Below are 72,089 nucleotides of genomic sequence, written 5' to 3' on the forward strand. Positions count from 1 at the left end.
CTTATATTCATCTTTTATTATTGGTATGTATTGAGTAGTACAATTTTAATACAGTTTTTTCCTTTCTTAAAATGTGTATACACTTTTTGGCACCCTCTGTATGTATAGATATGTCAATAAGAGCTCTGTAGCTTATTCTAATATCATTTACCAAACCAAAACAATTAAAATATAATTACTGTGATATTTATTATCTTCTCTAAGAGGAGGGAATCATCAGAAACCTAATTTATTGCCCTCATTCTCAGACAACACTGACTTTCATATTCTCTCTCAAATTACCATAGTCCCCATACTCCAGGTTCTACCACATATTAGTAATTTTAGACTATCAAGTGCACAAAATTGAATTAATCACACTCTGTATTAGTTGGTACATTAACAGCATCTGTCCAATGCCTCTTTTTTTTACTTTCATATTTTTATTTTACTGTTTTTTCCATTCATCCACCATCCTCATCTCTCTCCTACACTTGTGTATTTAATATATGCCTTTCTAGTCTGTCATTTCTATGTTTATATAGATACACAGGTATATCCTTAAAAATAAATGTAGTGTTGTTTTCTGGGTGTGTACACTTAATGTTCTTGAAAGCTATTCTTTTATAAATCTCATATTGTTTCTCTTTATTTTCCACTTGCCATAATATTGTATGATTCACCTAGCTATATATTAATCTAGAACATTCATTATATGTCTATCTTTCATTTTACTTCCCGTTCTTCTCCTGATAGACATCTAGGGTTCCTCCATTCTAATTACCACAAACAGTTGTGTAAAAAATATTCTTATCATCACATGCAAGAGACCTAGGATGTAATTGCTATATCCCATAGAGAATATAAGTACACTCGTATTTAGTTTACCAAGTACTTCCAAGTTGCTCTCTGAAATGGGTGAACCAGTTTACTTTCCCTTGACCTGGATGGGAGGTTTCTTATTTCCCAACACCCTCACCACTACTTAATATTATCAGGTTTTCTAACTAGTGTTTTAATTTGCATTTCTCTGATTACTTGTAAGGGTAAATAATTCTTCGTTTGCTTATTAGCCATTTGGATTTTCCTGTTTATTTCTGTATTTTCTGTTTCAACTGTAGAATGCAAAGTTCATGGGTGCTTTTATTTATTTGCATCTTCTTTCCTTTTCCTAATTAGTTTTATCAGAAATGTGTCTAAGCAATCTTTTAAAAGAAAAAACAGTTTATGATTTTTATAGCAATGCCTAACACATAGATGTTCAATGTATATCAAATAAATGATGAATAAATGCACAAGAGAAAAAGGAATATTTTTCGCTATGTAACAAACAATTGCACAACTCAATGATATAACATTTATTTCTCACTCATAGACGTGCAGACTGGTCTGCTGGAAGTTGTGGCTCTGCTGAAATCTACTGGGCTTAGTTCCAGCTGCAGTTTGGTTGAGGTCTGAAATGAGAGAAACTATCTTTTATATTCTTTTTTTTAAAATTTTGCTTAAGTGATTCCATGTTTTAAATCGCCTTTCTTTAAAATATAGGAGAGAAAATGGTACTGAATATTTACAATCCAGTAAGCCTAGTGAAAAACTTGCAAGCTGATTTGTCAGAAAAAAAATTCTTGAATAAAATTATATTTGATTATAGTCTCTCCTTTATTATAAGTTAATATCCCCTACTTAATTTTTTTTATGTTAATGTAAAGAAGATAAGGCTCTCTGATATGCCAATTTTGTTTGTTTGTTTTTTACTACAGAACTGTTTCAGTCTCTCCAGAATATAACATCCATCCAGGGTTTGTTTCAGAAAACAATTAAAGCGTGTTTCAGAAAATTCCATGATGTCATCAAACGTGAAGGCATGTTGCTATTCTACCAGTGTACATGACCATACCATTTGTTACAATTTTGAACAATTTCATATCTGTTGGTAAATAGACGCTATACTGCACCTCTCCCTGGTGCCTCCCCACTCCCCAAACCCACCCAAATGTAATCCCCAGGTGAAGGGCACAGCAGGAGCCTCCTGGAACCTGCTCCAGCACTTTGGCTGGTGTCGGCATTGATTGGTCAGTGCCCCATGCTGTACTAGGTGTTATATATTTTAAATATTACCTCTAATTATAGGAAACAGTGCATTTTCACATGTCCAATTTGTATTGTTAATAAACTCACGGGAGGTCTTTTTTGGCCTTTTTTCCTCCAATATATATACACATCTACATATGACACATTTGTCACATGTATACTCTACGAAATCTCTGGGATAAAGAAACCAGTCCAATCTTGTCTCTCCCTGAAGCTGTTTGTATTGAAGATGCCTCCAGTAGTTTCTGATCTGAACTCAATGAAAAGCGTTACTTCTTTCACATTTCCCACACGTAGTTACCTTCTGGATTTATTCTTTTTCTTGTTTAAACACTTCCTCCCAGCGTATTTTCAAATAGAATCTTTGAGTGTCAGCCTTCTGAGGCCTTGTGTACCTTACAATAACTTATTTTAACCTTACATATAATTAATTGGACAAAAAACCCTGGCTTCAAAATTCTTTTTTCTTTTTTTTTTTTTTTTTTTTGTGTGTGTGGCTTGAACAACAGAAATTTATTTTCTCACAGTTCTGAAGGCCAAAAATCCCAAATCAAGGTGTCCTTCTTGGAGGCTCAGAGGGTGAATTGTTCTATTGCCTCTATGAGTATGCGTGGGCTGCCATATGAAAATACCACAGACCTAATGGTCTTAACAACAGAAGTTCATTTTCTTACAGTCTGAAGGCTGGAAGTCCAAGATCAAGATGCCAGTAGGGCTGGTTTCTGGTGAAGCCTCTCTTCCTGGCTTGCAGACAGCCACCTTCTCACTGTGTCCTCACATGGCCTCTCTGTGTTAATGTTCAGAGAGAGAGAGCCAAAATTCTCCTATTTCAACACTTACTCTGTGCTCTTTCTATCTGGATACTAATATCACTCTTTAAGCTTGCAAAATTCTGAGCCTATGTCTTAATTTCTCTCAGTTTTTTAGCACCATGCTGTCCCTTCCTAATTCCTTCTGGAAATATTAACTGAAGTCTTTTAGCTTACTACTGTTCAAGTGTATTCACTCTGATAAAAACATATCCACAAAACAGTAGTAAGGTATATCTGATACTATACTTACTCCATTATTTCATCGATTTGATTCTTTATATTCAATATCTCCAACTAGTCCTTCATAACTGATTTTCTTGATTCATGTTTCAATTTCCTGCTTTATTTCTCTAAGGTGATTTATTATACTTTTTAAAAATTCTTATTCTATCTGGTCTATTAATTTGGCTTTCTCTTTTAAAGATTTCTTGGTTTGCTTACTTTATTTTCATAGCACTTGTAGTCCTCTTCCTTTTTCATTTTTTCCTGTGTCCCTATGATCTGGAATAATATCTAAATGATTTAATAACCAGATAGCCTCAACACCAACTAATCCTAAGAGAAGTTGAACATATTGGAACAGCTAGATGTCCACTGTAACTACCTATATGGGCTCAGTGCTAAGTGTCCAGCTAGCTTAGGACTCCCAGCTACCTTTGCTAGTTACGCATATCATCATATCCTAATTAATATCCCCAGATTGCAAAGTTGTTGTACCAAAAGTCTCTTGCCCAATTCTGATGTTGATTTGCTCTAAATTTATTGGCAATGTATTTTCTAAATTTTCTCCCTGAAACAATTAAGAAATAATTCAGCATGTCCTTAAGAACAGTAAGATTTTTAAAATCATAAAATCATTAAGAAAAATACTTTCAAGAATAGACCTGTAATTATTAATATTCTATCCAGCAAGGGTATTCTTTTAATTTCAAAATTAGATCATCTGATATAATATCAAATCACAATCATGGATTATGTTACATAGGATTTTTATTAAAATTTAACAAAATAGTGATGAGGTTTATCTGATAAGTTAATAATTAATGTTCACTTTCTAAAATTTGGCTCTAACACTCAAATTTCAGAATATTTCTTCTTAGGGACTTGCTTTCAATTAACCCATCTTGCCACTAGATGGAGAGTGATGACAGTTTATAGTCTTGTAAACATAGCCTTTAAAGATAGCTGTTTAGTGTAATGCGTATGTATGCAGTCTTGTCTTAACCTGGTGAAAAATTAATATTCCGGTTTCAAAGGTGAATTAAGTTCTTTCCCCACTAAATCATTAAATATGAATAAAACAAGCTTTCTCTTTAATGCCTCCTCTAAGTCTCCCAATACTTATTTGGCAAGAAAAGGGAGGATCTTTAGCCCCAGGAATAGAAAAAAATATCAATCAATCAGTCTCTTAACATTTTAGTCTGGATGCTGTACATGCTGCCTGCTAAAAGAAAAAGATGTGGGAACTGTTTTTCTGACAGCCCGAGTGACCCCCAGGAATTCATCTGGCCACATTAAATCAGGGAAGGATAGTGACGCTATTAAACAGGTTCCAGAAGATGGGATGACAGCTGCATTTTCGACCCTTCAGACTGCCCTGAGTCACAGTGTTCTTCCTTACAGAGCTTCTTTTCTTCCACGCTCCGACGGTTAGTGGCAAGATATTCAGAGCCTGGACCATTTCACAAGTAATCACAGAACTTATAAAATTATACTGATAGATATTCAGACATTTACAATTCCAGTCTAGCATTTGCAGCTAAAATGAATTGGTTGCATCATAATCAAGTTGCATAATCTTTTAAATTAAGGCCTACAGACTTTAACTAAGTTTAATTTTGGAGACACTAAGAGAAGAAAGTTTTCTTGGTATTTACTTGAAAGACCTAAAGAGAATTTTGTCTACCTACTAACATAGGGTTCACTAGATCTTAAAGTTATTTATTCAACTAGTAATAATTATACATGGGTGACAAAACGAAACAAAAAAAGTTTCCCATCATTTGAGATAATGCATAAATGCATTGCTGAGAAATTCTGAGGAAACAGGTAGTCTAAAGACTTGACGGTAATTTATGTATGGTGAGAATTAAAATGTTCAAACTCACTAGCAAAAGAAATTCTAATTGTTAAGTGGTGTGTAATTTTCCTTTATAAAACAGTTTTTGACATAAATAATGATTAAGTTATAAATCAGTGAAAAACAAATTGTCCAGTAAAAAAGTTACAGAATTTACTCTTATCATTAAATATTAGATTTGATTAGATGATTTTTAATTTGACATGTCATATTGCATTGTATGGTTGTGCTATTGGATATGGTTCAGTTGTAGACTGTTCTATCTAGTTTAAGGAGAAAAGAATTTATTGTTGGATATTAGATGTCTTAAACTATTTGGAATTGTAGAAGCAGGCTCTAAGTGAGCTTCCGGAAATAACTTCCACTCCCCAGAATGACACCTTAATCTTGCTATCTCCAGGCAACACTGCCACTGGGCTGTCCTCAAACAGAGAGGCTGCAGTTGCAGGCTGAACAATGCAGGATCTACCAGGGTTCAAAGCACCAAAAATAGCCCACTGTGTTTGGGTCCCAAGTCTAGGGATCCCAACTGGTGGAACCCAAACCTTTCTGCAACCCTAACAGCCTGGGCATCTAGGAAATGTAGTTTTTACTTTCCAACCTCAAAGACACAGAAAGAATATTTAAAATATACTGAAATGGAAGTAGAGCATTGTAGTATCATAATTTACTTAACCATTCCTTGAATTTTATATTTTAAGTTGTTACATATTTTTCTCTATGATAAATAAATTCCTAGAAGTCGAATCTCTGAGTCAAACAGTATGGGTACTTTTTAAGTTTTTTATAATTAAAGCACAATTGCCCTCTTGATAACGCACCAATTTATATTCTTTCCAGCCATCCTTATTCCATATTGTCAGTAATGATTAATGCATTTGTTAGTTCTTTTATAAAGGAAAATTACACACCACTTAACAATTAGAATCATTATTTATGTCAAAAACTGTTTTCTTAAAGGGCTTCTATGTCTGCTAGAGAAAACAGTTAAGCACAGGTGAGTAGTTCAATATTGTTGTGATATCGAGTGAAAACTCAAACTGCTCCCTGAAGGGAAGCCAATAAGTCAAGTGACAAGGAGTTGGGGCAAGGAAAGCAATTTTATTTGAAAAACCAACAAGCCAAGAAGATGGTGAACTAGCATCTTAAAGAAACACCTTCAGAAAGTACAGAATTTTGGCTTCTTTTATGTCTGGGGAAGGGGGGGAAATGGAGAGGGTTGAGATCAGGAGGTGATTGATGACCACAGACATCTGTATGTCAACAAGAGTCCAAGGGGGGTAGTGAAACTTCTTTGCTTTTAGTCAACAAACTCCAGTTGCTGTGGTCCCAGTCACAAGTTTTCTATAAGATTTTGATAAATAATCATTATTTTTGTATATACCTTCTTATCTCTTTGGGGAGGTAGTTTAGAGCAGGGAGGCTGTTTCAGTAATTCCCAGGCTACAGGTTAGATTTCTTTGATGATTAGTATATCTATGTGCAGGGCTAAGCAAAAGTTGCTCACCAACATGTTACAGGAACTGGGCAGGTTTGAGCAAGATGGAGTCAGAAAGACTGATTATTTTATTTGATTACAGCTGTAGGGAAAATTGGAAGTGACATTTGTAAAGACAGAGCACTAAAAAGATTTCTCTTCTGCTTCTGCTTTTCCTGTTAGCCACATTTCTGTTGCTGTACTACTACCTGGTTTTCCTCAAAAGCATTTGTTTTTAGGTGTGACCCAGTTATCAACTAAAGTAGATTGTCTTTTAATGTTCACACAAATTTGGCTCAACCCCATATAAATGTTGGAAGTCCTACATTCCTCCTGGTTTTGAGGACAACTGAGTTCGGGGCTCGTGCTTCCTCCGCCACTCAGCTAATAGCTGAACACAGGAGTTGGGCTATTGAGAGTAAGTGTTTATTGTCAGAACACCGGTGATCTGAGGAGACAGCAGGTTAACAGCTTCACAAACTGCCTTAACATTCCCAGACCGGCTAAGGGTATTTAAGGGAAAATCTGGGCATTCCTCCAGAGGCTACAAGACAGTTCAGGGGGGGTCTGTTCTGCTCCATGGAGGCTTCCCTCTGGCAACATAGCTCTCTATTGTGGTCAACAACCCAGGAACAATGGTGGGAGTAGCCTGGACAACAGATTGCTAGGCCATAAAGATTGTGATCTATAAGCATAAGGGTATTAGTCATAAGTTTCAGGGTAATTTTCTAAAGCTGGGAACTGGGACCATGACATTCTGCGCTCAAGCTTCAGGGGGATGATCTGCTGTTATTATGCTACAGGTCAAGAAAAATGTGAGGCCTGGATGCTAGAAGGCCTGTATTATGGGGTCCCAACCAGGCCCTGTTTCAAGTCCCTATTGTCAAAAGGCAAAGTCCATATCTATGTGACTAGCTTGAGGTGAAGTTGTTCACCATGAAATTGAAGAAAAGCTCATGTTTCTGGTGTCCGTAGGGCATGTGGCAGCCAGCTGGCAATGGACCTACGTACAAGTGGGGATACGTTGAATACATCAGCAAGACATAAACCCTACAATTACAAACAAAAGAAAAATAAGAAATGCTTCCTTTAAACTGGCAACAGTGGGGATTCAGGAGGTGAGTGGGGATAGATCAAAACCAAAGAACCCTTCTCTTTGTTTAATATTAGATATAGTATTATGAATTTGTTTAATTTTCCCCTCAATTGACTGGGAATTATCGGTAAGGTTAAAGCAGCAAAGTTCTTTGTGTTCCTCACATCCATGGTTATGTCTTAGCAACAAATAATCTATAGCAGCCCGATTTTCTAGTACGGCCTCTCTAACCTGACCTAGTTCTTCCCCAATAGCATGGAGGGCCTGAGTGGTAGCATTCAGGGCTTTTACGATAGAGTAGGCCGTTCTACTGATTTCAACGTTCAGGGCAATAGTCATGACCAGCATTACAAATAGAGACAAAGCTACATATGCAGCTGGACTAAACAAGTGTAACTCACTAATATAGTCAGGGTCTAAAGCAATTTCTCTGTGATGTCTGGTTGGGTGGGCCCTCTGTGGCATCAAAACAGTTAACCTTCCCAAGGAGCAAGGCCCTACTATTGGTTGGCATATAAGAATAGACAGTTTTTCCACATATGAGGAACCACCAGGCAGTTAACATGTCCACTGGCATAACTCACTGAGTTGGTGGAACCGCAGTTCAGGTCTTTGTGGGCTGTAGTGACAAAACAAGAGTTAGTATAACCCATAAATGTTATACATTCCTCAGCTGGGGTCACCACAGAGACCCTGAGATAGCAACAAATAATCTATAGCAGCCCGATTTTCTAGTACGGCCTCTCTAACCTGACCTAGTTCTTCCCCAATAGCATGGAGGGCCTGCTATTATCTATCCTTCCTGGTGATAATAGGACCGTAGTTATAGATCTCAGAGTATGACATAGGCTTGTCAATAATAAATTGGAACATGGTGTGATTCCTAATAGTCTCTAGTGGGGTACAAACTCCTATTAAGCAGGAGGTGAAGGTCTGCTCTACATACATCCCTCCTGAAAGGCAAAAATCAGAGACACTAAATACATGCTTGGCCAGATAAACCCAGATATTTTCATAGCTTTCAAATGGTATTGGTCCTTCTGAGGAACATCCTGCACTGAGAACAACTATTTGAGGTCCCCTAATGGCGTGGTTCTCCATGTTGCAGTATCTTCTCTCCTATCATTTAGTTCTGTCTTCTTTATTCTGGTGTGGTGAATCCAAGGCTGGATTCCCTCAAGCTTGACGGCCGAGTTCAAAGCCAGGAGCACCATCCAAGGTCCAGTCCACTGTTCACTTAACTGGTCGATGGGTCCTTGGTGTTTCCAAGTTTTGAGCAGTATCTTGTCTCCGATCTTGAAAGGATGGTATGGTCCCTCTGATAGGGCCGGCTCCCTCTTAAGGGCAAATTTATGTGTGGTCTCTATTACCTTGGTAAGTTCCCTAAGATAATTTCTAACATGTAAATTGTGGTTAAACTCAGATGCAGCTATGTCCCATAAGGCCTGGAATAGTCTCCCATAAACAATTTCAAATGGGCTTAATTTAAGCCTGCTTCGGGGAGCTACCCAGACTCTCAGCAGGGCAAGAGTCCGTGATAGCAGTGTTTCCTGGCAGAGTTTTGCTATGGTCTTTTTAAAGAGTATGATTCATTTTTTTCTATTTTTCCTGAGGACTGGGGCCTCCACAGCATGTGAAGTCTCCAGGTAATATTGAGGTACGTACTCACACTCCGAGTGATGGCAGCGATAAATGATGGGCCATTGTCGCTTTGCAGACTTAGGGGAAATCCATACTTGGGGATGATTTCTCAGAGTAGTGCCTTGACTACCTCAGCTGCCTTTTCCATTCTGGTGGTAAATGCCTCTATCCACCCTGAGAAAGTATCTATGCATGCAAGAAGGTACCAGTAATTTCCCCATGCTCTGGGCATTTGAGTGAAGTCAATCTGCCAGTCATCAAAAGGCAGCGGGCCTCTGTATTGACAACCTTGGCCTCTAGAGTCTAGATGCATGTTTGGATTATTTTTCTGGCAAATTGAGCATTTATTGATAATGCCCTGAGCTATTTGAGGCAAGTGAAGTCCAGTGATCCAGGGAGCTATATAATCAAGTATTTCTTGGAGAAATTAATGGCAGGAGTGAGGAGGGCATGAAGAGTCTCCCTTCAGAGTTGACCTTCCATTTCCGTGTCAAACTCTTTTGTGTGTAGCCCCTCTTGGATGCTTCTTGTAGGTCTGTTTCTAAATAGGCAGGCTGATGTCTCTGGAGATCTATTATGGGAACCAGGCCATAACTGTAAGTAGGTGGACTGCCTCTTTGGCTGCAAAGTCAGCCTGTTGCCTGTCGTCTGTCGTCAGTTGATCTCCACCTTTTTGATGCCCTGGGCAGTGCATTACAGCTACCTGGGCAGGTTCTTGGACAGCCTCAAGTAGTTGTAAAATTTCTGAGGCATGTTTTCTTTCTTTCTTCCCAGCTGTAAGGAGGCCATATTCTTTCCAAATAGCCCCATGTGCATGTAACACCAGGAAAGCATGTTTAGAGTCAGTGTAAATGTTGACTCATTTCCCTTGGCTAGTTTAAGTGCACAGGTTAGTGCGATGAGTTCAGCCTTCTGGGAGGATGTACCTGCCGATAAAGGTTGGGCCTCTATTGTTCCATCCAGAGTAACCACTGCATACCCTGCTTTCTATCTCCCATTGTTGATGAAGCTGCTTCCATCAACAAAGAAAGTCCAGTCTGGGTCCTGGGTGGGTTGGTCCTGTAGATCTGGCTGACTGGAATAGACTAATTCCACAGTTTCAATGCAGGCATGTATTAATGGTTCATGGGAGAGGAGTAGCAGTGTTGCTGGATTTAGGACAGAGACATTTGGAGTTGGAGGTTCAGATTACCTAACAGGATGGCTAGATATTTGCCCAGCCATTAACCATAGTCTGCCCTTTTGTTTTAGTAATGTCAACCCTGGTGTGGCACTAGTATAGTCATATGTTATCAAAGAGAGAACTTTTCCACCTCTTGCACCAGTTCACAGGTGGAGTCTAGAGCCTGTAGCCAGCTGGGCCATCCCTGCACGGTATTATCCAAGCTCTTAGAAAGGTAAGCTACTGGCTGCTGAGTAGTCCCAATCATCTGGGTTAACATCCCCAGGCCAAAACCTTGTTTCTCATGAACATATAGGTGGAATGGCTTAGGTACATTGGGTAGCCCAAGAGCAGGAACAGAGCTTAGGTGCTCCTTTAATTTTTGGAAGGTGATTTAACATTCAGTAGTCCAATCAAGGGGCAATCTTTCCACTCCTTTTAGGTCCTCATACAAGAGCTTGGCCACGAGGCTGAAATTAGGGATCCAAATCCTACAAAATCCAGCCATTCCTAAAAATCCCTGTAACTGACTCCTAGTTATTGGAGTTTCAAGACATGTTATTAACTCCTTCTGTCTTTGAGAAGATTTCTCTTCCCAGGGTCAAGAAGGAACCCGAGAAAGGTGACCCAGTTTTTACAGATCTGGGCCTTTTCTCGAGAGACCTGGTACCCACATTCTGCCAAGTGATTTAAAGTTTCTATGGTATTATTTAGGCAATCTTGTTCAGAGTCACCAGTGATTAACAAGTCATCTTGTTATTGCAGAAACACTCCGTTTACTAGTTGCAAGGTCTGCTCTGCAAGTCGTGGTCCAAGTTTTCCCCAAAGAGGGTAGGGGAATTTTTAAAGCCTGTGGCAACACAATCCAGCAATATTCAGTTCTCACTAGCGAGTCCTGGTCTTGCCATTCAAAGGCAAACAACTCTTGTGACTGTGGGTCCAGGGTGTACAGTAAAAGGCATCCTTCAAATCTAGCGCAGGGAAGTACTGGGAAGTACCGGGAATGCCAGACAACAAGGTATACGGATGAGGCACCATCGGGTGCAGGTCCTCCATTATTTCATTAATTGCCCGCAGATCCTGGACAAACCTGATATTCCTGAGATTTAGGTTTTTCAACTGGCATGATGGGGGTGTTATACGGTGACCAGCAGGGCTGAATAAGTCCTAGATCCTTGAACTTTTGAATCAAGGGTTGGATTCCTTTCAAGACTTCCTTCTTGAGAGAGTCCTGTCTTCCAGGAAGTTGGAGCCTCCTCCTTCGTTTTGTTTTTACTGGTTCACTGTTCTTGGCCCTGCCAGTGTTCCCATCTGCCCAGACAGAAGGACTGACCAGCAATAAGAAAGTTGAGTTTTCTGACCTGTTCTCCAGTGTTGCAGTTGGGTCCTCTCCTTCCTGGAGCATCTGGCGTCCATATGCATTTTCAATCGGAACCTATAGGTGGAGCTGTTTTGCTTCAGGAGCAAAGGTTATTTGAGCATGTAATTTCCAGCGCTACTCTCCATCCAATAGCAGCTTTGGGCAATCATGCAGATTGCCTCTTCCAATGGGAATGGAGAGGGCCTATGTGACAGATTACCTTACTGGTGCTTGACCAGAAAATTCCAGACTGGTTATATCATGATTATATTTCTGGGAGAGGCTGAAACTACAATTAGATCATGTATAAATCTAAGTTTGGTATCATGGGCTTTTAGCATGAATGACTCCATTTCGGGCCTGTGGTTTTCTTTTAACAATACTGACACAATGATCTTGGCCTTATTTCTAGATGATATAAGCAGTGAAAACCCTTCTCTCTTTTGCAGTAATCATTTAGTCATGCCCCAAGAGCCACTTTTTATGGACAAAACTTTCCATCTTCCTCTTCCCTCTAAAAAGAAACCAGGGTAACACTACTACCAATAACAACAACAACAAAAACAATAATAATAATTTCTATTTTTTGAGTACTTACTACTATGTGCAAACACCACACATATTTTACTTGCTATATCTGCACAGTAACTCTCTGAAATAGGTATTCTGGTACCCACATACCCTCACAGGTTAGAACACAGAGTAAACAGAGGTTAATTTGACAGATAGCTAAGCCACAGAGTCTAAACCAGAACAGAGAGCCTGAATCCAGAGAGAGAAAAATCTGCAGAAAGACTGCCCACAAACCAAATTACTAGATGCATAGAGATTGATTATCATTTTAAAATGTAAATCCAATCAAGTTATTCCCTTGAATAACTTGAGATGTGGTTAAAATGGCAGATTCCTGGGATTATAACAACTCCCTGAATCTGGCTCTGGGTTTAAGACCAGGAATCTGCATTTACAAGAAATTATCCTTATGAATCTTATGCACAGTATAAGATGTGAGTTTGAGAACTCCAGATAAAGACGATCAAACTCCTTATTTTGGCACAAAAAACAATGTCTTGGGCAATGCCTACCATGTAATAGATGTTCATTAAATACTCAGGAAAAACATCAAAGGAGGCAGGGAGGGGAGAAAGTGAGAAAGGTGGGTTGGGCTACTTGAGATTTGGTTAAAATTAAGATTTAAGATGGAGATAAGGAGGATAGACTTAATACCCTACAGAAATCCTGCTCATATTAATTCCAACCATCCATCTGCTTTCTACCTTGTTTTTCTTTCTCTAGAAAGTTAGGTTGCCCTTGATAAGCAAATGCAATGATTAACTAACTGTAAATTTAACTACTCAGCTTTTAAATGCCTTTCATTCTTTCTCTCTTTTCCTGACACCTTTCTCTACTTTGTAGTGGCATGTGACTGGTTTTTCTGGTCAAATGAGTCAGCTGAAAGAGAAGCATTAATTTATAGAAGCACAGCTTGTGTTGAGGTCCTTCAGAGACATGCACAATCACACGTGCACAAAAGTAGTGGCTGCACATCTGTGTTCCAGTTACCCCACACATTTCTAAAATGTCCCTGGAAATATGGCCTAGAAGCTGCTTCAGAGTTTGGCACAATTTAAATCCAAACTTACCCAAGTAAAAAGTCTCGTAATTATGTTCATTAAAGACCTAATTGTTTCAGGTCAGTTTTAGGTTCACGGCAAAATTGACAGGAAGGTGTAGAGATTTCCCATATACCCCTGGTCCCCACACATACCCTCTTTAATTATCAACATTCCCTACCAGAGTGATACGTTTGTTACAACTGATGAACTTACACTGACACATCATAATCACCCAAAGTCCATACTTTACATTTGGGTTCACTCTTGTTGTTGTACATTCAATGGGTCTGGACAAATGTATAATGGCATATATCCGTCACTATAGTATCATATAGAGTAGTTTCACTGCCCTGAAAATCCTTTGTGTTCCACCTAGTCTTACTTACCCCACCTCCAACCCCTGATCTTTTTACTGCCTTCATAGTTTTACCTTTTCCAGAATGTCATATATTTGGAAACATATAGTATATGGCCTTTTCAGGTTGGCTTCTTTCACTTAATAACGTGTATTTATGTTACTCCCATGTCTTCTCATGGCTTGGTAGCTCATGTCCTTTTAGCACTGATGAATAGTTGATTGTCTAGGTGTACCACAGTTATTGATCCATTCATGTACTGAGGAATATCTTGGTTGCTTCCAAATTTTAGCAATTATGAATAAAGCTACTATAAACATCCATGTGCATGTTGCCACGCCGCAGCCTACCCGTCTGTCTCCTCATACCTGCCCCTAAAGAAAGGAGAGTCTGTGAGACGGATCCTTTCAGGGACTTTGCTTCACCTTTGTGCTTATACATTATGTCTCCCTGTTTGGCCCCAGAAAGATGGCTGGCTAGTCTAAGAAGGGCACAACTCCCGGGGCGGGGGGTGGGTGGATGGGAGTGGGGGGACGGACGACAACGACGACAACCCAAGCCAGACACAGTCATGTGGGGACCATCTGGGGAACTCGCAGGGTTGATAGAGGTGGGCACAGCCCCCCACTTTCCCCTGGCTAAGGAAAGCCTCTGCCTCTGTGGCTGCATTCCTTCCCACAACCTGCAGGGGAAGTGACTCAGTGATGTGCTCTCCATCTATTCATATGCATAAAGGTTTTATCCCTAGGTGAAGTACTTATCCTGAGACTTATGGTTCCACTGCCTGCAGGCAAGGGTGATTGGCTTAAATCAGTTTCCTACTGTAATGTATGGGATTCACAGATCTTGAGATTGACAAGCTTTACTTCTTTTACTTCCACATCTAACTAATAAAAGCCATGGGTTGGACAGATTCGGGGCTCAGTCTTTGAGGCTGCAGTCCCTTAGCCCCGCTTGCACTCTACTCTCATCTACTGTCTTTCTTAATCTTGTGCCGCCCTCCTCGCTTCCCACAACTCTTGTCCTGCTGGACGCGACATGTGTAGGTTTTTGTATGGACATAAATTCTCAACTCCTTTGTGTAAATACCAAGAAGTGTGATTGCTAGATCATATAGTATGTTTAGTTTTGTAAGAAATGGCCAAACTGCCCTCCAAAGTGACTATACCATTTTGCATCATGACCAGCGTTAAAAGATAAACTGAGGCATATTAAAAATGTTAAGAGTTTATTTGAGCAAAAATAGAAAGAGGGTAATACTAAATCAGAAGGGATGAGGAGCACTCCACTAACAGTAGGCAGGGGAAAGACTTATACAGTGTAGAGAAAGTGCAGAAGCAAAGACGGAATTATTTGATGGCCTATAGCTTAAATCCTAATCCGTTGTTTGTGATTGGTTGTCCTTAGGTGTTCTGAGTTGGTAACCTTGAGGCATTTACAAACTTAGGTTTTGGTTTGTTTACATAGGCTGCCATGACATTGGAGTTTCCTCAGTCTAGTGGTCTCATTGTTTAACTAAACAGAAAACAAAGTTATCTGTCCAAGTCCAAGGGTAAAATGCGGCCAAGCTTCGGGAAGAACTACAGTTGAAAACTACAATTCTGTAAGACAACCGAGATGTGTGTTTTCCCATTTCTGCTTTTCCTTTTGCTATTTCTCGTTTCTTTACTGGAAGATCAGTCTTATCTGCTACTCAGTCCACATTATGGTAAAAAAGTGATTAACTTCAAATATTCACATGTTAGTTGTAGGTTAAGCCACACAGAGAAAATGATCCCTGGATTGCTTCCATTTCTAAATTCTGAGAGGAATGACTTGGGACTTATTCCTATGCCTACTTACTCTCATCAACTGTGGCCAGGAGATACTATAACATTAGAGAAACGTGTCTATGGGAGCTGTGTATCTGAGGGACAGTTAAGGGCAGAAGGGTGCTGGAGTTGGCTCATAATACTTACAAGAGCCAATTGTTAGATATTCAGACATTTTGCAAACTGGTTATTAAATACAGGGGTTATTAAAAGTTAGATTATATAAAATTATAGTTAAATAAATTATGTTAAAAACAAAAGTAATAAATTTCAAAACTTACCTCTTTCTACTTTTTTCAACTATAATTTAATATTATCTATGTTCTTGAGGTTATACACATTTATATCTATTGTGTATTATCTAACTGTATATTATTGCACATTTCTCAGCTCTGCTTAGTAATGTGATGTCACATTGGTAGCTTAAAATAGGTAAAGGAGGGAGTATTTACACCACAAAATTGGGCAAACACAATAAAGAAGGTATTTTCTTCTAGTGAGCTAAAGGAGTCAAAACACCTTTACCCTACCATCTAGTACTAATACTTCTACTGTACTAGGAGATAAGTTCCTTCAAACTAGCTATAACACAATTGATTCCAATACAATTGTTACTTCTATAATTTCTGACATGCTAATCAAGTTATGAGAAAATTGAGTGTATACCCTGGTTACCATGATTAGAATTTAATTGCTCGTGAGACTTCAAAGACACCACATACAAGTGTATTATTACTTTGAGGAATTTGTTCTTCAAATGATTGACTTGTAACATTTTTCTAATCTTACCATCAGTAGCGGTAACGGATAGTATTTAAGTGCAAAGACCCTGGAATGAGAAAAGGCAGGTTCAAACTCTAGTTCTGCAAAATACTAGCCTTGAGTTTCTAGCTAGCAATCTGTACAATGAGGGTTAAATGAGAGTGCACATAAAGCACTTTTCACAGTGCTTGGCATTTAATAATTACTCAGTAAATATTGAGTAGTTATCTTAGGACCTTATTGTCCAAGTATCTGTTTTTTTCATCTCTAGTTTCATCACATACATACATAAAACCCTTACCCATCTATTACTCATTGCCTCAGTATAATAGTCCTGTACTCAGTTTAGATTTTGAAGTCAGAATCTTAAACATTTGCAAAACAAACAAACAAAAAACATTTTGATTGATTTTTCCTGTTTGCATCAACAAATTATTTGTTGAACAACTATTACCATACTTTGTTGAGTATAATATGCTCTGGTGTATAATGTACACCCACGTTTTTGGCCCAAACTTTCAGTGAAAAAATATTTCGTTTTAATTTTTTAATTCAAAATTTTTTTGTTTAAATTTTGGTACTTGTTTTCTTATTCTAAAGGAATTTTAGCATTTATTTTTTAACATTATAGTACAAGAAATTTTATGTAACAAATAATTACAAAACACAAGAACAGACAGATACAGGGTACAAGAAATTTTATGTAGTGGTAACAAATTTACGATAGTTATACTTCATAGAAGGCCAAGAACTCTTCGTTGTTGCAAGTTTGTGGTAAATTCAACAAAACTGATTATCGTATTCCAGGGTATTATTTTGCATACAGATATCGTTATTGATTTCTACAGTTACACTTTTAACTCATAAGCATAAATGAAAGAATTAAAAACATTTATATACATATGGAATTAGTACTACCCATGTATGATGTACATCCCTATTTTTCACTCACAAATTTGGGCAAAAAGTGTGCATTATATACGGCAAAATATGGCATTTAAGGTATACAACGCATTGTAAAATGATGACCACAAGCAAGTTAATATACACTTCCAAACCTCATGTAGTTACCATTTTTTTTTATGTGATAAGAACACTTAAGACTTACTCTCTTAGCAAATTTTAAGTATATAATACAATAATATAACTATAGTCACCATGCTGTAAATTAGATTCCCAGAACTTATTCATTGTGTAACTGAATGTTTGTCCCTCTCCTGCTAATATTGTTGTAGGTTATTATGCTAAACCACTTGGTATGTTATTTTACAAAAAGACCTCATCCTTACCAGGTATGGGTGAAAATGGGAAAGGATAGAGTGTCAGGAACAGCAAAGTAGTTCCAACCACATTAGCTTACAGTGGTGCTCGGGCAGGCAATAAATGAAAGAGAGGCTGGAGTGTGAAGGCAAGTATTAGTATAAGCAGACCCAAGGGAAAAGCCTGGAGACTGAAAATCTGCCTCCATAAGTGGAGGGCAGGGAAAGGCTGAAGAAACAGGCAGGCCACTCCAGTCTGACAATTTAGTTTATTAAGGGAAACTTACATATAAGGCAAGTCTTTGGCGCTGCAAGATAAAGTGGATATCCTCCCCTCCACTTTACAGGTGACAAAGAATTACATTGGTCAAAAAAAGGGGAAATGTCATGGGTACTAGTAATACATGAATGTTACCAAGTGTGGGAAATTACATGCTTGACCAGGTCAGGAAAAGCCAGGAATCAGAACGTAGCCAGAGGCAGGGGCAGGGTGCTGATTTAGGTCAGAATAAACATCGATTTTGATTAGACAGTCTCTAAAGGGGGTTTGCAGGATGTAGCCTCTGTTCTGGCCCCATCTAGCTCACTGGACAGACAGCAGTCATGTCATACAACAGACTCTCCTCCACAGCAAGCTAGGCTTTATGCATGTGGAGGTTCAGATAGGTATCTCAATAAAATACACACAGCCCTAACTTGTGTTCTCCTCTCACCTACACACACTTGGTAGGGTAATTCTCTTAATTCTAAACCAGGCTCCTTAGAATGAGCAGAAACAAAGCCCCAAGTGGAGAAGACCAAGAGACAAAGACTATGGAAGTGTCAGTTTCTCTACTGGTTGGACCCACTATTTTAAACACAATTGCATTATGCAATAATGAGTTTTATTTTGAAATTAGACTAACATTCTTCATGTGCAATTTTAAAAATAAAATATTTCAAAATCACTGAATACAGTAATGTAATCCTCATGTGCTAACTAACGTTATTACTTTGCCATGTGTTTCAGGTCTTTTTGGTCTTTAAATAAAGCATGTCTGATGAAAGTTGAAGTCCTGTTAGTATTCCTTCTCCGTTTCATTCCTTTCTCCCTTCCCAGAAGTAAACACTGTTTTGAAGATAATTTCTGGTCTATAACTTTGTATTTTTCATACAGGATTTCTGTATGTATAAAATAATACATTTTTTATGTTTTTAACATTTAAATAATAGCATCATACAATACATAGCAACCTGAAAATCTGAAAGCTTTTTTAGTTAATATTATGTTTTCTAAATCTAACCATGTTCACACAAGTAGCTCTAGTTCATTTTTAACGCTGTATTGCATAACTGTACATGAATAGAACACAAATTATCTATGCAATTAATGTTGTATTTCAGGCCTGAGTATGAATGTGTCATACTTTATTGATTTATGTATCTCTTTGTCTTACTAGGTACAACTCTGTCTTGTTTACCATAGCTTTATAATAAATCTTGAAATCAGGTAGTGCTAGTCCTCCAAAATTGTTTTGATTTTCAAAATTGTTTTGGTTATCCTAGGTCGTTTTCATTTCCCCACAAGCTTAAATTCACCTTGTCAATTTCTATAAGAAAGGCCACTGTGATTTCAATTGGAATTGCTTTGAATCTATATGTCAGTTTAGGGAGAACTGACATCAATACTGAGTTCTCAATGCATGATGAGTATCTCTCTCTTTATTCAGGTCTTCTTTGATTTCTCTCAACATTGTTTTGTAGTTTTCAGTTTATTTATGTCTTTTTTTATGCTGTTGTAAATGTTTTAAAATTTCATTTCAAACTGTTTGTTGCTATATTTAGAAGTACAATTGATTTTTACATATGACGTTGTGTGTTATATATCTATTGCTGTGTAACAACACACCCCCTAAATTTAATGGCTTAAAAATAACTTTAGTATTTATGATCTCTCTCAGTTTCTGTGAGTCAAAATTTTCAGAACCATTCAGCTAGCCAGTTCTGGCTCATGAATTGCAGTCAGATGTTGATTAGGACTGAAATCATATGAAGACTGATCACTGACCTTGTGTAGATTGGATTTATAGGTACAGATCTGTGGAAAGCCCAAGTTGTTTCTGAACTTTAACATACAAGACTCTTCAAATTTTGTTTTCCCTGTGGATTTTACTGGGCATTAGTTTTAGTCTTTGAGTAGGTCATGATTAGACTTTACCTTAGGCCAAGGTCCTTATTCTTATGGTGTGGCCTTTCTGGTGTATCAGCTAGATATCAGGGGCTTGATGAGGTAATGATGAGGTCTCTCCTTAGGAGAGCTAAATCTCCAAAGTTCTCTACCACTGCTCTTTCCCTAGCTTTGTTTGTGCTCTAGTGTCTCTGTTCTGGTATCAACCTAATAGTGGCTTAAATCTGGTAATACTTTCGTGGTTCTTCCCTGTACATGGTTACCTCTGGGCACTTTTCATTTTTTATTTTATGTTTATTTATTTATTTAGTGAAAGGAATACAATTATATTAATAATTCAAAACTCATTATTGCTACCTAAATTCTGTTAATCTTAATTCTGAATTTATACCATCAATTTAAAAGGAACTTCACCCTTCAGAAGCTGCATTATATTTTTAAAATAATATTGTGATGATCCCTGAAGTCTGAAGAGAATTGGCTGTACATTTTCAGTTTACCCCTCTTTACTCAGGAAATCATCTGCATCCATAACTAAGCCAACTAAGCCAATCTATCTAGAGTCATTTAGTGCTACATTTTCTGGTTCATTTTACCAACAATAATTAGTAGAACAATCTATCTTTCCTGAACTACAGAAATAACAGTAGCTCCAGCTTATTGAACACTTAACTGCCTTTTTCTAACCCTTTTGTAGCAAATCTTTGAAACTAATTCCTAAATTCTCCTTTATAAAGACACTAAAGATTAGAGGTTAATTTCTCTAAGTCTTTATGTTTGTGAGTGGTAGAGCCAGAACTTGTACTGGCTCATTGTGACTGCAAAGCCTATGCTCTTTATCACTACACAATCGTTTACTTGAATAAACCAACAAATCTAGAGTTCAGCCCATTATAACCTTGAAAACTTTTCCTTTTTATTAACATAATGAAAGAAAATCACATTTTTAAGAAGTTGTGCTGTATTTTTACGTAACTTTTGATATCAAAGATTCAAATATAGGATATTTACATTAAAGCTTATTTTCAATTACTTCTTAGTACTGACAGGATGAATATGGAATAGGGAAAACACCATCTTAATATCACCTCTATTTTCTTGGCTGGATTCTCTTGCTCTGCCTTACTTTAAAATTATTAAAGAAAATGTCAAATATTTAAAAAAAAAAAAGGTAGCGAGTATGTCTATTCACATATGCATAACCCAGTTTCAAATCATGGGCAAGACTTATTTCTTCTATACCCCCCACCCATATCCTACTGCCTTCTACCAGTATATATTGAAGTAAATCCCAGATTCCGTATCATTTCATCTGTAAATATTTTAGTATTATGAAATTATAAACATTCTTTTTTAAACATAACTTATGACAACTAAAAAATTAACAATTCTTTAAAAATCATCAGACTTTCATTCATTGTTCATAGCTTGCTGGTGTGTGTGTGTATTCATGTATTCATATTGGTATCCGAATAAGGGCTATAGTATTAGTTTTGTAGGGCTGCTATAACAAAGTACCAGAAACTGGTGGCTTAAAATAGAAGTTTATTGTCTCATAATTCTAAAAGACAGAAGTCTGAAATCAAGGTGTTGACAGTGCCGTATTTCTTCTGAAACCTATAGGTAAGAATCCTTCTCCTTGCTTGTCTAGCTTCTGGCTTTTGCTGGACCACTCCAAACTCCTTGAAGAGAGAAACCAGATACTAAACTATATGTATCTTTTTAACCCCAGAGCCTATAATAAATTTGGGAGTGAACAGGAGTTTAATAAATACTAGTTGACTGAACAAAAGAGTAGAATATTATACAACACTTTTATTGATTCGGCTTCTTCTTACCTAACCATTGAATATCAACCTGAATTGAACCATGGGCAGATATGCCACTTAGGACCTCTTTTTATATGAAAACCATCTTGACCACCACCCTTGCCCTTTCTCCCCTTCATCTAAGCCAAGTCTTTTAGTTCTCAACTAGGCTCTATTTTCTGTTTTCCTTGACTATTCTCTATCCTGTATCCCCTCCCCAGTCTGAATTATTGAAGCCCTCTAAGGGCTTCATGAGCTTACTCTGTATGAGGCAGTGTGTATTATCAAGTGGGTGGAGGCTGGAGCCAAATTCCCTGGGTTTGAGCCATGTTACTACTACTCCTGACCTTCGACACTTAATTTCATTATCACTTCACTTTGCCTTTATGTAAAATAAAGCTAGTAATATAACTTAATTGGTTTTCTGGAAGATGAAATCAGATTGTGTAGGTCAAAAATGCTCAAAACAGTATCTGGCCCACAGTAAATAACACAATTTTTAGCTGTTACTCTTTACACAGTAATTCCTGTTACTTTGTCTCTTCCCTATATTATACTAAAAATTCCTTAAAGGCAGAAGTATTGCCTGTTCACCCTTGAATCCTAAGCATCTGATACGTAGCTGGGTTTTATATTTACTGAATTTTCTTATTCGTGTTCTTCCACTGCTTAAATAAATCTTTCCACTGCCTTCAGTTTGGTCTCAATTTGTTACAATGATCATCAAGGACCAAGACACTAGACTTTCTCTGAACATGTCATTTGTTCTCATATAACAATGTTACCTTTTTTTCCCCTTCAAATTATATTTCTTTTATAAAGCCAGTTATGAAGTAGCGAAACAAAATTATTTTCATTCCTTTGGACAATAAACTTAAAGTTTCCTTGCAGATTTTACCATAATATATAGTTAAGTAATTTTTGGTCACTTCAGGAGCTTCAATTTCTCAATAGTCTGTTTAAATCAAATGTGTACCCTGGAGCCTCCATAAATGTTTAAATCAAATCTGTTAAGTGAATTGCAAAGCCATTTTAAAATAAATATAATTCATTTTCCCAATTAAAAACAAAACGAGTAGGTTTTTGTGACAAGTGAGCTGGTTGCATCCTGAGCTGCATCTGGGTAGGCCTGGGACACCAACTAGGAAAGCACATTTAGTACCAGAGCCGGTAAAGTGGTGGCTGCCAAGGGACCGGGCCAGACTTGTCCTAATTAAATCTTCGATTCCCAGAACTGAATCAGGAGTCCCGCGGAGCGACAGAAAACATCTTTGCCCTGAGGCTGGAAGGTCCGCCAGTAGGTGTTTCAGGTGAGCAAACCGAGCTACCTAAGCGCAGTAAACGCAGCCGATTACCCGTAAATAACTCGCAGCCTAATCTCTGGAAAGACTTATTCCGGGGACATCCGGGATGCAGGGGGCGGGGCGACGTCCAGACGTTGTGTCACGTTCCCCGGCTTGTTCCGCTTCCCCGCCCCTCTCCGCACTGTGACGTTCCCAGGGAGGAACGAAGCGTAAACAGCGCAGGGCATTTCGGGAGCGGGAGTGTTTCACGCAGGAAGCAGGCTCCATTTTAGCGCCGCTGGCCGTTGCCATCTGTTTCCCTACCCTCCCCTTTGCCCCCTCCCGTCCCCAAGTCTCAACGGGTAGGCTGGGCCTAGGCCTCCGGAGGCTGGAGTGCAAGGAGGGAACGGAGAAAGGGCAGAAGCGGGGAGAAAAAGGGTGAGTCGCGAAAGGTGAGTGGTGGAGGCCACGGTGCGAAGCGCGCAGCCCGGCGTACGGACTGACGGACGTGCCTGTGCTAGTGCTGCCGCGGCTGGGGCCCCCGCGCGAGTCGCGTCGGAGCGGCGACGGCGGCGGCGGCAGCAGCGGAAACAGGAGAGGAGCAATGGCGGCCGACAGCCGGGAGGAGAAAGGTTAGTGCGAGGAAAGGTGACGGGCGGAGGCGGGGCTCGGGAGTGGATCAGTGGAACCGCGGTTCTGGGTTGCGGGATGGGGGTTGGGAGGTTAGCTTCCCGACGCGGAGCCGGTCCCCCGCACCGGGACCCTTGAACTCATTGGAAGAGACCAGGCCTGCTCTTTCCCGGTTCGGTCTCCATTTGACTTAACACTTCATCTAGCCTATGGTTTTTCTTTGATCCTAATTCTCCTCTTCACTTTCCGTTTAGCTGTCCTGGGCGCAGCTGAGAGAAGGCCTGTTCTGAGTTGCGGGCCCTTAGGTTTATTTTCTGGCAGGATTATGCGTATGTAATGCGTATTTTCAGTACATCCTTTTCTGTTAGGCTACATTTCAAAATCCCTTAATGCCACGATCAAAGCTGGTAGTCTAGTACGTGAGCATATTTAAGAAGTCGTATAGGTGGATTATTGATCTCGAGAAATACCTACAAATAACTTGAGGCTGTTTTTGTTACATGGGCAAAGTGGAAAGAAGTGCCCATTTGGTTCCTCGAATACTTATTTTGGAAGACATGATGTTTGAAAAAAGATAATTATATGAATTAGGCCTGCAAAAAAAAAATCCTGGCCACTATTTTGATGGAAGCACATTTTGTGTAGCTCCCAGGGGGTATAACCGGGAACAAATGGGTGTAATTCATAAGAGAGCTGGAGGGATAAAATTATGGAGAAATATAGGAAGAACTGATGTATCAGAACCGAACCTCATGTCTTTTAAAACACCGACCTCTCAGGACCTAGAGATGTGAATGTAGGTCCTGGATCAGTACGTGTCTGGAGAATGGTCTCAGTCAGATGCTTCCTTAAGTTCTTTTCCAACCCTAAATTAGCATGATAGTTTTGGAAAGCTTGTATTTGATACAGAAAAAATGTTGCACAGCTTACTGCTCTGTATTTCACAGACCTACCCTCTCGTGTGCCTAATTAATTTTGGGTAGGGATTTGTTAAATGGGCTCTAGAGTCTAGTTGCACTAGGCCTGTGCTTTTTTCTTAAGTTTTCTCCTTAAGAAGTGTCTTCATACTTCAAATTGCTCTAGGATAGGGAAAAGTTTGGGAAGGGGAGTGGGTGGGAATGTTTTTTAAGATATTGCTCCTATCTTAAAGCAGCTCAATAATTAGGTTATAGTAGTTTGATTTTTTAAATGAATTCTAAAAAAATCTGCATCCCCATTTTTTTGAGAAATCAGAATGTGAACATAGGATTGCATGGTGTTAGTGAATAAAGGAAACTGCTTTTAATTAGTAAAGTCCATTATTAAACTAGATAATTTTAATCAATAATAATTAGTCAAAGTTTGATTGTTTCAGAGTGTACTCTGTGAGCTTTGTGTATAGGAGTGGATGGACAGTGGTTGTGGTGGGTGAAAAATCAAATACAATGAGTAAAACTCAGTACTCTGAAGAATTCATTGTTAAGATGAACGTAGTTATAAATCAGTAATAGGCACAGTAATGTACATTGAGGAAGGAAAGTGGGTATGTTTTGAATATTTTGTGTTAGAAACAGATTTATTGATGATAATGCAGTTCAAATACATAAATTTTATAACTAATTGGGGAGTAGTAATGCCACCTATTAGCAGTACTTAGTATAAATTGTCCAGTTTTTGAAAGGCCTCACATTTGTGTAGTTTTTAAAAAACTTGATTTCTATAATTGAACTTACGTATTTTAAAACTTCTGATATAAGTGCTTATCTTTATAGTTTAGATCAAAGATTATGTAGGTCACTGGGGAAGCTAGCAAATACAGTCCTACTAGAATTGCTTATTTAATTTTGGAATGGGAAGATTTCTAGAATAACTCATTTTGCAAATAAGGAAACAGCCCTAGGGTATTTCACTTACTTGTTCGTCGTCACACAGCTAGAATAATAGCCAGAATTAGAATCAATACTTGACTCTTCCTTCTCATACTTGAACAAGAAAAAGTGGGAAGCTAAGTACTTACTGTCATCAGTTATCTTAAGAAACATTAGAAGATTATAAAGATAACCCCTGTAAGAATCTTATACATGTCACATACCTTAGGTCCCTTTTAAATGATTTCATAAATGGGGTAAGATTTTGATAAGAAATGAGTTTAAGTTGTAGAGATTTGCTATTCATCACTGAACAGGCAAAAGACTTTTGGTTATAAAGTCATTCGATTATTGGGCTTTGCACATTAGCTGTGTAATAAACACATTAAGTTCTATAATGGTTCTATGATACCCATACTTAGAAACTGAAGCCTATATAACTGGACAAATTGCCAGCTGCCTCTGATTCCTGTGGTGATTATTTGTCCCAAAAGTAGATTTGAAGGACATTGGAATGGTGGTGGTGGTAACTAATGTTAAATGCCATTCCCCCTCCCCCCAACCCCCTTCAAGCTGTTGTTTCTATCTAGTTCTATCTAGTTGTTTAGGACACAGTTCCCTGGCCCACGCTCGTGGTATTAGGAGCCTTGCATTACCCCCCCCCCCACACACACACACAGTTGGTCTCCGGTCACTGGTCGGCCGCTCACAACAGCTCGCGGCCGCTCTTGCTGGCTGCCCTCGCTGGTTGCCAGCCTCTAACACGGGCCACCGGCTGCTCATGGCAGCACACAGTAGCCCATGCCGACCTCCAGCTGCTCACAGCAGCCCACCTCCAGAGAGAACCATTGTTCACAATCTTAGCTGTAAAGGGCACAGCTCAATGGCCCATGTGGGAATCAAACCAGCGACGCGCTCCAACCACCTGAGCCACCTGGCCGGCCCAAATACCATTTTTCCATATGAGGAAAGACACATCTTTTATATTACAAACACCTTGTATGAATTTTAGGCTTTTATAAAGTTCTCTCCAAAGCATAGTTATAAAAGGGTAATGTATCCAAAGTGTGGATAATTACCACTTTCATAAGTAACATGTTTTCTATATTACCAAACTGGAAGCTCCAAGAGGGCCAGTAGCATGTCTGTCTTGTTCACCAGGTTCCTAGTGTACGGTGATTGTGTCTTATGCCTTGCAGGGTTGTAAATCGTTAGCCCAAGGAATTCATTAATAACTGACTAGTTACATGACATTTGCTATCGATGTCCAAAGCCAAGAGTTTCAAAGTTTAAATTATATATGTACACACACATGCAGGCAAGTACATATACATATATACACAGTTATACATATGCACACATGTATATACATCTTGTGGCCCTCACTATATAGTAAGTCCATAGCATAAAATTGACTGTTGGCCCACTTTAGTTAGGTATCTCTAAAGTATAGAGTAGTATGTATTTGATATGCTAATGTATTTGTTTTACCCATAGAAGTAGGATAAAAAATTAAAAATGTTCCATGTAGACTTCAAATGTATGCTTTTTGGAAGACAAGAAATTTGGATGGGATGGGAAATCCTAGTCTCTACACTTCATAAGAGGAATGACAGATTTGAATGACAAAAAAGTAACTGAGAAACTGGTCTAATGTGAAATGTAACAGAAGGGTAGGTTCCAGGAAATCTTGTTCAATTGTCAAACCCTACTCAAATTATTAAATGAATAAAATAAAAAATAATGTACTCTGGTGACCTGTTTTGGAAAAGAAAATGTATAGTATATTTAACTACCCGGTTTTCTTTCTCTAAATACGCTGGATCTTAAGTCTGATGCTGGCCCCTGAAATAAATAATGCTTTGTATCTCCTGACCCAGAAGCTTTCCAGGGGTCAAAAAAAAAAAAAGACGACTGTGTCTCAGATAAAGGTTAATTTTCTACACTGATACTCCCGAGGTTAAGATTTGTGGTCTTCCTGGGCCAGGAATTTCAAGAGTAAGGTTTAATTCTGGTATAGTGGAAAGAGCACTGCATTTGAATTCATAGTTGTGAGATTTTAGTCATCACTTTAATTCTGTGGCCTTCATTTTGAAATTCTTGTTACATACATAACCTTTTAAAGGTTAAAACTACTTTGCAAGCAGTTAGATTTTTAAGTTCACATGTTTATCTAAAACAAAAATCCCCCAATCAAGCAACAAAATAAAATACAAGCCTTGTTTCTTCTGACATCTTAACCAGTTTTTGAACAGGCTCTAAAAATAATGATTCTCTTTATTTCCTTGTTTTGAGTCCTATACCCCTGAATCTGTACATTTATCTCAAAATTCAGTTTGCTAATAGCTTGAGTTGATAAGTGAGATCGTGCGAGCTTTCACCAGTGATCAAAATAAAGGTCATATATACATCATATATTGTGAATGCAAAATGTTCACAGATGATTGCACATCCTTCCACAGAAGACTCAAGCTAGCAGCAGCCTCTTTTGTTTTGTTTTTAATTGAGGCAACATTTAAAAGTCATGCAATTCCAAATAAAAATCTGAATTTGGGGATCCTCTTGAAAATTTGGAAGATTAGACAACACTGTTTGCATCCTGTCAAGGCAGTTAATCCACTGGAGTTGAGAAGGCTTGTCCCTGTAGCATTCTTACTGTTTCACAAAGTACATATTGTATACTAAAACTAGAATTTGGCGTACCTATGCCTCAGTGTCTATTGAACTGAATCTTCAATTTATTTGCAGTTATTAACATCAGTATTTTACTCAGGATTTGCAGGCTTATATGCATAGTAAGGTCAGGCAGATAAAGTACTTGCTTAATACAATAGGTGATGGTGAGTATTAGGTTAAAAAAAGTAAAAGCAAGTATGGTCTGTGTTCAGACAGTATTAGTAAATACACTGATTTACCAGGCATAAACCCAGATTTTCTCATGCATAACCTCGACATATATTACCTTCTCTGTGTCTTAACGGAAGACTATCAGGACTGCTCCAGCTGGTAGTTTTCAGGTGATAATCTGGGCCTCTAATGATTAAATAGTCCTTTAAAAAATACTGGATCTGGATTTTTATATTAAATAGTTATTAGAGTTTTCAAAAAAAGACAAGCGTTTAAGAACTAGATTCATCTTTCTGGCTGTTAGTGTATAACTCTAAGATGGATGTGAATTTTAGCCGTAAATGGAAACATACTGAAGCATTTTGTGTTTCATTTGAGCTAATTCATTGCACTGACACGTGAAAGAAATTCATTTTGTGGCATGGTAAATTCAGTTTTCGAGGTTTTAAAATATTTTTTTAAGACTAGCTCTTTATATAGACTTAACCAGAGAAACTTAATGTGAAGTGCTTTATCATAGAAATGATAAAGCATTAGAGTTATTTTTATCGTATGTAAATTGTATGTTCATAGAACTCTTCTTAACCTGGAATTTTCTAACCCTTTTTCATTTAACTGTTACTATGCTTATGTTGGGTTGCTGCTGTCAAACTACTATGAAGTAATTGAATACATACATATTTCTATACAGAATAATAATGTTAAATTTCAGGACAGAGTGATTTGAAACATTTATTAAGGTAATTTAAAGAAAGTCACCCTAGGGAACTTGCGGACATTGCTGTATCTCTCAAAGAGTTATTTCTTTCCAAAAAGGATATGTCAGTGATGATTGGTCTCTAACCTGCAGTAGCTTCTGAAAATCTTAAAATAATCTTTTCTTCATGGCCAATTCTAAATTGAAAAAAAAAATGAATTAAAATATGTGCTAAGTGTACTTTTTCTAGCCAATGAAAGAAGGGGTCAGAAGAAGCACTTTAAGTTAGCTTTATAACCCAATGTTGTAAACTTTCATTTTTTTAAAACCAGACTTTGGGCTTTAAAAAATACACCTTACAGGGCGGCCGGATGGCTCAGTTGGTTAGAGCGCAAACTCGCACCAACAAAGTTACTGGTTCAATCCCCGCATGGGATGGTGGGCTGCGCCCTCTGCAACTAAAGATTGAAAACGACAACTGGCCTTGGAGCTGAGCTGCGCCCTCCACAACCAGATTAAAGGACAATGACTTGGAGCTGATGGGCCCTGGAGAAACACACTGTTCTCCAATATTCCCCAATAAAACGTATTGAAAAAAAAAATGCACCTTACAGTTAAAATACTTAAATTTAAACAAAACTAAGTAGATGGTAGTTTTGGAAACATCTACCAAGTATTTGACACTTCTCCCAACAATAAATGGAGTCTCTGTCTCCTGTTTAAACCTGGGTAGACTGTTGTGATTACCTCTGAATAAAATGTAGTGTTGCTGAGCTTCTTCTGCCTGGCCCTTTCTCTGTTGGGATCTGTACCTCTTTAGAGGCCTAAACTACCATGTAAGAGGTCTGCCTACCCTGAAGCTGCCATGGTGGAGAGTGACCACAGAAAGAAATGCCCTAGAAACCCCAGCTGTTTTGAGTCTTCCCAGCCTAGGTGCCAGCCAGACATGCGAATACACAAGCCTTCAGATGATGCTAACTCTAGCCACCGTCTAACTGCAGCCGTCTGAGAGACCCTGGTTGAACTCCAGAACCATAAGCAATAATGATTTCTGGGTGGCATGTATAGCAGTAGATAATCAGATCATGTATATATTTATCTGAGTTAAAGAAGATTTTGTTTTGTGTTTTGGACCAAATTTTGTATGTCATGTACCCTAGTTATTAAGGTTTGTGGCAGGCGAGATTTATTAGAATCTGATAGTAATAGGAAAAGACTTACAGGCTGAAAACTCACCAGGAGATTCACATAATTGCCTTCCTGTTCCCTTCCCCAAACATTGATATTTTATTTTAAATGCCTCAGAGGTGAAGAAACTGGAGCTCAGACTGGTATTTCCCCAAGGCCTAGCTTAAATGATAATCTGGATTTTCATACTACTTCTGAATCCAGATCTCTTTCCTGTATATCATATTTCAGTAAACAAATAATGGTACGTGATAGAGAAAAGTAACTTGTGGTCATTTATATCATGGGTTGGCAAACTGTTTGTAAAAGGTCTGACTATAAATGATATTTTAGGCTTTATGTGAGCCATACAAGGTGTTTGTCATATATTCTTGTTTGCTTTTGTGTTTCTAAACACAACCTTAAAAATGCAGGAACCTTTCTTTTCTCGTGGGTCAAAAACAAGCCATGGGCTGAATTCATTCATCCTGCAGGTCTTAGTTTGCCGATATTGTGATAAAACCATGGTTAGCTTATTGATATCACTGACTATAATACAGATGAAAATGTGTAGACCAGTAAGTGAGGATGTTAATGGTTGATTTTAAAGTAAATTTAAGATGCAGTAATATTAGTAATACAGAGCTCTCTGGTACACTAATTTGAAATTAATCTACTAGTGCATGCTACCTTTTAATCATTTGCATTTTGTTTCTTTACACTTTGTTTAAAGGTGCTTTTAATGTTCCTCATCTAATTTAACCCTAGATTTAGAAAGCCTGAACTCTAGACTCACATCCATTTGTTTCTAGACAAGTAAATTTGGTGAACTTGAACTTTTGAGCTTCTGTGTCTTTTTCTGCAAAGTAATGGTAGAATATACCTTATGTGTTTCATATGACTATATATGATGTATGTGAAAGTGATAGTATTGAAAAAGGAAGCATTGGTTAATATTTGTTTTAAAAATTTGTAGATGCTTTCTAAAGCTGCAACAAATCTCTAAAATTTGACTAATATAATTATTAAAGCTTTTTAAAGCAGTACTTCTTTAAAATAGGGAAACCATGATTCAGGCATATCTGAAATTTAAATTGATTTAAATTAAACTGCACAGTTCTTTCATTCTGTGTTAGATTTAGCACATATAAAACGTATAATTTCATGTGAATTCAAGCTTTGGGTTGATATGTCTAATTAAGAATTAGTGGTTTCATGAAGAGATTTGTGTAGCACTGTTTATTTACTTGCCTATTTTGTTGTGATAGTTTAAAATTTTTTGTTTCAACACATGTATTTCTGTCATGATTTGTTGGGACCCACTTTTTTACTGACTAGCGAGCTTTTACCCAAGAATCATTAAATATGTGCAAAACTTGAACTTTTTTCTATCAAGTTACATGTTTTTTTATTTATAATATAGAGTCTAAAAATTGTTTGCCACCTTTCATATCTCGAGAGAATTTCCTCCTTGGTGAAAAAGGTGAATCCAGAAGATGAGAGAAGCCTTTTTGATTGGCATGCCTTGATTTTAAATAACATTTAAATGAATAAGTAACCAAAAATATAGTATATATTCATTTTAGAAAAGTGGTAAAATACAGATAAACATTGTTACCACCCAAAGAAATCAATTGCTGTGCCATTCCATATATTCATTTTAGAAAAGTGGTACAATACAGATAAACATTGTTACCACCCAAAGAAATCAATTGCTGTGCCATCCAGGCATATGTAATTTTCAGATGTTCTGAATTAGCGACTGTGTCTGGCTCCAAATACAGAGGAAGGTGTTAGTTACATTTTCCATGTCCTACCTAACTTTGCTTTCCTTCTTATAATGCCTACCTTAACTGTTGTATTTCTCTTTAGTCACTTAATTTCTGTCACCGTTTGGGGAACTATGAATCCCAACTAACTTGTTTATAGACAAGGGTTCATAACCATTGCTATACTTTGAATGTGCTTTGCTTTTTGGTTGGAGCCATAAATTGTCCTATCTCATCAGTTTCATGACTTTATACCTCTCATTACCACACCTTAGATTTAGAAAGATATTTTTGATACCGAATACTTAGTGTTGAAAACATTCACCTTTAGTGCGTTATTTTTAAAAATAAATTTAAAGAAGAAAGAAACATTTGCATGTATTTTTAAGATTAATTTTTGAGGGTGGCGTGGGGTGGCAAAACTGAGTTATAAGTTTTCATGATCATTGAATAGTATGTCAATTATAGTCAGTAGTTGCCTCGTGTGAACAAGTTACACTTTCATAGTCCATACCAGCAGCCTCAAACATTTTTGATTATGTAGCACGTCCATTTTTTTCTTTTAACTTTATTTTGACATTATTTCGGGCAAAAAGGATCGCTGTAAGAATAGTGCGAATAATTTTCCTTTTCAACTGCATTCCACAAATGTTAACATTTTACCACATTTGTCTTTCTTATTCATATTCTCTCTCACACACACATTCTAAGTGTATATATGTGGATGGGATATATGCATGCAGACACTTTTTTCCTGAACCATTTGTCAGTTGGAGGCACGATCCTGCTTTGTCCCTAAATCCTGAAGAATGTATTTCCTAAAAATTAGGACTTTTACTTAACTATAGTACATACTTTCAAAAGTGGGAAGTTAACATTGATACTTATTACCGTGTTTCCCCCAAAATAAGACCTACCCAGAAAACAAGCCCTAGCATGATTTTTCAGGATGACATTCCCTGAACATAAGCCCTAATGCTTCTTTTAGAGCAAAACTTAATGTAAGACTCGGTCTTATTTTCGGGGAAACACGGTATAATCTACAGACCTTATTTAGATTTCACTAGTTTTCCCAGTTGTGTTTCAGATCAAGTGCTATGTTCATTTAATCATGTCACTTTGGTCTCCTTTAAATTGGAGTACTTCCTTAGTGTTTGTATTTCATGCCATTGACATTTTTGGACCCTTAATTTGGGTTTGTTTGATGTTTCCTCAGGTGTAGGTTCAGATTTTGCATTTTTCATAGTAATATCACAGAATAGGTCTATATTCAGCACATCATACCAGGAGGTCCATGATGTTGATTTGACCCATTATTGATGATAACAACTTTTATTACTTGGTTACTCTGGAATCTGCCAGTTTATCTTTTGGTAATCAATAAGTATCTTGCAGGGATTTAACAAATCCTTAATAAATGTATGGTTTTGAGTTATACACATGTATTTCTATACTAATTTATCATGCACATTTTAAGCAGTTACAAAATATAAAAATTAAAGGAGTGAGATACAAATGTAGAAGTGCTGACGTTTTATTTTGTACCCCAGTATATTCCTTCCACACCCTCTGGGGTGTATACTCCGGGGCTTTGTTGAGCAGACTGTATCACGCCCATTATCTTGTATAGTTTTATAGGAATTATTCTTATGTCTTAATTCTGAAGTGAAAGCTTCTTGAGGGTTATGTTCTTATTCTGTAGCCTCAGCATAGCAACTACTCAAAGATAAATGCTTAATGATAATGATTTTTCCATATTTTCAATTTTCTTGCTTTCAGATGGAGAACTTAATGTTTTAGATGATATTTTGACTGAAGTACCAGAACAGGATGATGAACTGTATAATCCAGAGAGTGAACAAGATAAAAACGAGAAAAAGGGTATGGAAGATTTCTGTTATTTTTTTTTTTAAATAACAGTTTAAATAGAGATTTAATTTCTTAAGAAAGTGACTTTGCTTTTGTACTTGTTTCTTGAGACAGTTAATACCAAAAACACAATCATACACTGTGGTATCTAATTCCATATGAATAAGAGTAATGCTGTTTCAAATGTGTGAAACATGTCAAATAAATTAATTTATTTCAATGTATGAGAGTTATGTTTGCTTTACGATTAACTTTGGAGTAAAAAATATTTCAGAATATTTTAAATAAATGAGGTTTTTTTTCCTCTCTGATACATAGTATCTTCATGTTTGGTGAAATAAATGGAATACGCAAATACTTTTATATGTCTTTTTAAATTGTGTTTTTAAGGATCAAAAAGAAAAAGTGACCGAATGGAATCTACTGACAGCAAGCGACAAAAGCCTTCTGTTCATTCAAGACAATTGATTTCTAAGCCACTGAGCTCATCAGTTAGCAATAACAAAAGAATAGTTAGTACAAAAGGAAAGTCAGTCACAGAGTACAAAAATGAAGAATATCAAAGATCTGAAAGAAACAAGCGTCTGGAAGCTGATCGAAAAATTCGTTTGTCAAGCAGTGCCTCCAGAGAACCTTACAAGACTCAACCTGACAAAACTTGTCTCCGGAAAAGGGATGCTGAAAGGAGGGCCAAATCCCCTACACCAGATGGTTCTGAGGTAGTAAATATTATTGCAGATATAAAACAGCATTTTTTTTGAGGCTTTAGAACTATTTATTCACTGTGACCTTGTGTATTATATGACTCTTGATTCCCTTTTTCTTTAAACATCAGAGAATTGGGCTTGAAGTGGATAGACGTGCAAGCAGATCCAGCCAATCTTCTAAGGAAGAAGTTAACTCTGAAGAATATGTCTCTGACCATGAGACTGGCAGCAGTGGTTCTTCTGATGAGCAAGGCAACAACACTGAGAATGAGGAGGAAGGGGTGGAAGATGTGGAGGAAGATGAAGAGGTAGAAGAAGATGCAGAGGAAGATGAGGTGGATGAAGATGGAGAGGAGGAGGAGGAGGAGGAGGAAGAAGAGGAGGAGGAGGAGGAAGAAGATGAAGAAGAATATGAACAGGATGAGCGAGATCAGAAGGAAGAGGGAAACGATTATGACACTCGAAGTGAGGCTAGTGACTCTGAGTCTGAATCCGTTTCCTTCACAGATGGGTCTGTCAGATCTGGTTCAGGCACAGATGGATCAGGTATTACTTTTTATTTGTAAAAATTTATTTTTTTAAAAAAAATATTTGACCTGTTTTATTTTTAAACATGCTTAAATTGACTTATAAAAAGTTTTGAGGAGATGGGGGATGTGAGAAAGACTGTCTTGCGGTTATTTTTAGTTAATTATATGCTCTTGAGTATTATAAATATGTGCGTTTTATTTTATTTTCCCCTCCCAGCTCCCCTGCCACTCCGGTTCAAGCCGTTGTTTCTCAGTCTTGTTGTGTAGGACACAGCTCCCTGGCCCATGCTGGTATTATGAGCCTTGCGCTGCAACCCCCCCCCCCCCCCCCCAGGCAGTCTGGCCACCTGCTGCTCCTGGCAGCACATGGTAGCCCACAGCAGCACAGTAGCCGACACCAGCCCACGGCAGTCCAGCTCCAGGGAGAGCCATTGTTCACCATCTTAGTTGTAGAGGCTGCAGCTCACTGGCCCATGTAGGAATCGAACCTGCGACCTCGACATTAGCACAGTGTTTCAACCACGTGAGCCGCTGGGCTGGCCCCAATATATGCATTTGAATAAGATTTACATACCTTTGTAAAGACGTTTTACAGCTACAAATTGATTGTGTTATAAATGAACACAAGTCCGATTTTTTTCTCTGTAAGGGAAATGTATTTCAGATTTTCATGTTATACAATTCTTAGATTTTCATATTAGTCAACAACAGCTTATTTGGACACTGATGTACTTGAAGTATATTCATATGGAACCCGTCTGCTCCTTATGACGATATTTACATGTTAAATGCCTCTAGACTTCCATTATGTGGCAATAGAAATCAAAACAATTCTGTTCCTTTCTTTTGGTAGCACAAACTTTCATTTCCATATCAGTGTTGACTCTCTGGGGCAGGGGCTCTAGATGGCTGGGCATAAAGGTGCAAAATGCAAACGAGTATTAAAATTCTTGTGGAGAGACTGGGTAAGCATCTTGGGTCATTCGTTCGTTACTACATGTCGTACCACTTTATACCTGTCCGATCCATGTAAATGTAGCAATCTTAGGTAATTGCAGTCACTAGGTTAAGGGGTTGCTTTTTGAGGGGTAAATTCAGAAGTTATAGCAAGGAGAGGTCAGTGTACTTAAAGATCTTTGGCCACTCTATGATGATTATACTCTCACAGCTGTCTTGCGTAAAGATGCAGCCAGATCAGCTACATAAGCAAAATGTACTAAACATTGGAATACAAGAAAAATCCTATTCTTTTGATATATAGGATAGTTACAAATTCATTATTATAGAATTTTAATCATTTTAGTAGTACATTGTTAGTAAATCATATTCTCGATATAGCTGATAGAGCAAATGGCCAGCTATTTCTAGTTCTTTTGGTAATCAATAAGTATCTTGCAGGGATTTAACAAATCCTTAATAAAAAGGATTGGCAATTGAAGTGCTTTCAATCTTCTGCTCACTAGAGATCTAACTTTGGGAGTTGTAGACAGGTTTTCAAAGGGAGTTGAAGGATAAAAAATTAAATGGAATAGATGAGTAGTTGGGTTTGATATTAAAAACTTGTGGAATATTTAATACTACTCTTATCATACATTTTGAAAACTGATGGGATATATTATAATTTTAATAGTGAATCGAGAACAAAAATTACATTGGTAATATAAAAGAATGTTTATTTATTATGGAGAAGTGTATAGCACCCGTGGGGTTAGGAACATTTTATTAATAGGAATCTTTATTTTGGTAACCATGTTATACACTATTTCTTAGAATTAAATGTTTGTCTTGTTTCAGTCCTTCAAGGGAGATTGATTTAAATGGGTAGGGCCTGAAATAATCTGCATTTTTAACAAGCTTCTAGAAAATGCTAATACTGTAGCAAGGTATTTATTCTTTATATTTTTGTAGATAAGATATTTCAAATTGAATGGGTAGCCAATGGTTTTATGAAACTTTGATAATCAAAACTATTAATAGAAGAGCTATATTTTTTTAAAAGAGATACCTGGAATTCTTTATTTTCCTTATTAAAGGAAAAATTGCAGATTTTCCTTGGGAGATCCCTTATGTGGAACATGTTTTAGAGGTTGTGTTTAGTATGCAGGAAATTATTCTCTTTATCATGGGGTATTTTCTCTTTATAATAATGTGCAAAAGAAAAATGAGGTAGATTTGAGACTCCTTGATTAGGAGATGTCAATTTTTAAATGCAAGGGATTACAGTTTCTGTGTCATGAATTTTTTAGATTTCAGTGTATTTTACCTACTTTTTCTTAGAATTTTCAGTAACTTCCTTACAGGTAAAGATGGCTGTTAAATGACTTTCATTGTCCTTTAGATCAGAAAAATAGTTGGGAGAGGGGATCATAACTTAAGAGCTGTGGAGTTATTTATACATAAAAGATGAAAAATCCTTGGAGATTTCTTACAGTGATGCTAGATTTAACATTACATAAAAACAGTTGGGTAGGATCCTAATTTTTTTCTTCATTATCATAGTAAGAGATCTTTTTAGTAATTTGAACCATAAAGTTTTTTTTAAATTAAATTTATTGGGGTAACATTGTTTAATAACATTAATAGAAATTTCAGGTATACAACTTTATAATACAGCATCTGTATACTCACCACCCAAAGTCTAGTCCCCTTCTGTCACCGTATGTTTAACTCCCATAAGGTACTGTTTTTAAACAGCAACAAGAGATGTATTATCCTGATCAATTCATAAGGCTTAGACTTCTAAATATTCAGAGGACAAATTAGAAGAAATGTTAGAATTTTTGAAGTACTGTAAAACAATTTTAACAAGATTTTATTTTTTTAATCTCTTTCATGTGGATGTGATATTTATTGATTCAGTGAATCCAGTTCCTACTGTATACAGGGACTATAGAATGTGTGGTCAGTCCGTGAATGAAACAGACATGCATGAGAAAGATTTGGGATTTGACAAAACCTGTTTCTCATCTATTGGGGCGAGATTCTCAGTCATTTTATACTAAAAGGCTTCAGTCTATTCACTTGAAGTCTTAATTGTTTGCCCTAAGGGAAAGTATTTTAAAACTTTTGAAAGTCATGTATCAATTTTCAAAGCCCTAAGCCTGGAAATAAATGCTTTTCTCTATAGCTGGTTATTTGAAATATTATTCCTTCATGGTTGCTACGTAGGTTTATATGGGCTTGGCTTTGTAATTGTGCCATTATGTGCTTTGCTCTTTCAGCTCTAAGTTAGGAAAATTAGATTCATTTACAAGCTTCTTACATCTACATGGAGAAGCAGTTATTAGTAAATAACAAAGGGAAAAGATGCTTAAAGAGACAAGGAACATAGGATGCCCTTGGAGTTGTCTGTCTTTAAATTACTTGGACCTAGAATCCTCTGTCAAGAATAGTAGTAAAATACCTTTTCTCTTTGCTCAGTAAAGATAAAGCTCAGGGTTTGTACTGTCTTTGCCAAGTTGCCTTAACCACCCCTCTAAATTGAGGTTTCCTTTTCTGTAAATGAGAATAATGGCGTTGTTTCTCATGAGCTTGTTATGAGTATTAAGGGAAATAATTTATTTAAAGCTTTTAAAGTAGTTTATAGAGTCATTATAGGGGATTGTTTGTAAGATCATTGATTATATTTCAGCCTTCTGGATATTTTAAATAAAGATATGTATATGCATTTTCTCCCTTCATATTCATTCTTCTAGCTGAAAAGTAAAGGGACTTATGCTGGTATAATTAAAATAACAGTAAAAAGACATGAGAGCCTGATTCCATCTTAGGTCGTCATTTGCATGCTTATAAAGTTCCAAATTAAGCTTGAAATGGTTCTTATATGACAGGTAATGGCAATTCTTTTCTGTCTACTGAAGATTCCTATCTTTTTTATAGAAATACATAGGGTATCATTAAGATATTAAGAATAAATTTTAAATTGGATTTGAAAATACAAGCAGTAAACAGGAAGGAAATGGTCAAGAAGAAAGGAATTGAAGACATAAAAACAAGCACTGGCCACCAGAAAGGAATAATTAATTTACTACAGTGTTTTGTTTTGTGTTTTTTTTTACAGTTGAAAAGCTTTAGATCTGGAGTTCGTTAGACATTTAAGATAGAATGAGTTGGAATTGTGATGAAGAATGATAGTATACTTTTTAAAAACGACTAAGAATAGCAGAATCTGATGCATAGAAGGGAATACAATAAATTTTATTGAAAGAAAAGTTGCATTTGCTTTGCAGGTTTTGTTTCCCCTCTTGGAAAAGTTTATTCAAGATCAGCTTTAGGATAAATAGTTCTCAATTATGGTCATGTGTTTTTATTGAAATTGGTGGGAGAAGCAATGAAATGTCCTTAGTTTTTGAACTGTCCTTGAAAGGGAACACCTTATTCTGAGGAAATTGAGGGATCCGGAGAGAGAGTAGCAATAACAATACTCAGGGATTAGGCAAAAGAACAGATACATAATGATAAATTCTTGTTACCTGTACCTATATTATGTTTTTTAAAATCTTGTTTGAATTCTTTTTAGATGAGAAAAAGAAGGAAAGGAAGAGAGCTAGAGGCATCTCGCCAATTGTTTTTGATAGGAGTGGAAGCTCTGCATCAGAGTCATATGCAGGTATTCTTATTTTACCTTTGTGATCATATCTGACTGATTCTAATGTAATCTGCCCTAGAAAGTGTGGAGGCTATAGTTAGTGTGAACTTGTTGATGTCCATTAGTATTGATTTTTGGCATGTTCAGTGTAATAATTCTAGAGGAAACTAAGCTTTTTCTTATTATTTTTATCTTGTTCTGTTACTGCTTAAGTGGAATTTCACTTTTTTTTCTTGGAAGATGATGATTCAGTGACTAGTTTTCTGAGTGGGAAACTGTTCAAATATACATTTTGTTTTAAAAAATCCAAACAACCCAAAAAGCCAAACACTCGTACACATTGAGAAGTATTTTTTTTGTGTGTGTGGGTGCGCCAGGAAGAATAATTTGTCTTGAATGAAAATTTTATGTGACAAGACTGTAGAAATTTTGTCTTATCTCTATTAAAGCTCAATCTGAACAAATGTACTTTGGCTAAATACAGGTTCAGAAAAGAAGCATGAGAAATTATCATCTTCCGTTCGTGCTGTCCGAAAAGGTATCATTTAAATTTGAAATTGTTTTCATTGCATGCTGCATAAAGTCATTTTTTTGCCTTATTGGTTCTCCATTAATAGTTGATTTTAATGTAGTAATGTTCTGATATATTAAATTAAGGGGAAAAAATTGATAATGTGATCTTACAACAGAGCTCCATGTTCATGTCTTACCACGTATCTTTTAGAACAGTAGTAACGTCTTAGGATATGTTACACAGTTTTTGGACAAAATGGATGGTATATATTTTTTTAGTAGCATAATGGTCTATCATTGTTTAAATGAATAATCTGAGGAAAGAAATCTATAAAATTTGTAGCCATTTTCATAACTTAAGTATTGATCTGATATATCGGAACATCACTGGATTAGGTTTTCCTTCTCGCAAAATGCTGGTTCTTTTCTCAGCTTTGCTTTCTTATGTGTTGTGGCTTAACTTTCCAGGTTGAATGGGTGATTATGAATTTTAAAAGTTAAGGTGGGCGTGGAGGGCTAATTTCAGTTAGTACAACTTATACCCCTTTGTGTGATAATGGCTTCTCATTAATCAATTTGGATTTCTTTTTTTCAGATCAAACGAGTAAACTCAAATATGTCCTACAGGATGCAAGATTTTTTCTCATAAAGAGTAACAACCATGAGAATGTGTCTCTTGCCAAAGCTAAGGTATTAGCATCAGTTCTATTAAAACTGTCCTAATCTTGAAATTGTTAAATGGAGTATGTTGAGTAGCTTAAGATTCTGTTTTTTGTTGGTTTTTGTTTTCATAAAAGCTTTAAAGGTACAGAGCCCAGTTACTACTTTGGGTCTGCTTTGTGGTTGGTTAGGCAACCTATTAGAATTTGCATTTTTTAAAAGACAATTTTGAAATCAAATGTTTGATATTGGAGAATATATGTATACTATATACATGTGTATATATATATAGTACTGTAAAAGATGTGTTTCTGTTGATTTTTGTGTTTCTGTATTGAATTGCTAATTTATTGTACTAATACTTTATTAAAAAGTTTCTTTAACCAATTTTTGCTTTATATTGATGGCTGTTTTATATCTTGAGATCTTCTTGAAAAGAAATTTATCTTTACGGAGAGTTTCTTTTATTTTTAGAAGTAAGATCACTTGGATTTAGAAGAAAAGAAAGAGTTAGCTTAAAGGCCCACTCTAGGCTTTACAAAAAAGTATATGGTCTAGTTGCTGTAGGATGTTGTAAGATAACTGATTTTATGTTTTTGCTACAAAAATACATCTGTTTGTTATACCATCTATTATACCTTTCTATTCTTGGTTTAAAATGAGTAATTACAGTTTTTACTGATTTTTAGAAAGTTAAAAACTAAAGTTAAATATTTTTCTAATATTTCTGTGAGTATAAATATTCTATAGTTGTAACTTAAGTTGATTACCCATCAAACTTTACGGATGGAAAGACTAATACAGCAAATAGCTATCTATCCTAGTGAAGTTTCTATTCTTCAGCTGGAGTGGATTTAGTTAGAAGTAATTAAGTTCTTAGTGTGAATGAAATCTAGTTTGTATGAGCAGATTAAACTGAATTAGAGCTTCTACCTTACCTTACCTTACCTTACCTTACCACACTCTTTCTTAATGTTTCATGAACAAAGAATTGCTTGAAATGCTTCAGAAATTAATAACTATATTCTGGCTCTATGTAAAGAACACAGGGCTCTTCAGCCAAACTGTTGGTAACTGAAAATTTGAACTTAAGTAGAAAAACTGAGAAGTGCTAGACAGTTGACAGAAATTCTTCACTTAATAGATTTACTAATACAATAATTTTAAATTGTTAGGCACAGTTTTTCAAGAAGGAAAATGTTCATGCTGTGATTTACCTTCAAACAGCATGTTTTTGCCACAGTAAATGGCTATGATATTAAAATAATTGTAGCTGATTGTTTTTACTATATGGTATTCTACCTCATAAGATTTGAATGCACCAAGTGTATATACACTATAGTTGTTTTAAAGATTTTGTTAAGGTTGGTAATTTTCTCCATATTTTTCCTTAGCTTTTGATGAATTATTACATTATTTAACTGCTGATAAATAAGGTCTTTATTTGTTACAGCTTATTTTAATGTAAAGTGCAACAGTATCAGTAGCCTTATTTTGCAGATATAATTGGAAACACAAAAGATTTGCATTAATTTAGATCTGTAATCTTTACATCATTTGTATAGGGTGTATGGTCCACGCTGCCAGTGAATGAGAAGAAATTAAATGCTGCATTCAGATCGGCAAGGAGTGTTATCTTAATATTTTCTGTCAGAGAGAGTGGAAAATTTCAAGGTAAGAATAAAAATAATTTGGATATATAAAACCATTGATTATACTTTTATTACCATCTGTGTATCATGTTGTGATTTGATTCCCTTAGGATTTGCAAGACTTTCTTCAGAGTCACATCATGGAGGATCACCTATACATTGGGTGCTTCCAGCAGGAATGAATGCTAAAATGCTGGGAGGTGTCTTTAAAATTGACTGGATTTGCAGGTAAATTACAAGTATAGGTAATTCAAATCCCCCTTGTTTTGAATGAATGGGCTACTAGTTGAGAATAATGTTAAAACGCCACAGTTGTTTAATTTTAATTTATTATTCTTTCTGATTATTTTCTCTTTTTGGGGTGGGTATCATTCCTAGGCTGATTTGGATCCATAAAACTTAACAATGTTAAAGTAAAAATTACATCATGATTAGCTTGTCTTGTTCACTACCTTTATAATCTAATGTAAGGCTGCAGTGTGCAAAGGTTTATTTAGTCAAGAGCTTTAATGTATTTTAGTCTCTATTAATAATAGAACAGTACATTTGTCACGAATTACACAATTGTTTGGAATGTTATCTGGCATATGTCTATGTAATTGTAGTGATTTAACATGTTATTTAGTTACTGTGGAATGGGAAAATACTTACTTTTTGTCTTGGCTAACATTTTGAAACTAATTTAGTTGTGAACAAGTAGTGATTTTTAAGAAAGTTAGCAAACCATGTTTAATTGGCATTTTTCGAAACTTGAGTAATTAAGGTTTAAATGTTTATTAGAAAAATAGACTTATTTTGAACACTGAGTTATCAACACTATTATGTTCTTACTGAATGATTGTACATGATTTAAAAAATGATTAAAGAAGTCAATTTAGATTATACAAACAAAACTTTTAACACTGCATGAAATGGACAGTCTCCTGTGGAGAACTGTAAAATGAAGCAAGAGGCAGAAATCTTTTATAGGATAAAGAATAGTGAACAAGGAAGAACAAGGAAGAATAGTGAACAAGGAAGACACAAATAGGAAATACCAAATTGGCTGGGTCCACACTGTCATCCTTGTTTGGGGTGAGAAAGCCTGCAATTGGCTTAGTGTTTAGTTATTGTCTGACTGGATGTACTATGTCAAGCAGAGCATTTATAGGGACACAAAAGTTAGGTAAGTTTCAATTTGCTGTTGTGGCACCCCAAGTATGAGTAAGTATGAGTGGCTCTGTCGTGGGCCTAGAATTTTGTTTAAATAGCATAAAAAGCTAATTGTGTAAGTGACCCTTACATGGCACGTACAAATTATTTCCTATAAAATTAATTTTAAATAAAATTTACCTGAAAGGTATCCTACTAATGTTCTGTAAGTTACAAGTTGGCTGAGGTGTTGGATTTTGATGAGAATGGTGGAATTAGATAAGAAGAAGGAAAAATGCTATTCATATTCAGGAAGGCAGACTAGCACAAGGAAGAACATGGAAACAAACTGTTGGGGTGGGGGTGGGGAAGAGTTTGTTGGTGGGATAAGGAGCCACCTTTTTTAAGGAAGCAGGTAATAAAGAGAAGACAAAGACAAGAGAAGCAAAGATAAATTGTAATGTGGGCCAGCCTAAGGAGTTAAACCTTTGCTGTGGGACAGTGAGGAACTATGAGAATACATGGGCAATGATATAGTGGAAATAGTGTATTAGGTTGGTTGTTAATGGAGTAGCAGAAAGCTATATGCATAAACATATTACTCATTACTTTCTGTAGGGAAAAATTAGAAGCAATTTAAATTCTCCCATGTAGGAAATTGGTTAATTATGGTTTGTTACTTAAATGTAATATGCAGAAATAATTGTCCATGTTGGAATGTGACGTTAGGGTGGTAAGACTAGGTGATATCCTGCTGCTCCATTGTGTCCAGAGCTTTTAGATGTAAATTCATAATTCTTCAGAAATCAAAGTTGTAAAGTTCTAATCAAATTATTATCAATAAAATGTAAAAATCTGGTAGTGTACAGGGGAAGCAGCGTACCAATTATTTCTTAGCGAAGATAGACATTATTATTTTTATTATTCGGATGGATAACTGTAAAAGCCAAAGGACAGATTTGTTAGTCTATGGTTTTATGACTAGAAAATTATTGATGTCATTTAAAAATATTTGGAGATGATGCTTTCTTATGAGTAGGAGAAAAAATATCCAGTTTTAGATTGATTGCAGAAAATTGTGTTTTGAATGGTACTTGTTCTATTGACCATCATTTTCAAATTATTGATAAGGAAATTTGTTTCTTAATTTTAGAAGATGGACTTAATTTATTCATAGGTTATTGTTTTCATATTCCTCTTCCTTGACTTATTGGCTATTTTACTAACTTGTTTGAAATGTGGTTAGCAACAGAAGATATACAAATGCAAATAGTTCATCATCATAATTTTTGTGCACTCTTGAACCACTCTTGATTGTGTGAAATAAGATGTGTAATAGACTAAGAATCCCAGCCTTTTAGTAATACCCAATGGGCATTTTTATCACTCACTGCTCACTTCCCCAATACATTCACATCACATCACCACAGAGTGCCACCTCGTTACTTTAACGTTAGATAGACTTCTTTCCCTGTAAATGTCAGTATTTTTCCTGAGGTTTAAAAATGTTAAATAAAATTGGAGCATTCAATATTCATCTTTAAGAAAGTCATGTAAGATAAAATAAATGGTTATGTAGCTTATATAGCTTGTTCACTGGACCAATTTACTTGCTTTTGCTTTTCTCTTTGCCTTTTGCTTTTGCTCCAAGCCCTTCTCATTGCTTCAAATGTAACCCTGCTGTACCACTCTACATACGGCTTTTCCTGAGCCATTTTTCTTTCAGGCTTATTTCATATGCCGCTTTTTTCAGGAAGCATTTTCTGAGTATTTTCCTCTTTCTCCCAAAGAGACACAACCACATTAAAAACAAAATAAAACTTCCTGTATTTTTTTTACGGTACACACTCTTTTACAAAATAATTGTGCTTATTTATTTTTGATAGCTGGTGAGAAAGATTAGGAATGCTAAACATTTGTATTGTCAAGAGCCATTCCATGGATGGTGGGGAAATACTGCCTTATTGAAAGGGGGAGGACACTTGAATCTGGGAAAGCAGCCCTGAACCAATGAACTTATTTTCATTTGGTATTAACTATCTGGTTAATTAAGGTTCACCTGTTTGTTGATCGGTTAATAAAAAATACAGTTTTTTTATTATACAGAATCAAGAAATCTAAACATTTATATGTCATTTCATTTGCAAACTACTTAAACAGGAAGTAGTTGGTGATACCCTTGTTTATAATATGAAAAAACTCAAGCTTGGAGAGAAGAGAGAGACCTGGAATTCAAACCCCTAATTGTCCTAGTTTCCAAGCTCATGTTCTTCAGCACTATATTATTAAGCTTTTTTTGAGCACACAATGGAGAATGTGGAAAGAGTGCATCTCTGAAGGGACTCCTATTCTGGGGAATAAGCTCTGCCAGTCTAAGTGATTCTTCAAAAATTTTAGTCACACTTAAATCGTGACAAACATAGGAGTAGGACTTCACTACTGAAGGGAGTTAGAACCTGCAAAAGAATATAACTGGTATTACTTTGCATTTAGGCGTGAATTACCCTTCACTAAATCGGCTCATCTCACCAATCCTTGGAATGAACATAAACCAGTAAAGATTGGACGTGATGGACAGGTTTGTTGTTTTCATTGATTTTGAAAAACGAATTTAAGCAACCCTATTCGAGATCTTTATTGAAGAACATTTTAAACCTTTTCTGAAAGAATTTTTGTGCAGGATTAAGGGAAAATGTTATTTGGGGTTTATGATTACAGTGATCATGGCTGATTAAAACTAAGACCTGCATTAATGTTGGAAGTTTTATGTGGTACTTCTATTGATACAATTGAAGGGAAATTTTTTGAAGAGAATTGGCCTGATTGATTTTAAATGGCTTTTCATTGTATTACTGATTAATAGATTCTGAACTTTGCATACACTTTAGAAATGGCGTTTAACATCTTATGTTTTCTGAATAGAAGGAAGATATATGAAAAGATCACAATATGTGTACTAAGATTTTTAAGTCTGTAAATGAAATTAGCAGTGATTTAAAATAAACTCAAACCTTTGATCCTCATAGTTTGTGTAATTTTCAACCAGAAGTAATATTTTCATTGCTCATAAGTGAAAATGTTGATAATTGGAAAATAAAACTTAATTTTAAAATACCCATACATTAGTATGCCTTTGTAGTTTGTCTAATTTATTTCAGTGCATTTAGCAGTTTGTAGTTATCAAAGTGTTAAAGTGTTGGTACACATTAACATACATGTTTTTCCTCCACTGTGTTGAGGTGGGTGGATGGCTTTGGCCTGATATTTTTGTATTTTGCACAAAGAAATATTTGCAGCAGGCAATTATCATGGAGTTTTAGGCAAATATACAAACTGCCTAACTTTGTATATTTAACTTTGGAGATTCTTTACCCTTATTAAATACGTGAAACTATTGAAAGGTTTAAACCTGTCAAGGAAGTTTATTGGAGTCCCATATGATTATCAAGTTTGAGAAGGAAGCCTCCAGGACAGCCTGTTTTTGTTCTTGGACATCAGGAAGATACAAGTCTAAAGGTTCTTCTGTTTTCATCTTATAAATTACTACTTTTCCCTTGTAGGAAATTGAACTTGAATGTGGAACCCAGCTTTGTCTTCTGTTTCCCCCTGATGAAAGTATTGACTTGTATCAGGTCATTCATAAAATGCGTCACAAGAGAAGAATGCATTCTCAGCCCCGATCAAGAGGACGTCCATCCCGTCGAGAACCAGTCCGGGATGTGGGAAGGTTAGAAACGTTCTTTGGACTGATAATAGGCACATGTATCAGGATAACATGATGGAGGAATGTGATTCGTCAAAAGTTTGTCCTGCGGTAAAGAAGAAAGAGAAAATCCTCAAATCAAGCTGCATGGACTAGTTTGTGGCTTCATTGAGGATTTCACATGGTCACCTTGGTCTCAGTCATTTTTCAAGAGGAAAATGGGGATCTTTCCTTATGCAGAAAAAATTATTTGCTAACGAGTGACAGCCAGTTTAGATTAGTTAATATTCTGATAATACAATGTATAAAATTGAAATGAGGTAGGCCTTTTGCTAAGAACAGGCTAGAAAGGAGGAAGAGGAGGAGGTCTTTATTCGCAAAAAAATGTTAATATTTTGTAAAAAGCCTTTTCTTTCAGGTATGTCTCTGGATAAGCCTTATCAGATATGGGACTTTTATAAAGGATCACTAATATTTTTCAGAAGATGACGCCTCATTTAGAGGATAAAATATTTTAAGTTGTTTTGATATTCAAGAGGAGCATTATTGGGACTGTTTGAAATTTTATCACCGTGATGTCTTAACCCCATTGCCAAATATTCTCTAACATGTACCCAGTGAATTCACACATCTTGCTGAGCTTCTGAAAACAGTAGGTCCTTTCCAAAGGGGATCAAGTGGCCCTGGGAGACCCGGCAACAAACCAAAAAGAAGGGCTGTTGCTGTGTCTGTTTACAACTTTTCCAGATGCTGGCAGTACCTGTGGACTTAAAGTGTGTTTTAGAGGATCGCCATGGTTATTGATCACTACTTTATGAACTAAACAGCATTTTCCAGGAAAAGGGGGTTTAACTTGTTACAGAATTGGAGAAGTCTTTGCAAAGGACTGATTTAAGCCCTTCTACCCAACACCTTCCCCTGTATAGATTTGCATACAGCTAAATCTAAAGTATTCTGCTAAAGACTGTTGGATGTATGGTTGATGGGATGAAACCTTTGGTTAAGTTTCCTTTTGGTGGAAACATCCTGTGGTAGGTACAGATAATCCAACAAGAGTCCCCATTTCTTTGATCTTAAAAAGGACACTGTCGAGTAGGTAGGAGGAAACCTGGCAGAGCTCCCTTATTTTTGGCCTAAAAGGACTGAGCACCAAGATGTCTTTTGAAGTTTTAAGCTAAGAGATTTCCAGTGCAATACAGTACATACAAGTGAAGTTTTTACCTCAGTTTTGCAATGGACTGCAAACTATACTTATTACACCACTACACCTTCTCTCAAGCCTGCCAGGGCCTCCATATATGTATGTGGCTTACAGCTTAAAGTCAGTAGTTGGACTACTATATGAACTGTTACTATCATGTTTTATACCGGTCGTATATGCACACTCCCCAAACTACAAGAAAGCGGTATGTTTATTTTTTAAACCAGATTTTAATTTTCTTACAGTTTTATTTATTGTAGATGCAAATGTTTTTATTCTGTTGGGGGTGGGGCTTGGGGATATTGCACTTAACTTTGAACTTGTGTTGCAAAAGTTAATGAAAGTAGTTGTTATTCAGAGAAATATAGCTGGAAAACTAGTATTGCCAGATTATTTGACAGTTTTTTGATAGTTTTTATTTGACGTTAAGAGTAAAAGATTATTACCTAAAAAACTTGGATATTTAAAAAATTTTGTGTAGCTCTTTATTAAATGAAGTGTATTTAATGATGTATTACATTAACCATTAAGATTTATGGAAGACAGTAAAGAGCAGCAACACTGCAGAGTAAAATTTCACCTTCTAAAAAATACACTTTGAATTCGTTTTATGAACTCTGTTAAAACTCTGCCCCATTACTTGCCAGTTTTGTTTTAAGGCATTGTCTCTGGAAGAAATTTCCTTAATTTCTAAATGTTATTAATTATAGAAATTGATTTTTCATAGTATTAAGATTTTCAAAACTTTCTTGTAAAGTCACTTTTAATAAGTGTCGTTTTCTGTATGATGATACGAAAAATATAATTATGTGCAAAGCAGAAGAAAAAATTTTAAATTCTTAATTTTGTTTAGACTTATCCTAGAATGATATTGATAAGTTTAAATATATAGATTTTAGAATTACCTATTGTATAATGATAGGTTTTTTTTTTTTTCTTTTGCACCTATATGGAGCTTTATTTGGGAAAGTGTATTTATTAATTGTTAAACTGGATATTTACATTAGTTTGTGAGTAGCTCATTCATTTTTCTTTGGAATACTAAAATGTGATTTACATATTTTGAGCAAATTACTCTTTACAACTATCTCATCGTAGCATGAGTATTGCAGAGAATATTTACTTCCAGCAGTACATTTAAAGATTGATTTATAATAATTTGAGGAATCAAAATTTAGAAATTTTAAGATTATTTGCTCACCACAAATTTGGGTGTTATTTTAAAGTAAATAATGGATTATTCTCTGTACTCATTTCTGTAAGAAACTCTTACTTTGCTGTTTGTTCTCCCCAGCAGTTTTTGGTTTAATTTCTAATGTGTCTAATTTGTGTAGGCGTCGACCAGAAGATTATGATATTCATAACAGCAGAAAGAAACCAAGGATTGACTATGCCCCTGAGTTTCACCAGAGACCAGGTTAATATTTTATAATCCTGCAGATATTTGACTTAAAATTATTAAACAACAACAACAACAACAACAACACATAAACTTCTAGTTGTACAGTTTTAAAAGTGAGAAAACTTTAGGACGTGACCACTTAAACTTAAAAAATTATTGATATTTCTCATCTAGTAATACTTCGTCTCCTTTATTAAGGTTGTTTATACTAATGTGACCTGTTATCATAAATCTGTTGATTATTTGAAATTGCTAATTTATAATTACTCCACAAATAGTGCACATGTGTTTTAAGGTTAGATATAGTTAGGGAAAGCAGCAATCTTACATCTGTGCTTTTTATTCCCTTTAATACTTAGTATTTCATGTGGTGTGTAGCTTTCTTTAGAAACTGAAATTACACTATATGTTTCTAAATAAAAATTTTTGACTTCATGTTTTTAGAGAGAAATGAGAATATTTTGTTTGTAATCTAAAGCAGCTTTTTAGTTAGTCTTTCCCTTTACAGAATTAAAAAAAGCAAACTGTACTTACGATACTTAAAGCAATCAGTGATACACTTATAAAACTTAGGCAATTTGGAAATTGGTGTTAGTGAGCATTACTGTACTATTACGTAAGAAGTGGCTTGGTAAGCCTATCATTCTTCTCCAAAATGGTATGTTCCAGAGAATGAAATTAGTTTTTTTCCAGTAATATCGCCACTCAGATGTTTTTACTTTTTAATTTGCTGAGTCCTTACTAAAAGGTAGGAAAGAATATTTTTATTACTATTCTTTCATTTAAAGTGTATAAATCTTTATTTTTGCACTTTTGTTTTTCTTCCCCATAAGTATGCATTTTTAAAAAACTGTTTGTGGTTGACTTAGCAAGGCTGTGTATACCCAAGGTGGAAGGTAAACATTTGTTTTAAGGAAGTCCTATTACAGTGTCCTCAAGGTAATGAATGCCTCTGCCCTTACCTTCCCTATGGTGCAGAATGAAGAAATTTTCTATCTAGCGAAAATTGGGGTATGGATTTAGAAGATCCATGTGAAAACCTCTTTAGCAGATTATAATTCTGTGATATCAGTAAATTATTTAATTACTTCCTAGATTATCATGTAATCTGAGAAGAATATCTGAAAATGGAGTAATACAAAAATAGCATCACTTAATAGCGTCACTATATTTCATGGGAAGAATTGAAATGAGTGGTAAGGAAGGTTTAATTATAATGCCATAATAAAAAAAAGAAATTTTTGATTTACTAAAATGCTTGATGTTTGAACAGGGTATTTAAAGGACCCACGATACCAGGAAGTAGACAGGTAAGTTGGGTTCACTCTTGCTTAGTTTTGAATTACATTCTTGGAACTAGTTTATGAATTACCTGAATTTAGTTTCACAAATCTTATTCCCAACAGACGATTTTCAGGAGTTCGCCGAGATGTGTTTTTAAATGGGGTAAGCACTTTATATATTTAATGTACATGAAATTAAGATCTGATTTATTTTCTTCTGGGTTTGATTTCTATTTATTATTGACATTATCATCTTTTATTTTAGTCCTACAATGATTATGTGAGGGAATTTCATAACATGGGACCACCACCACCGTGGCAAGGAATGGTTTGTATTCTATTTTGCAAGTTATTTAACTTCATTTGTAGTTCCATATGTTTTGAGTGCTTACTTAGAGTAGTTACCCGTTAAGAGACTTAAAATATATATCTTTGGCAATAAATAATTTCATGCTGTTTTTAAAACTAGAGACTTATGAATAATTTGATTTGTGTAAATACAGGCTTAGTTGATCAGTGTTATGGTTTATTATTATACTGGCTAGTAGTACAAACTCTGCCTGGATTCATATACTTTACCTTCTCAGTTCTGAGCTTAAGCAAGTTTCATAATAGATTTCTTTCTTAGTTTTCCTTGTCTGTAAAATGCAATGGGTATTTATTTGTTCTTTGGTTCATCAGGCTAATATTTAGTACCTACTCTGCAGGGTACTTCCTTGCTCTGGGTATACTTAGTGAACGAAATGGACATATGCCTGTCCTTGTATGGCTTAAAATTTAATGGAATAGTGTGAATCTCATAGGATTATAAGGAGTTAAATTGACAAAATACATGTAAAGTTTAGCATATAGTGCCTGATCCTAATACTCAGTAAATTCTCTATATTTAATGTCAATTAAACCGTTTTTAATTTTTAATTTTTTAATTTTTAATTTTTTTCTTTGAGAAAGCTGGATATTCTTCTTAGAGTATACTTTAAGGTGTTGAGGATAGCTGAAGCATTAATTCCCAAGAAGTAAAAAACTTGGACGTTTAAGTAGTTTTATTATTTCTACCTTAAAAAAAAAAAATTAAATGCTGCCTGTAATGTGGCCTCCTCATCTGGCTTTTGTTTTCATTTAAGGTGCCATATACAAATAGGTGAATTACAATTTTTTTTTTCCTTTAGAGTCTATGAAATTTAAAAAAATAAAAATATTTAATAGTATCTTGGCACTAACAAGGGAAGTAACCTTTGATTTGCTCTTAATCATTTTACAGTGTTATTTAAAAGTTCATTAGCTCCTGGAGGGTTTTGAAATTTTTTTTTAAAGACTAGATTTTTACATAATTATTAAGATAACTGATTCTAGAGCTGGAATGCTTGATGTTGTATCCCAGCTGTACTCCTTCACTAGCAATGTGATTTTAAGTAAGTTACTTAACTAGTTGACACCGCAGTTTCCCCTTTCATAAAGTGGGAATAATAGTAGCTATTTCATAGAGCTGCTGTGAGAATTAAATGAGACATGTAAGGTGCTGGTTCATAGTACATAAAGGTTTGCTATATCTATTAGTATTTAAATGGTATGGTATAAAGGTATAAACATGTTAAATCTTAAAAGATGTATAGTTAGTTTATTATGGACATATTTTCAATAAGCAAATAGGGTGTTTTGAAGAACTTCTACGCCATCAAAAAAGTAGATGACTAGTGTGGGTTAAATTATGTGATTGGGATGGGTGGTTTGGGTAGGGGAGTTCTGAGAATGGTTTATTTATGAAGATATTTGGTAGATGCTTATGGAAGTGGTTTCCTTCTTTTAGGCTCCTTATCCTGGAATGGAACAACCGCCACACCATCCGTACTATCAGCACCATGCTCCACCCCCTCAGGCTCACCCCCCTTACTCAGGACATCATCCAGTACCACATGAAGCGAGATACAGAGACAAACGAGTAGTAAGTGTGGGAGGCTGCAGCAGTGTGAGGGCACTGCTTAGAATTCTGTAGATAATTTCAGTGTGGGGCTACCAGATTATTTTGAATGGTGGACCGTTCATATTCTCACTGCAGACTGTTTTGGAGTAATTCACAACTTGTGTTTATTAAAAATGGCTAATCTCTTTGGATGATTTAAATAGATTATTTCATTTACTGATCAAACACAAACTGCTTACGTCGAGGCAACTCCTACATATAACTCTTTAAGTAGTGTCCTAGGGGTATAGTAAACTAAGGTATTTTCTTTCTGTACTGAGGTCTTTATAACTGTGTAGTTAATATTGCAAATAGGTATTTCTAAGCTTTTTGTAAATTCTCATTTAATTTTCATAGGATAGACGGTGTGTATTTAGTTAGTTAAAGGATAATCTCCAATCTCATTTAGTCATTTGTTTCTACCAAATTTTGTTAAAACTAGTAACCAACTGAATTGTTGCACCTCGTATCCCTGATTCTTATGATGATAAGACAAATGTTCTCAGACAAATTATATGACAGACAAATGTTAAGTAATGTAGCAGAAGACTATTTGCAGTAGTTATTGAGTCTCATAATTTGATATGGTTGATAGGAAAGCTTTTTTGATCCCTTCAAAACTGGATGAATGAAAAACAATCTCTAGTTTGACATTTCTGGGTTTTCATTATACTAGTCAGGCTGAGATTGTTTATTGAATTGTATTCATTTTTTTCCCATATAGTACTATTATTTTTAAAAGTGAAATTGTCTCCTGGCACTTGTTAGCATAATTCCTTTGTATGTAACTTTGATAGCCTTAAAAGGTAGTTTGGTTATTAAAGTACGATACACAATTTGGAATTTCACACACACCCTTCCCCCGCCTCCCCCAACACACACACACTTGAGATGATGAGTTTGTGCAGGGACAAATAAGCATCCCTTTATCTTCCCACATAGATGAAGATCGTGCATATTTGAGAAGGCCAGTCTGCTCAATAGTTTCCTAGCCTATCTTTCTGTTGTCATTTATTTTCTTATCCTCATAAAGATATTAATCCTTCAAAATCATGTCACGTTAGGAGCTTTAATATTTAATAAAACAGTTTGAGAATCTTAACTGACTAATGCTTATATAATATTCACATACTCATTGATTGTAAAAGATAGTCTGAGATTGTTTTTGAATCTTGTATTCTGTATGTTTACACTGAGCTTTGAAAAAAGACCAAGTTCAGTAAGCACAGGTGAGTTGAGAACTAAGAGTAGGAAAGCGAGAGCAGGGGATCAAGCTTAGAATTAGTGACAATGACAACTTGTACCCCACTTTGACAGTTGTTCATCTTACCTTTCATTGTCTTCTTCAAACTTTTGTGTATTATTAACTCTGTGGAGTAGACTTCACAGTTTTACCTGAAGTGCATATTTTCTTAAAACTATCAAATTCCATAAATTGTCATTAACAGTGGCTTAATTTGAAAGAAAATCTGGAATGTAAGAATTCCTAATTTCACCTTAAGAGGGCAGAGTTGGTTTAGGTTAGTTTGTAAACTCAAAGGAGGAAAAAATCAGTAGGGATTACTTGTTGCAGAAAAACGGTGACATTTAGCATAATTGGCAGCATGTATGCATATGATGTGGTTGATTGTCATTACTAGGTGATTACTTTGGCCTAAATATTAAAAGGACTGGATAGAAAAGTCATTAAAGTTATATAGGCAACTGAAGTAATTTTTTAATGACGTATGAAAAATCCTCTGTTGTAGGTATCTAATTAGCTATAACAAAAAATCCTGTTTCTAAATAATGTCAGAATTACATTCTGTGAATTTAATGCATTAGTTAATTTCTGTAGATTCTTTTCTACAAGGCAATAATTACAATATAGGAACTCATAAATTGCATCCAATTTTTGACATACCTAACCAATTTCTTACCTTTCCTAGCATGATTATGATATGAGGGTGGATGATTTCCTTCGTCGCACACAAGCTGTTGTCAGTGGTCGGAGAAGTAGACCCCGTGAAAGAGATCGGGAACGAGAGCGAGACCGCCCTAGAGATAACAGAAGAGACAGAGAACGAGATAGAGGACGTGATAGAGAAAGAGAAAGAGAGCGATTATGTGATCGGGACAGAGACCGAGGGGAGAGAGGTCGATATAGAAGATAATGGCGCTTTCGGAAGCACTGATTGTTAAAAGAAAAAAATCTTGTATTTTTTTTTTGTGTGTGTTTACAAGTAGTAAATTTATTTTCAGCTGTCTACTTAAAGTTCATTGTGTAGAAGGATTTATTATGACCCTCTTTGTTCCAAGCATGCAGTATAATAAGAACTGGAAAAACTCAAATCCTCCAAAAATGCACAGTTGACAACTTTAGTTGACACTTCATTGGGCAGAATGGAACAGTCCAAGAATGTAGATATTGATTCATTCTCCGTAAATATTCATCTACTTATAGTGTGTTTATCTTAGAGTTATTTTTTTGTTTGCTTTCTTTCTTTTGGATCTTGATTGATGACTGCCATGATATTTTGCTTTGATGTGTTTCTAAATGTAGTTGCACACGGTTCAGTAAAAATAATGCTGCTATCAAGTATGCAAATATTGAAGTATGATGGTTTGTATGGCAGTGTTGTAGCAGCCTCTTGGTTTCTCCCTTTCCCTCTTTTTTTTAAATCTTAAAAAGTGACTTTTTATTTTTTCTTCAGTCTTCAATGATGAGAGCAATATTAAGAAGGCATTGCTATCTAATTTTTAATCTTTTTCAATAAAAAATTCCTATGTTCAGTAGCATGGTTGATGCTATTGTTTAGCCTTTCCCTCCAAACTGTATACATTGGCTTGGAATATTCACAACTTGCGTGTGTGGCAGCAGAAGATAATTCCCATATCTACATTGCTACTGTTTTGTATAAAATAAATTGGTAAAGATTGACACTTATCTGTTGCATTTCTTTCTTGTCCGGATACAAGTTTGTTTTCTTAAGCATTAGTAGACATAAAAGAATGCTGTGTGTAGGAGTTGTAGGATCCCATTTGTCTGTTTTCACATATTTTAGCAGAAATGATTGACCTCAGCCCATTAAATTAAAAGCTTATGTCTATTTCTAATGTAAGAACTAATGGTACACAATGGAATTATGTTGATATTTTGGTTAAGTATCTGACTATATTTTTTGGATCTACTCAGGTCGCAGGATTGTTTTCTTTTAGGTGTCTGTCATTTTCATCTTTGATAAGTGAACTAATTTATGGATGTTTTCTATTTTACTTTCAAAATTTAACCCTCTTGTAGTTACATATTTTAAGTTAACCACCAGTCTGTTCAATAGTAACAAGCTATATAAAATAGCCACACAAGAGAACAGTTTATGAAAGAATTTCTGTTTCTTGAGTTATACCTGAAATTTTGGCCTTAGGTTGAATATTTAAATGTTGGGATATTTGAATATTTGACCGCTTTTTTGTGTGTTTTCATAGTGTCATGTTTATAATTGTACTCTGTACCAAATCACAATCACAATTTTACATTTAATCTGTATTTATTGGTTTGAACAGGGGAATGCAGGAACTGCACTCTTTAAGTGTATTTAAAACTATCAGTTTACTGCTTTTATATTCTCACTGGCATTTAGAATATTTTCCCATGCATTTACAGTTTTATTGTAGTTTTATTTCACCTATTTCAAAAATAAAGCCTAAGGATTTATTTTAAATCTTACAGTTAGTAGAATGGGAAGAACAATTAACTGGGTGTTAGGAGACGTTGGTTCTATTTTCAGCATTGCCTTTAAACCAGTTGGTATAAGTTAAGTCATTTGATTAACATTTTGTTTGTATTTATAGTAAGTTATACAGGTTAATCCCTAAGGTGTTTTTTTTTAAGTTCTTAAACTCTGAAGAATTTCTAAGATGTAGAGGAATCACCAAAAATGTTACTTGAGATAACCAGTTATACAAAACTGGTAAGTAATATTAAAGTCATTTTCCTGAAGTAATAGTAAGATATAAATCATATGAGCACTTAGTATGTAAAAGCACTTTGTGCTTCCAGGTACTGACTTATTTCATCCTCACGTAACATCCCATTCCTTGTTTTTATAGGTGAGAGACAGGCCTGGAGAGGCTAATAACCAAGATTACAAGGTAGTGATTGGTGGAGCCAGGATTCTTACCCCTATTTTTATATAATTTTATGCTTCCGAGGAAGCTATGAAAAAATAGGATGTAAATTAAATGTTTAAAATGATGGTGCTTTCTACTAACGATGTTAAGCATATTTCCTTCAAGCTTTCTTACTAAGAAGAGGGTTTTCCTAAGTCCAGTCACTTAGATGTTAAACTATGTGTTTGAATGTTAATAAGCTTAGAATCCACTTAAGTATCAGACATATCAAGTCTGTATACTTAAATCAGCTCATTTAATCACAATAACTGGTTTCTCCCCTCGGGATTTTTTTTAGATGAAAAAACTGACAGAAACATGATGTAAAAGATCGCATGATAATTTTCTTTTGTGCAGAGGAATCAAAATAATAGATAATATAAAATTGGAGTTTTTATTTTTTAGTTTTTATTGGGGAATATTGGGGAATAGTGTGTTTCTCCAGGGCCCATCAGCTCCAAGTTGTCCTTCAATCTAGTTGTGGAGGGCGCAGCTCAGCTCCAAGTCCAGTTGCCATTTTCAGTCTTTAGTTGCAGGGGGCGCAGCCCACCATCCCATGTGGGAATTGAACCGGCAACCTTGTAGAGATCTCGCGCTCTAACCAACTGAGCCATCCAGCTGCCCCCTAAAATTAGAATTTTTGATTAATTATTTGAAAGACATTTATGACAGCCTTCCTTACTGAGAGAGGCATAGTTTCTTCCATGTATTCTACAATATTGATTCTAAAAACATGTACAAGTCAAAAATAAAATTCAGTTATTCAGAATTTAGAAATTCAATCCAGGATTTTAGAGTAAAAAGTTCAAGGGAGTGAAATAGAATACAGATGTGTCACTAGTTGTTGGGCATTGCTGATGGCTTTATTCTCAGGCATAGTAAGTAAGTGTTGTAGAAATGTCTATGACCAGCTAGTACTAGAAGAAAGAGAGGCAAGGAATCTTAGGGTCAGTTCCATCAGAATTACATGAGGAGGGGCAGTTCCCAATTGAGATGGACAAAGTAACAGATTTCTGATAACCGTTAAATGCATGATCTCATAAAGAACGAGTATCTGAATGTCTGACTTTTCACTCGGAATATTTTGTCATCATAGGCATAGCTTCCTTCTGTTCCTGGATATCTTTTCTCATTCTGCTGTAAAATGCCTTGGTCACTCTTCTGAAGCACATAGATCCTGCTGTGTTATATCATTAAAAATTATGATACCAAAGCATGTCGGGTATATGGAATAAGAAGAAGGAAATGTGAATTTTTGCCAGCATTTCACTGACTATAGAGTTCGTTCCCTGACCTCAAGGTAAGGGTGACTGATACACGTGGATCATTTTATCCTGATTTTTTAAATTTTGTTTGATTTGGGTAGAAAGCATTTCGAATACAATTTTATACACATTAAAAATGGAGGAACATCTGACACTATTGGCCCAAACTTTTAGACATTAAGTTCCTTGTAGTAGGAATAGGAATCTTAGAGTTTAAATAATTTTGTGGTATTTTCTCCTGTATTACGAGTCATCTAATTTTTTGCCCTTTTTTCTAAATCTTACACTTTATGTGTTTCCCTTTCAGCTTCTCTGTGTCCTAAACTTGTCTGTGGCATCTGAAAGATTATTTAGTCTTACTAATAATATTCAGGGTATAACTGGTCAATAAACTCCTGTTCTAGGTCTTGGCTTCTACTGAAGTCACTGAGAAGAACTTTTTTTTAAATTAATGTGGCCAGAAGAAAGGTTCACAGCCTCTCAGTTTCCAGGAGATTCATGATTCTGCAATGTGAGCTCAGGCTTTGGCTGTAAATATTAAGTCAGTTGACAAACAACTGGCTTTTAAAATGCAAAAATGCCTACTTTTTACTTCGTTTATAGTGGCTTTCAGTAATGGATGAGAATTTTGGAACAAAATTAAGACTCAAGTGGTTTTTAGGGGAATATCCTAGATTAAAGAGGTATTTCTTTTACTATGGAAGTAATCGTGTTTTTTCCTTCTTTTTTTCTGTTTAACGAGAGTTTTTAGCTGAAATGTAGGGAGATAGAATATTATTGGGATTAATTTTAAGCTTAGAACGCTCAGGTTTGTGTGTGTGTGTTTTCAAAACTAAAGCACATACAATACAAAACTAAAGCAAACTTCTTTTTTGGGGTTTTGGATAAAGATAAATCCCCCATTAGTGTCATTTCTTATTTCAAAATCACAAACCCATGTTCTGTTTTGTATAAAAACTTATTTATGCGAGAACTGGGGCTCTTATACTGTGTAAGCAGATATCTTTAGAAACATACATTAGCTGTACTGTAGCAGCTGTCTTTCTCATCACTGCCATGAAGTGACACAATTTGAGATAATTTGAGAACAGACTGCTGATTCCTTATTGTATTAATAAATTCTAAATAATGGTTATAGTGAATGTTATATATTTCCTGTGTAGTCTTCATTTATTCTTTTATCCATCCTACCGGTCTTCACACGTTGCATACGGCGGGGTTTAAATCCCTCGTGAAGATTCTCGTGATCCGTACGCAACGTGTTCAGTTATCACTCAAGTATCCCACCCTCACTGAACCCATGTGATTCAGGAATAGCTGGCACCATCCTTAGAGAGTGGACATGATCCACCCATGTTATCCCATTGCCTTCGGACTTGTTAAATCACTCTAAGCATGGTATTCCTTTTGCCAGGACTTGGCTTCGAACTGGGCAATTAACCACACTTAGGCCAGTGAGATGCCATAGGAGTTTTTCTGAGGATTTCTGGAAGAGGTTTGTTTATTCTTAGGAGACAGTCACTGTAAGAGATATTTTTTCACCGCAGGGAACTAAATTACGTGAATTTGAAGTTCAGAGCTGTTAAACTATTTTGCCAGCTTCAGGAAACTGGTTTAAAGAGAAATGCAGCAAGCAAGAAGAGAAAGCCAGAAGCATCTTGTATAATAAAATAGGATAGAACTTTTTGTAATCTTTGAGGAACTTTTCTTTCACTGGGCCTTTACACAAAGGAACCTCTAAGTACAGTCGAGGTTACAGAAAGGGGAAAATCATTGGAAAGAGATCGTAGATCTGAATAAAACAGGATGAGGGTGTAGGATCAATAGAGACAAATAGATCTTAATAAAGTACGCTTCAGCTCACCAGTAAGTCACACAGCCAGGGATGTATTTGCAGCTTTACTCATCAGACCGAAGTGTTGATGCCTAGAGTATATTGGAGCTGCATAGTAAAAATCCGGTTAGGGAAGAAAAGAGAAAGGGGGAGAACTTTTATGATGTCACACATAATTTGCATTTCATCTCTGTGGTAAGTGCTTCGGACTTATTTATTGCAAGCATGCAGTAAAGTCAGGCTTTGAGGCAAATTGTTTTAACTAACTCACAATCTGAAAGGCGGAAGGAAGAGCTTATTTCTCCTCTGTGTTTGGGAATGTGTTTCCTGGTGTAGTCTTGCAAAATAGGAGTTCAGATGTGATGTTGATTAGGAACAAAGGAAACCAAAATATTTTTTAAAACACTAATTTTTTAAATTTTATTTTTTTATTGAGGCATAATTGACGTAACTATTTCTGGTATACAACATAATGATTCAATATTCTTATATATCTTGAAAAGATCACTACAGTAAGTCAGCATACATAGTTACAGATTTTTCTTGTGATGATGACTTTTAAGATTTACTGTTAGCAACTTTCATATATGCAGTGCAGTATTATTAACTATAGTCACTATGCTGTATATTACATCCCCATGTCTTACTTTAGTAACTAGAAGTTTTGTACCTTTGACTCCCTTCACCCACTTGACCACCCCCTCACCCTCCACCCCAGTAACCACCAATCTGTTCTCTGTATTTATGAGTTTTTTAAGATTCCACATATAAGTGAGATCATGTGGTGTTTGTCTTTCTCTGACTCATTTAGCATATTGCCCTAAAGTTCCATTCATGTTGGAAATGGCAACATTTCATTGTTTTATGGCTGAATAATATTCCATCATATATCATGTATATATCACATTTTCTTTATACATTCAGACATTGATGAGGGTGTTTCTATATCTTGGCTGTTGTAAATAAAGCTTCAATGAATATAAAAGCTTCACTGGATATGCGTGTGCATACATACATATTTTTCAGATTAGTGTTTTCATTTTCTTCAGATAAATACCCAGAATTGGAATTGCTGGACTGTATGGAGTTTAATTTTTTGAGGAACCTCCATACTGTTTTCCATAGCAATATACATTCCCACTAATAGTGTGTAAGGGTTCCCTTTTTTCTAAATCCTTGACAATACTTGTCTTTTTCATAATTGCCATTCTAAAAGGTGTGAGGTTATATCACATTGTGGTCTTGATTTGCATTTTTCTGATGATTAAACACGTTGAGCACTTTTTCATGTACCTGTTGGCTTCTTTGGAAAAATGTCTGTTTAGATCTGTCCCATTTTTTAATTGGATTGTTTTTTTGCTGTTGAGTTGCATGAGTTGTTTATATATTTCGGATATTAACCCCTTATCAGATACATGATTTGCAAATATTTCCTACCATTTAGTAGGTTTCATTTTGTTGAAGATTTCCTTTGCTCTGCAAAATTGAATGTATTTCCACTTGTTTGTTTTTGCTTTTGTTGCCTCTGCTTTTAGAGTCAGATCCAAAAAACCATCGCCAAGACCAGTGTCAAGGAGCTTACTGTCTGTGTTTTCTTCTAGGAGTTTTATAGTTTTCTGCTCTTAAGTTCAAGGTTTTAATCCATTTTACTGGTGTAAGATAGTGGTCCAGGTTCATTTTTTTGCATGTAGCTGTCCAGTTTTCCTAACACCATTTATTGAAGAGACTGTCCTTTTCCCAGTGTTTGTTCTTGGTTACATTGTTGTGAATTAATTGACTATATACATGGATTTATTGCTGTACTGTATATTTTGTTCCATTGATCTATATGTCTGTTCTTATGCCAATAACATACTGTTTTGATTACTATAGCTATATAATATAGTTTGAAATCAGGGCATGTGTGATGCCTTCAGCTTTGTTCTTCTTTCTAAAGATTGCTTTGGCTATTCAGGGTCTTTTGTGGTTACCTACAAATTTTAGGGTTGCTTGTCCAATTTCTGTGAAAAATGCCATTGGAATTTTTGATAGGGATGGTACTGAATCTGAAGATTGCTTTGGGTAGTATGGATATTTTAACAATATTCTTCCAATCCATGAGCATGGAATATATTTCCATTTATTTGTCTTTATTTTCTTTTATCAATCCATTATAGTGTTTAGTGTACAGGTCTTGCACCTCCTTGGTTAAATTTTTACTAGATTTTTTATTTTTTATGCAGTTGTAGATGGGAATGTTAATTTTTTTATATTTTGTTATTAGTGTATAGAAACTCATTTTTATATATTGATTTTGTATCCTACTACTTTACTAAATGTATTAGTTCTAACAATTCCCTGAGAGCACCTCCATAGACTTCTAGAAGCGTGCCAGACCAGAAGCCTACACACCCATCAGGCCAAAGATCCTAGACTAGCAAATAGGCCTCTTTTCAGAAAGACTGGTGGTGTGTTTCTGTGTGCTATCTGTGTAGTGCCAGGGTGCAGTGGGGAGGTTGAGGAGGAGTTTGCCAAGAACTGTCTGTTTGTTACAGCCCCATGGAATCCAGGATGCACGCCCCCCCTGGCCTCCTTAGCCAAGAAATTGAGGGGCATCCCCTGGGTAGCATCCCCCCAAATTGAGACACCAAATGTAAATACTGGGACACCAGACTCCAATAAAAGCTCCCCTGTAGGAGCCCTGGAGCACAGCAGATGGAGAGCATGAAGATGGCACGTACTGAGAAGAGAGAGGAGAAACTAAAAAAAGATGGTGGAAATGGTGCCTTCCAGCCTTCGTTCTGGAGAGGATCCCTGCAGGTCCCTGCCTCTGGCTGAAGCTTTAAGAAGCACATGAATCTCTTTCACATGAGGTCTGGGTGCTTTTCAAATTGCTGCTGCTGTGTTGGGCTCTGTGGTAAATGACTCCAATGTGAACCCTTTAAGAGCCTTTTCTCTGTTTGCTGCATCCCTTTGTGTCTTGTGGAAGTAACCCCCATTGGCTTTCTTTTTTATTTTTTTTATTTTTTTGGCTTGTCATAGTTTTTCTTTTCAAAGCCAGATGTTTTGTGCAGGTCTTAAAAGTTGGGATGTCTGATTTGGGGACTGGACCATGTGCTCTTCGGGATGAAGCTCCAGGTTTGTGAATTTCCTCCTGATTGTAGCAAGATTGAGTCTCAGCCTATCCTGCTTGCTTTAATGAGGCCTCATTCTCATTTGCCCATTGTGAAGGAGTTGCTCAGCTAGTTTTCAGGTCATTCTCACAGGAAATTATTCCACACGTAGCTATAGATTCGGTGTGTCTGTGGGAGGAGGCGAATTCAAGATCTTCTTGTGTTGTCATCTTGAACCACCTCCTTTAAAAACATTTATATCCAGTCTTCTTAGAGGTTCCATTAAAAGTAGAGAGAAATCATGAACTAATACAGATTTTGAAAGTATGTTCAATACAGTGTTAAAAATTTGCATTAATAAAATTTAATAAAATTGTATTAAACATTTCCAATAATACACTTTGGGAGTTATATAGATATAAAAGACAATCACTGCCTTCAAAGGGATTAAATTTTATATGCAGATAAAAAACATGTTCAAGTAGAATGTGAGTATGAATTCAGATGATGAAGCAGGACTGGGGAACTAGATGAAATTTAGAGATGTTATAGATCAAAGGGGGATGATGGAACATGGGAGAGGACTATAGTTGAAAGTGAAGTCAGAAGCTATGTTAGAGCCAGATTGCCTAGAATTATTTTCTGGGGTTTGGTTTCTTTATGTAAAGTGAAACTTGGGAAAAATCACAAATGTACTGTTATCGAAATTATAACAGTAATACGTGGCCCCTTGAAAAAATGTTAAAGAAAAAGTACATAAATGTGATAGTCACACTTTCCAATCTAGTCTAATTTCTGTGAGTAACATATTACCAGTTCCATGTTATTCCAGGCTTTTCTATGTTTACATAATTGTTTGTATACATTCTTTTCAAATTATTTCAGAAAATAATATATACATATTTATGCAAATAGCTTTCATTTAATGTGTCATGAACATACTTCTGAGTTAGTACATATTAACTGCCTTTTCTTATTTTTTGGCTTCATCTTTTCTAATGTATGGATTTACCAAAATGTGTTCATCCATTCACTTATTCTTGGACAATTAGAGAACTCCTAAATGTTGCTCTTATAACCGTACCATAATGAATATTCTCATACACATTTTTTAACACTTATACTATCTTTTGTAAAATAGGAATCTTGAAATGATACAGTTGGTCATTTTATATTCTGATAGGTGTCGTCAAATCATTCTCCAAATAGTTGTACAATTTATTTAAACAGTCTATTAGACTTCTTCATTTACTATATTATTAGCACTGAAAACTACAGAGCCCTTAAGTTCCTATCAGTCTAACAGGAGAAAAACTATTCATTATTGTATTACTTTGCATTTTCTTAATTATTTATAAATTTGAGTGTCTTTTCATAAATTCATTTATTTAGATTTCTTATCCTGGTAATTGCCTTTTTCTGTTCTCTGCTCATATATCTATGAGTTCACTTTTTAAATTTTACTTTATTTATATATATGAATAATATACATATTAATGGTTTGTGATATGTGTTGTCAATGTTCTCTACTAAAAGGTTGTCTGTTTTGTTTATGGTATCTTCCTTTATGTTTAAAGTTTGAATCTTATATAGTTATATATGTAAATAATTCATGTTTTGTTTTGTTTTTAAATAGGTTTTTTTTTTTTTTTTTTTTTTTTAATTGGGGAAAGGGAACAGTTCTTTATTGGGGAACAGTGTGTACTTCCAGGACTTTTTTCCAAGTCAAGTTGTTGTCTTTTCACTCTTAGTTGTTGGAGGGTGCCATTCAGCTTCACGTTGTTGTCTTTTCAGTCTTAGTTGTGGAGGGTGCAGCTCAGTTCCAGGTCAGGTTGCCATTGCTAGTTGCAGGGTGCGCAGCCCACCATCCCTTGCGGGAGTCGAACTGGCCACCTTGTGGTTGAGAGGACACACTCCAACCAACTGAGCCATCCGGGAGCTCAGCGGCAGCTCAGCTCAAGGTGCTGTGTTCAATCTTAGTTGCAGGGGGCACTGCCCACCATCCTTTGCGGGAGTCGAACCGGCAACCTTGTGGTTGAGAGGATGCGCTCCAACCAACTGAGCCATCTGGGAGCTCAGCGGCAGCTCAGCTCAAGGTGCCGTGTTCAATTTTAGTTGCAGAGGGCACTGCCCAGCATCCCTTGTGGGAGTCGAGGAGTAGAACTGGCAACCTTGTGCTTGAGAGCCCACTGACCCCTGTGGGAATCAAACCGGCAGCCCTAGGAGTCAGGAGTACAGAGCTCTAACCACCTGAGCCACTGGGCCGGCCCAATTTATGGGTTTTTGATTTTATGCCATTATCATTCAAGTTTCTGAAAAGTGTTCTTCGGTATATTTCTAATTTTTAAAGTTTTTTTTTTAATTTAAATCTGTAATCCAATCTTAAATTTGTTTTGTGTGAGAATATGGCATGGAAATTTCATCGTATAGTTGTCCCTACACCATTTATAATTGAGTAATCATATCTGAATAATTTTCAGAGCCCCTTCTATATACACCTGGGTCTGTTTCAGCCTCTACTCTGTTCATTGATCTACATATTTATAACTGTACCAGGGCCATAATGTTTTATTTATTTTTTGTACTTATTAAGGACCTTGCTGCCTGTATCAGTTTGGCCTATTTGGGGCTGCAAGAAAATAGGAAAAAAGCAATGCAACCTGGCTTACTAAATAAGGGAATTCCTCAGCTTACATGGCTAGTGGTCTCAAGGAAATACCAGCTTCAGGGATTCGGGGGCTGCAGCTCCTTTTCCTTCCCCTTCCTGGTCTCTGCCTTCCTCTGCCATGCTCAAGCCTTCAGCAAGGCTGCAGCAGTCCAGGCCCTTATATTCATCCACAGCAGCACCTGAGGAATGGAACTTCCAGAAGGTCTCAGAAAAAGGAGGATGAACATTCCAGCAGCCCTCCACAAACATCTCCTTGAATCCCACTGTCTTGAATTGAGTCACATGCTGGGTCACAGTGTTTTAATAACTGTGGTCCTTTAGTGTATATTCTTCACTTTCAGTCTCTTATTTTTGTGAATTTAATTTTATACTAACAGTATGTATAACAGTTGTGACTTCAAAAATATTTTTAGGATTTTTAAATAAGTCCATTAAGCTCATAGAATTATTTGGAGAGAGTAAATTAAATGTGGAGGTAACCCACCTCGACACGTAGTAGGTCTTTCCATTTTTTGTTTTGTTTTTGTTTATGTTCTTAAGTAAACCTTTATTATTTTTCTTCCTATATGTGCTATACATTTCTTGTTAGGATTTTTATTTATTTTAGGGTTTCTGTTGTGATTATAGTAAGTTTTACAATATTTTTATGATTTTTTTTCTAACTTAGGAAATCTATTGATTTTTTCTTTTTTCTTTTTTTAAGATTTTTTTTATTGGGGAAGGGGAACAGGACTTTATTGGGGAACAGTGTGTACTTCCAGGCCTTTTTTTTTTTCTTTTCCCAAGTCAAGTTGTCCTTTCAGCCTTAGTTGTGGAGGGTGCCATTCAGATCCAGGTCCAGTTGCCATTTCTAGTTGCAGGGGGCAGAGCCCACCTTGTGGGACTCAAGGAGTTGAACTGGCAACCTTGTGGTTGAGAGCCCACTGGCCCATGTGGGAATCGAACCGGCAATCTTCGGAGTTAGGAGCATGGAGCTCTAACCGCCTGAGCCACCGGGCCAGCCCAATCTATTGATTTTTAATATTTATTTTATATTTAGCCATCTTACAGAACTTAATCTATGATAATGTTTCATTCTGTTTGATTTTTTGCAACAGACACTGTATTATCCACAAATGATAACAAATTCTGTGTTCCAAATAAGTATTTTTACATATTTTTTTATTGAACTGGTCAGGACCTCCAGTACAATACTGAATAGTTAAGACTGACAACTAAACATCCTTGTTCAGTTCTTGATTTTTATGGTAATACTTCATTGGTGAAAGAAAAATAAACAACAAAGATCTAAGAATTCATACATGTGGTTAAACAGATCAAACAGTATATACGAGGTCTGACAAGTTTGCGAACTTGTTTGCACCAATGTTGCTAACCGTTTTTGATATCAGAGGGATTATTCATTATGAATTTTTACCAACTGGACAAACAGTTAACCAAGTTTACTAATTGGAAGTGCTGAAAAGGCAGCATGGAAATGTAGTTGCTGAAATTAAAATACGTGAAATCAAAAGACATGTTGGAACATAATATAAAGGAAATCTATTAGCATGTAAAAACAAAAGGTGAAGAAAATCAGAGTATTAATCTAGGGGTCCAACCAAGATGAACTAAAGGAAAATGGAACTGAGAAAGTACAGAGAAAATTGGCAGAACCATGTAATTAAGTTTTCCAGAGTACAGAAATGTATATGATCTTTAAGAAGAAATGACCAGTAGAGAGCCAAGCTAGATGAATAAAATATTCACTACTGTGAAATTTCAAACTAGGATATATAAAGAGCTTAAAAGATTTAGGGTGGGGGGTGGACTACCTGAAAATAAAAAGGAATTATACTGCCATTAGTCTTCTCATTAGTAACAAGGAATGTTGGTGGATGTTACAGCAATATCTTTGTATTTCTGAGAAAAAAAATTATTTTTAAATCTAGAATTTCATCTCTCTCCAAATTAACAGAAAACATCATTTCAAATATTCTAGGAATCAAACAAACTCATATCCTTCCTATATCAGGCAGGATGTACTAGGTTATATAACTCAAAAATCTTCCTAACCTAAAACAATAAAAGTTTATTTCTCCCTAATGTTACATGTCCATTGCAGGTATACTGAGAGTTCTGTGTCAAATTATCCTCATCCCAGAAACCAAGCTGACAGAACTGTCTTTGTCTAAAACATTTTTGTAACGGTCACATAGAAAAAGCAGCACTTTCGCTGGAAAAAGCAAGTTAACGTCAAGGCAACAGAAACGTACACTTTTACTATGTGCCTAAAAGGCGGGTAGTGTGTGCGGGGGAGAAAAATATATGGTGAATAGCATTAACCACTTAAACTTTCTTAGGAAGTTACATTTAAAATGTACTACAATAAAACAAAACTCTAAACCATTAAAAAATGGATTTGTTCTGCTAAGTCCAGGTGGTCAAGGGGGTTGGGGGGGCGGGGAGGAGGAGGAGGAAGAGGAAGAAGGAGAGGAGGAGGAGGAGGGTAAGAGATTGAGAAGAAGAAGAGAGGAAGGAGAGGGGTTAGGAGAACAAAATCCAATTAAAATTTACCCTAGGAATATTATCCATTCAGGCACATGGGTGTCACATAAAGGAGTAAACAGTATTAAAACTGACTCTTGAACAACACGGATGCTAAGAGATTTCCTTTATATTATGTTCCAACATGTCTTTTGATTTCATGTATTTTAATTTCAGCAACTATATTTTTATCTTCTAAGAATGTCTGTCTTAGCCTAGTTCCCCTCAGAAAGCTGAAAGTGAGGGAAGGGCTTGCCTGTTAGTATTTTGATTCTGGAACTGATCCTATGAAACGGGTGTGGGACAAGGTAAGTGACACAAAGAAGGAGGAAAGCCAGTTCCAAGGTACATTATCAAGCTGGTGATTGCTGTGAATAATTGGTCTCTATCCTGCTTGGACCATCTGAAGTTATGCATAGAACACTTCTCAGATTAGTCCACCTGAAAAATGGTAGACAAGAGAATGTTATTTACTGGCTTTTATCTCCCATTGCAAGGGTTGTATATACTGCCTTTCTGCACTAATTGGATATTCATGTCATGAGAGTCAATACAGCTTGTCCCGGATCTCCTACTCAGTAACATCAGAGAAACTGGGCTGAAAGATTGTGCAGTGCAGCAGAAGAGCAATGGCGTCGGGTTCGGGTTATCTCTTCAAGGAAGCTGGTTGACAGTGCAATTCCTGGGGATGGGGGAGGAAATAAGTGATCAGTGGAGTCCACCTTTTGAAATGCTCTTAACCCTTGGTGTCCTTTATGAAGTCCAGTCAGTCAGAGTTTCCAATATAGTGGTCAAATTCAGCCTTTACACAGGAGAGTTAGTAAGAACAGGTTTTTGTCCCTACTACTGCAACTGGTCCTGAAGGAATAATTAATATTTATCATCTTCCATCTCTATTACAAATTCCATATTTTCCTCTCTCTGGGCCAGCAGTTTGTATCTTCTAAAGTGCTAGTCTGATGGGATGACATGAGCTTTCATCCCCAAGGTACCTTACCCTTCTTGGGTCATGGTTGCTACAAGTACATTCTTAGAGTTATCATTAGGCACTGAGTTACCACCCCTGCGAATTTTAAGCACCACTCTGCATTTCCTGGGTCTTGGACAAGTCCCTTCGTTCCCTATCATGTAACTGTAATCGTAGCCCCTTAATGTTGTCATGGTCAGTTGTCCCTACTTGATAGTAACTGTTTTCTTTGCCCACTGTCCCAGTGATATCAGGAGTCCAAAGTGACCATGTTGTAATCATAACTTTAAGTTCAGTGGAGTCTTGATAGAAATGTCTCCACTACCCTATTCCAGAAGCAGAACACATTAGAATCCGGGGATTCAAGATTTTTTTTAGATATTTTTTATTGGGGAAGGGGAACAGGACTTTATTGGGGAACAGTGTGTACTTCCAGGACTTTTTTCCAAGTCAAGTTGTTGTCCTTTCAATCTTAGTTGTGGAGGGTGCCGTTCAGCTTCAAGTTGTCCTTTCAGCCTTAGTTGTGGAGGGCGCAGCTCAGCTCCAGGTCCAGTTGCCGTTGCTAGTTGCAAGGGGCGTAGCCCACCATCCCTTGCGGGACTTGAGGAATCGAACTGGCAACCTTGTGGTTGAGAGCCCACTGGCCCTCAACCGATGTGGGAATCGAACCGGCAGCCTTCGGAGTTAGGAGCATGGAGCTCTAACCGCCTGAGCCACCGGGCCGGCCAGGATTCAAGATTTTTAGGCTGGGTGGAAAAGGTATGAGATGGGGCATAACAGGTGTGAAATATGTAAGAGCCCTCCCTTTTCTCTCATTTCGCCGTATATTATATGAATAAAATATTTTTCACTATCTCTGAGGTTGCTAATAAGGTTAAACTTTTATTTTCTAAAATTCTCTTGTTTGTCTGTTTATTCTGATGTGTGTGTGTTTATTTTTATTTTTTGTCCTTACTTTGCCATTTCATTAGCTTTCCCCAAATGTTTGCTGATCTTTGTTTGGATGTTCATATTTAAGATCTCTTTGTAGTCGTGAAGGACTTGTTAACTGGCTGGCCTTGTCTTTTATATTGAGTATGTATTACTAGACATTACCTAAAGGAACCCATAAATGTCACAATGGAAAAGGCTTTCCTTGGATATTACACCAATTCCAGTTACCTTATTCCACCCTGGACAATTTACTTTGATTTCTTTAGAAGAGGACTTTTAATTTTTTGGGGGGTAGTAGGGTAGGTATGGTGTACAGACCACATAGTATAAGGGTCTAGCTCAGGCTTTTCTATTCTCTCACTAATTTTTTTCTGTACCAGGATTCAAGCCAGGAGCATGTGTTACATTTTGTTGTTATAGCTCTTCAGTCTCGTTTAATCTGGGATAAATCCCTTGTTTTGTTTTTTTATGTTTGTTTGTTTGTTTTTGTTTTTGTTTTGGTTGGTTTGCTTAATTTTGACACTTTTGATGAATTACTGAGCTGTATTTTGTAGAATGACCCTTGATTTTGGTTTTCTTGATGTGTCCTTATGATTAAATTCAAATTACGCATTTTTGGCAAGAATACTACAGGAGTGAAGTGCTCTTCTTAGTACATCATTTTCAGGAGATGTATGATATTAATGTGTCTTATTAGTGGTGATACTAACTGATCCCTTGGTTAAGATGATGTCTGCAGGTTTCTTCCCTGTATAAAGTTACGATTTTTTTTATTTTGAAATGAAATTAAGTGTCTCATGAGGAGATACTTTGAGACTGTGTAAATACCCTGTTTGTTATCATGCTTTTGCTCTCTAATTTTACTATTTATCGATAGATAATTCTTACCCCAAACAAATATTACTATGGTGTTTGCCTAATGGTGATTTCTGTCCATAAATTCTTCTATAATTATTAATTGGCATTCTACCATAAGGAAAAATATCCCCTTTCCTCCATTTATTTATTTTTGTCTTTATCACTATAGATTTATGGATTTTTAAATTTATTCTATGGATTATAATCTATAACATTAATTTTGTTGCTCAACTTATTCCAGATTTTACTTACTGGGACTCCCTTTAGTTGCCCCCATATCCTTTTGACATATTTTTCATCATTTTGTGTATGTGTTTATTTTTTGGTGGCACAAGATATATCATGCTCATCTTGAGTTCCATTCAATGTAGTAGACTGAGCTGATCATAAATGACTCAACCTTTCCCACTTCTGCTCCATCACATACACATCCTGAACAAAAGACAACACAGAACAACATACACAGCCAAGTATGAAACCAAGAAAGGATATCCACCAATTGTTAGCATAAGAGGAAATTCCATGAATAGGTGCTTGTGGCACCCATTTAAAAAGTGACTTTGGGAAAAATCAAAAAACGATAAGGGCCTTAACAGTAGGGACCAAAATTCTACAGGGTTCAGTGATTTTAGGATTAAAAAAAAAAAGTTATAATGGAACTGGTGAAATGTTTGCAGAAATCAACACTTATTGAACATTAATTGATGAAAACCACATTAGGAAATGACCCGCTACACAAAATAGAATGACTTGTACCTGAGAATTGTAGATAGAGACAAAAATCAGAATGAGATTTTAAAATAATGGTGTTTAAAGTGTTCAAGAGATGAAAGCGGTTAATGTGAGACTGGAATAGAGTGAGAAAAGTGAATATAAAAGGG

The 72,089-nt window shown here is 36.1% G+C and overlaps 1 protein-coding gene across 4 annotated transcripts; it reads left to right on the top strand.

The window, feature by feature from the left end:
• Window positions 1–23,006: 23,006 nt before the first annotated feature.
• On the top strand, window positions 23,007–55,842 carry YTHDC1 (YTH N6-methyladenosine RNA binding protein C1). Of its 4 annotated transcripts, none has more exons than XM_019715645.3 (17): window positions 23,007–23,392; window positions 33,497–33,598; window positions 33,977–34,305; window positions 34,422–34,839; window positions 39,343–39,432; window positions 39,896–39,949; window positions 40,520–40,614; window positions 42,150–42,258; window positions 42,347–42,464; window positions 45,861–45,945; window positions 46,928–47,094; window positions 49,606–49,688; window positions 50,947–50,983; window positions 51,080–51,119; window positions 51,222–51,284; window positions 52,764–52,898; window positions 54,845–55,842. In XM_019715645.3, exons 1-17 carry the CDS (start codon window positions 23,365–23,367, stop codon window positions 55,067–55,069), a joined length of 2,178 nt encoding a protein of 725 aa, XP_019571204.3. In that variant the 5' UTR covers window positions 23,007–23,364; the 3' UTR covers window positions 55,070–55,842. The 4 variants fall into 4 exon arrangements, with proteins under 4 accessions (XP_019571204.3, XP_019571203.3, XP_019571206.3 ...); XM_019715644.3 differs by having other exon boundaries at window positions 23,012–23,392; window positions 51,056–51,119; XM_019715647.3 differs by lacking the exon at window positions 39,896–39,949 and having other exon boundaries at window positions 23,012–23,392; window positions 51,056–51,119.
• The last annotated feature ends 16,247 nt before the right edge of the window (window positions 55,843–72,089 follow it).

Source organism: Rhinolophus sinicus, chromosome 1 (genome assembly GCF_057876585.1).
Source record: "Rhinolophus sinicus isolate RSI-liver-muscle chromosome 1, RSI-T2T, whole genome shotgun sequence".
Taxonomy (NCBI): Eukaryota; Metazoa; Chordata; class Mammalia; order Chiroptera; family Rhinolophidae; genus Rhinolophus; species Rhinolophus sinicus.

Bases quoted from the DNA above. Each gene is read 5' to 3' on its own strand.
- YTHDC1 (XM_019715644.3), top strand. From the start codon at position 23,365: ATGGCGGCCGACAGCCGGGAGGAGAAAG. The intron at 33,599-33,976 runs GTATGGAAGATT...TGTGTTTTTAAG, and splicing joins AGATAAAAACGAGAAAAAGG to GATCAAAAAGAAAAAGTGAC. The intron at 45,946-46,927 runs GTTTGTTGTTTT...TTTCCCTTGTAG, and splicing joins AGATTGGACGTGATGGACAG to GAAATTGAACTTGAATGTGG.